This window comes from Salvelinus fontinalis, chromosome 32 (assembly GCF_029448725.1).
Source record: "Salvelinus fontinalis isolate EN_2023a chromosome 32, ASM2944872v1, whole genome shotgun sequence".
Taxonomy (NCBI): domain Eukaryota; kingdom Metazoa; phylum Chordata; class Actinopteri; order Salmoniformes; family Salmonidae; genus Salvelinus; species Salvelinus fontinalis.
The window spans coordinates 42,010,154-42,082,242 of NC_074696.1; the positions used below are offsets into that span (position 1 = coordinate 42,010,154).

Sequence of the window (72,089 nt, forward strand, 5' to 3'; positions counted from 1 at the left end):
GAGCACTCAGGACCTCAGACTGGGGCGACGGTTCACCTTCCAACAGGACAACGACCCTAAGCACACAGTCAAGACAACGCAGGAGTGGCTTCGGGACAAGTCTCTGAATGTCCTTGTGTGGCCCAGAAAAATCCCGGACTTGAACTCGATCTAACATCTCTGGAGAGACCTGAAAATAGCTGTGCAGTGACGCTCCCCATCCAACCTGACAGAGCTTCAAAGGATTTGCAGAGAGGAATGGGAGGAACTCCCCAAATACAGGTGTGCCAAGCTTGTAGCGTCATACCCAAGAAGATTTGAGGCTGTCATCGCTGCCAAAGGTGTTTCAACAAAGTACTGAGTAAAGGGTCTGAATATTTATCTAAATGAGATAAAGTTTTTTATTTTTTAGAAATTTGCAAACATTTCTAAAAACCTATTTTTGCTATGTCATTATGGGATATTGTGTGTAGATTGATGAGTGACCCCCCCCCCCCCCCCCCCCCCCATCCATTTTAGAGTATGGCTGTAACGTAAGAAAATGTGGAAAAAGTCAAGGGGTCTGAATACTTTCCGAAAGCATTGTATACTTTGGATGGTGACCAAATATCTGGGCATCTGGATAGATGAAATGCTGTATTTTATAAATCTTAGAATGATGGGTTGGTTAAGAAGCTGAGACTAAAAATGGGCTTCTCCGTTAGAAATAGGTCCTGCCACTCACTAAAAAGTTGAAAGCAGATTATTCAGTCGACGTTCCTATCGGTCCTAGACTACGGCGACATCATCTATATGAACGCATGGTGCCACTTCATTGAAGCCGTTAGAAGTCCCGCTGTACCTAACGTCTTTACTAAACATACGTGTTACCACACCCGGTCTCAGGGACGGCTAACTCTGGAAATTCCTTTGGTCTCTCCTGAGTTAGATGAATCCGCTTTTACTTTTCTTGCACCTTATTTGTGGGACAATCTTCAAAATGTTCTTAAGTGTGTTGTTTTGGTGTCTTTAGGGAAATTCAGAAAGCTAATTGAGGACTTTATTACTGATGAGGTGTTTGTTTTGCTTTCTGCTTGCATTTGTGTATTTTCTGTAATGTATGTATGGCTCATCTATAAAATAGACATTAGTCTCAGTAGGACAACCTGCTAAAATAAAGGTAAAATATATAAAATATCAGTCTCACTCGTTTTATCGACTGAGCAGCTGAAAGCTGAGTTGATATTCAGTTGTACTGTGCTATAATTATTTGTGTACGTTGTCCTCCCCACTCTTGATCGAGCTTCACTGTGGTTGTTTGTTACTCTCACCAACACATACAGTACATCAGCTTGCTATGACAGATGATGAACAATGAGTTGCCATGGTAACCCCATGTCTGGATGATAGCAGATTTGGCCTTAGCTTGTTTCCCGCTGTGCTTGGCATTACATCAGCAGAAATGTGAAGAAATTGTGTTTTGGCCGAGTGTTTGTTTCCATGCCCTCTCTTGCCACCCACTCAAAGGGTTAATCGGGTTAGTGAACACTGTGATTGGAGGGCTGGGAGTATAGAGTGATGGGTTTCGTATTTCAGCAACTCTTATGCAAAGAGTTATCATGCGTTGATGTGAAATATTATACTGTGCCCGGCAGCAATGTTAAAGGGTAAGTGGAATTGCATGGTGATGTAATACTGAAAAAAAACAGTGTCCCTCTCTGTGTGTGTGTGTGTGTGTGTGTGTACATCAGTAAGTGCCAAAGGGTGCCATTCCAATTATGACTCACCAGGACACAGAATGACTCCAGTGTTTGTTTGGTTGGTCAGTGGCTATGAGTAAGACATTTAGAATTGAAAACGTCTTTCATTTTTCTCTAACTACGTTGATACTAATTCATGAGATATATGCAAGTCATGAAAATGCACACAATGCCGTATACAAACAGGATACAGTTATTTTGTTTACCGGCTAATTAATGATTCATGTACTGCTGTGTTTAAACAACATCTTCTGCTGATGCTTTTAGATATTTGGAAATGTCTAATAGGACAACTGTGCCCTCTATTGGGAGAAATACACATTACAAGAAGAATATCCTCAATCAAATTTCAACATAATGAAATAATTATACTTGCTATGAATATTGCATTGATTAATGTCCTGCATCGATTATTGAAATATATATAAGCACATTTAAATGTTTTATTATTCTCACTATGAAAGTCCTCAGTCAGTGAAGGCTTTGAGTTACTTCAAAATGTTTCGTGAATGTGGTGCAGAAAAATGTGTGATGCTGATTGATAAAGTGACACAAAGTCATATTCACATGATAAAGCATAGGGTGCAAAGAGTATTTCAATTCTTGCTGAATCATCTCATCCAAAATGTTTTCCTTCGTTGCTAGGTTGCTATCTTTCATAGTTTGGTTAGGTTTGTTGCAGACACCGGCGCACAGAACTATTTGCGCGTTCGTGGGTCATCCATTCCGTCAACCCAATATTACCTTGATACAGATCGACTAGCTGTAGGCCTCTTTACCCTAAAGTGACCATTGCTTTTGTCTGCTGGCCAGACTACAGACAGCAAAGTTTGTGAACACAGCTCTCAAAACAAGGTGCCGGGAGCTCAATAAAGCTGCTCTGAAAATAAAATTCCCTTTGCATGTATCAATGGTTTATGCCGTATTATTTTGGCATTCCTCATTCCGGGACATGTGTTCCTCAAAAGTCATTCATTTTGGCATATGACGTCACGCTATTGAAAAGGTATTTGTTTTGTTAATAGAATTAGCAATTAGAATAATTTAATAGGATCTCTATGGTTTTGTTACTCATAACTCATAACTCAAAACTGCTTGCCTGCCTTACTGGCAGCTGTTCAGACGATTTAGAAAAATAAAATAAATTGACATAGTATATAAAAAAATATATTAAAAAATAAATGTATATTACTTCATATGTTTATTTTACATTAGTTAACATGAGGAATAGATAGATATAGATAGGTAGATAGGTAGGTATAGATAGGTAGATAGGGTTCAACAATAGTTACTTGCAAACAAACCATCTTTTTTTTTTTTTAAAGCATAAAAGGAGCCAAGGAGGCCGAAATGCTAAAATATTAATGAATCTTTTATTTGCCAGTATAAAGTGCAAAACAAAAAGAGAACACTCATTTCGGTTTAGCACTTGTCTTCACTCTTCACTGACACTTGTTGTATTCTTTAAGTACGGAACTGGCTGATGGACTAAGTAAGGGTTATGGTTACGGTTAAGGGGAAGCTTGGACATAAATAGCTTGCGCTTCATTTTTGATAAATGAACAAGTGAATGAATGAATGAATACTTTATTGTCCCATAGGGAAATGTGTCTGGCAACAACACAGGCATTCAAATTTCCCTACGGGACAATGGAGTGTCCATTCATTCATTCGTTCATCCATTCATAATTAAGTGCAAGCTATTTAAGTCCAACCATCTCCTTAACCGTAACTCACATTTAGTCTGTCAGCCAGTTCCATACTAAAAAGAATACAAAGCCCTATAATAAATACTGCATCATACACCTTTGCTGCAGTAAAGTGAAGACAGTTTCCCATAAAGCATCAATCAACATAGTATCGTCAATAGATCCTATTCTCAGGGCAGCATGCCAACTTTGAGATGTAAAGTCAGTAACAAGGCTGACACATGCAACAGGTTTCACTGACTCAAAGAAGTCTTCATGTTGGCGGACCATACCAACAGAGGATTTACTTCAGAAATAGTCGGCATCCCAAAGAGCTCTGGTCAACAGTAGTGCACTATATAGGGAATGGGATGCTATTTGGGAAGCACACTGTCCGAAGGAGATGCTTAGCAACTTTCCCAGAAACAGACAGTGAGGGAGTGTACCATTCCAGATGTTATGGCTGTTTTTCTCCCCAGCCAAACAGAATTGTTCTGGGGATCCATGCCAATACTCTGTGGCTCATGAGGTAAAGGGTAAAAGCTTATTTGGACCTGGCACTAAATCAAAGAGGTTTCTCTTTGGTAAGATAAACAAATGTTTTTTTGTCAGTGGGAAAAACATCCTCTTTAGTCTTTTAGTGGCTCAGACTATATTTTTAGGCTCCAGAGAGGATTGTGTTCACCTGCCTCAGTGCCACAGCATATTTAGCATAGCATACATTATTTTGATATTGAAAAATGCACGCTAAACTTACGTTTGGGTTCCATCTGGCCCATTCTTAATGAAAAACAGTTAATCATTTGTCATCTGTGTATAGCCTCAGGCTTAGTCCAGACTCCAATTTGTAATGTCTGTAGTTTCGCCCACACTGTGACAGTGCCAGAGGTGCTATATAACATTCACAGAAACACACCCAATAAACAGAGGGTCTAGGAATAGAAATGTTCTTCTGAGACCCTCCAACTGCATTCCCACTGAGCACAGACGTCAATTCAACGTCTATTCCACATTGGTTCAATGTTTCGTCATTGAAATGACGTGGATACAACGTTGATTCAACCAGTGTTTAATTTCACAGCTCTATACATTTTTCAGTAGGCTTTTTACTCAGCCTGTATGTAAATGTGTTTTGGAGGGAGAATTTAGCCTGGCCTCCATTTATATAGCTTAAATATAATAGGACTGCACTTCAAAGCTACGAGTTCTCACTTGCCAATTTCTAATTGATAGCTTGAGAGCAGAGGCTTCTAACCTTGAATTTAGCAAGGCGGCGGCTGCGAACACACCCCACCCTCCGTCTCTTCGTTGGTTCTGTAGCAGAGAATTCACGTGCATTCCCCAATTAGAGATGATTTGTAGGGGAGTCCGGGCAGCGAGCTCCTTGTTGGTGGTTCGTGTCTTGGCAGGGGAGCTTGTTTTCAACCGCGTTGCTAGGGGACGCGGGGAACAGCAGACATAGGTTAGGTTAAACCAGGGCAGTTGCTGCGGAGGCCCAGGCAGAGACAGACCTCCACTGTCTGACGGAGTCTATCGGCCGGGAACGGGATCAAGGGTCAAAGGTCTGTCAACGCTAGGACGGTTTCAGTGCTCTAAACCTGCTCTAACCTATCAAACAGCTCACAAACACCAAGGAGTCACGGATGAGGATAAGGAACTGTCTGTCACACATTCACAGTGTGGTTCTATAGAGGTGCAGACATGTACTTTTATATGAAGTGAAAGGCAATGTAGTTTAAACAGGCAGGGGATAAATGATGAATTGGAGGTCACCTGTTGAAATGTGCTTTGGCAATATCCAAGTACCAGCATACAGCCTCCAAAACATGTCCTGATATGACCTAAAGGTTGAGTCAAACTGAGAGAGCCTTGTGTTATAGTCTACTAAACCAGTGACAGCATTGGAAACTCTGACGAGAAGGAAATAGAACTCCACTTCAGAGTGGCAGTGAAATGAACTAACATATTACTGTAATGTGGTTTGACCGAATATCCTGTCCGGCAGTAGTACACACATTGGAGTAGTCCGCACACTGTGAGCCTTCAACACTGTGGGTAGACATCAAGCTGAAGACACTGTATCCCTTTTGCTAAAGGAGAATGGACATGCACTACCTGAGGTTATTCAATCAAACCGCAGACCTAAAGTTAGGTCGAGGTGAATGACCGACAGCAAGAAAAAGAGAACCATTTAATCCTGCGCCAAGAAAATGAAAAGACGCCATCTTTAAAAGAGCAGAATACTGAAAATCTTTAATTAAGACTTTTAATGTTATACATAGACAGGGTTTAGAGATCTTTAATTGAGAAAGGATCAAGTTCCCTTCCTTGTCATTATATTTCAATGTCTTGTATCAGTCACTGCTGGACTGAAACTACATGTAAAGTACTTCCGGTTGTCCTTTTGTTATGATATCTGTATTCCCTTTATCATTCTCTGTTGATTAAATACACTTTCTTTTATAGCTCCGGGTTCCTCGGAGTAAAATATCTATATTCCCCTTTTTCTCATCTCGGGCTGAATTCACTCTTTCGTTTACAGTTCATAGTCCTTGGGATATGATATCAGCATTCCCCTGGGCTTATTGGCCTGGAATCATTTTCGATTGCATAGCTCGGTCCTTTTATCATTTCCAGAAATGAAACGTTCACCTTGCTTTTTTTATATTGCGCCATCCTCCAGTCCCTTTTGTCATCCAATGCCACCTTTAAAAATGTCAAAAACACCCAGTCGAAAACTGGCTAAAATGTTATTAGTGTTACCAGTACTGACTGCTCTCTTACTTTCCCACATTGGTAGCCCTCTTTCCTATAACTGCACTGTATTGTCATCATGAATATACAGTAACGGAATATACACAATTTGGTATGCATAGCTATTAATAAAGTGCAAACAGTATTTAGTTACGAAGGCTGTATATTTCCCCCAGTCCAGTCATGGCTTGATCCGTCTTTGGAGCAACTGCTGTAAATCTTTAAAAACACCATCACTTCCTTTCTGATTGGTTTGTTCAGTCGTGTTACCTTTTACATGCATGACACACCACATCCAATTTGTTTGCTCCTTGGAGTCACAAGCAGGACAAATACACAGAGCACATACACAGACTCTCCACTTGAATCTCTCTCAGCTGCTTGGTCGCTTGTAGTTATCAGCCTCCCCAGCAGGGGGCATTGTAGTTTCTGAGGCATACTTCCTACTTCTCAATCTCTTCGATCTCCGTCACAGAGACGTCCTGGGGGATCTTCTCCTCGGAATTGCTGCGTCCAGACAGCTTGTCTGGGTGCTCCATGTCGTTGAAGCGTTCGGCCACACACTGAGCAGTCAGCCTGGCCTCGGGGTCGTGGTCCCAGCACTCGTCTATGGTGCCGCACACCACCTGGATGCCCTGAGAGAGGCGCAGTGGAGCACAGAGACACATAGTCAGCAGCAGTAGACAGATACTGGAGTAGAAGTTGGCCCTAATCACAGATCTAAGATCAGATTATACTATGAAAAAAATTGCTGAACCTGTATCTGTGATTGGGGCAACTTCAACCTAATCCTCGTTATTGTTTAAAAAAAAGAAAGAAGAATGCGCAAGTAAATGATGCAATCATTATTCTGCGCATGTGTGCATTATGCACCTGCAGTATGTGCGTGTGTGTGTGTTTGTGTGCGTGTATTTAGTCCTACGTGTGTGTAAGGATGCGTCAGTGAGTGCATATTGAAAGCAGGCCTTGTTACTTACTGGGTGGTTCATCCAGCTGCTGGGGATCTCTGGCCTCCCTCTGTCTCTGAGAACGCTGTCCTTCATACTCTCCACACACGGGTGCTCCCTCACCTTACCGAAGGGCGGCTCGTAGTCCTTCACCTCTGTACACAAACACACACAGAGCTGTACATTTGAGACAGGAGCCAGAGAGATAGAGATGTCAAAACACTCATATGGTACAGGTTACTAGAGGTAGGTTCAGAAACAAACACACACAGAGCTGTGTATTGTTTTGTTTATATTCAAATGTAGCTCTACCCTCACTATATGATTTTCCATGAAAGTAGACAATAAAGTTTGTATACGCAAACAGAAACAGAGAGACACAGACGTCCAAAAGATACATATGTTAAAGGTTTATAGGATGAGGGGCCAGGGAAAACCTGCCGGAGAAAAACAGTCAATATTATTGCCTTTGGTCTCGGTGAGAATGTGCTTGAAACAACTCACCAACTCAGCGTTGGCTCAGTGTCAGCTATCTTATAACGCGGCATCCAAGATACTCGTCAAGCCCTATGCCGGAATACAGTTTACTCAGGCAGAATACTAAAAGAGTTGGCTTGGGATGATGCAGAGAACTATTTATCTTCAGATAGATCTGATCTGTCCTTTGGGTAGAGGCAACAAATCAAACGCGAGTGTACTATGAAGAGTGGAGCTCTTGTATAAAAAACATTTGTCTCAGAAAAGTCCAAAGGGGGTAATTAAAGTAGTCTGACGGAAACTGTGTGAGAACCCGAGCGCTGAAATGGAACTAAGAGTCACTTTCCAGGAGATTTCCGACGATAAAAAAAATGGTATGCGAGTAAGTCAATTATCCTCAATAGCGCCATATTGCAAAAACATTCCCGTACAATGACATGGAACCGTCGTGAGACGGAGCCAACTGAAAACAACACGGTTATTCCGGGGACAAAGGCACTGTGGTATTAAGAAATATTTCCACAATGAACACCTGTACTGCGACTATTGTTTCACTTTTGCATTAGTTTAGTAATGCCATTGTGAACGGAACGAAGACATGGAAATGCAGTGGTATATGGATCACGATGAAAACCTTTCCCATCTCTTAACACAATCCCACAAGCAATCAAACCAATGATGAGTTGACCTGTTAAGAAACTGAAAGGCCCAGTGCAGACAAAAACGTGATTTTCCTGTGTTTTATATATATTTCCACACTATGAGGTTGGAATAATACTGTGAAATTGTGAAAATTATGATAATGTTCTTTTAGTGGAAGAGCTGTTTCTCCTGAAATGTCTGCCTGTTTTGGTCAGATAGAGCTTTGGTCAGCTATTTTGGTTTCTTTTTGACCATTTAAATTGAAAACAATCACAGTAAGGTACTTAATTGTTAAGCAGAAATGATTTGATATTGAGATAAAAATTGCTGCATTGGCCCTTTAAAGCTGGTGAGCTGTTTCCCTGTACAGTTCTGTAATACTGTTCAATTCTGAGTGAATTCTGTCTGACAGTTGAGAAACGGGCGATCCCTGCCCAGAAGAGAGGCCTCACAGGAAGTCCAGATGCACACAGACAGGAATTGGACGCTAGGTCACGGCTTGGGCCAACAGCTGACTCCACAGGCATGAGCATCCTGTTTTGACAAGAAGATTTCCCTCGTTTCAGTGTTTAAGAGAAATACACCCATCCACCCGCCCGCCCATCTGTCATTATTCAAGCGAGTAAAGCAATAACGTTAGAGGATCTGGGTACTGTAACAAGAGCACAAGTGGGAGCCAATTTCTAAAACAATTGTGAAATGTTGTTTATCGTCTTAATTCTAAAACAGTAGCTCCCAAAATATGCCATAGGAATCGCTAAGTCCACACCCTTTATCTGGGTAGCCGGAGAGTAGAGCATTGCAATAGTCTAATGCTTTTGTCACATCTTGATTAGACTATCGCGATGCTCTATTTTCCGGCTATCCGGATAAAGCACTAAATACACTTCAGTTTGTGCTAAATACGGCTGCTAGAATCTTGACTAGAACCCAAAAAGTTGATTATATTACTCCCTACACTGGCTTCCTGTTAAGGCTAGGGCTGATTTCAAGGTTTTACTGCTAACCTACAAAGCATTGCATGGACTTGCTCCTACCTATCTCTCCGATTTGGTCCTGCCCCTACATACCTACACGTACGCTACGGTCACAAGACGCAGGCCCTAGAATGTCTAAAAAAACAGCTGGAGGCAGGGCTTTCTCCTATAGAGCTACATTTTTATGGAATGGTCTGCCAATCCACGTGAGAGACAAAGACTCGGTCTCGACCTTTAAGTCTTTACTGAAAACTCATCTCTTCAGTGGGTCCTATGATTGAGTGTAATCTGGCCCAGGGGTGCGAAGGTGAACGGCAAGGCACTGGAGCGACGAAACGCCCTTGCTGTCTCTGCCTGGCCGGCTCCCCTCTCTCCACTGGGATTCTCTGCCTCTGACCCTATTACGGGGGCTGAGTCACTGGCTTACTAGTGCTCTTCCATGCCGTCCCTAGAAGGGGTGCGACACGTCGTGCCAGTTTTTTTCCCCTCTATACTCGGCTTCAGTGGGTTGAGTCACTGACGTGATCTTCTTGTTCGGTTTTGCGCACCCTCAGGCTCGTGCGGTGGAGGAGATCTTCGTGGTCTGGTGATCTCCCTCTAGTGGTGTGGGGGCTGCTTTGGCAAAGTGAGCGGGGTTATATCCCGCCTGGTTGGCCCCATCGGACAGGGCCCCCCCCCCCCCCCTTGTCTCAGCCTCCAGCATCTATGCTGCAATAATCTATGTGCTGCGGGGCTATGGTCAGTCTGTCCTATCTGGTGTAATTCTCCTGTCTTATCTGGCGTCCTATGTGACCTTAAGTATGCTCCCTCTAATTCCCTAAATCTCCCTATTGACATGACTGTGGCGTCATATAAAAGAAGAGGTTGTGCTCTTTAAAAGTACGTTAACCCGTACTTGTCATGTGTTCTTTGTTTTTGAGCTATGTCTGTTTGTTTGAAACGTGTGAGAAAATGAGTTGTATCTCGAAAATTCTCCGCAAACTACAGCAGCATTCTAGAAGTCTATTGGGGTCTAAAGGGTTAAAGCATATCCCTTTCCTATTGACTCACATACCTGTATTAGAACTGTTAAGAACGCCGTTGATGATAACTGACATATTGTCTGTATCACTCTATCACTGTGAGTTGTCATAGGACATGAGAAAAGTCTGAAATAGTCTCAACAAGTGAATCAGGAAAATATCTCAACATTCCCGCTCTGGTATTTCCCACTGATTTCCTCTTGCTGGTTTGCAATGTTAATACAGTACATTTTTGGCAGCTCAGACATGTTTCCATAGGTTTAGACTCATGGCCAGACTGTTATGTCTTTATTGGATCTCATCACCACACTGCCTCTCTCTCCCTCATGCTATTAACCATCAGGTCTCAGTCTGGTTTCCTGGTTCAGAGCCTGACATGTTTAAGTTACTGTGCAGCCCCAGTCATCTGTTTGTTACTATGGCTCATTCTAGAGACTCCTGTTCAAACTGTACTCTGTGGTTGAGCAAGCATGCCACCACCTGAGTATATCTGAACCACCTGAGTGTATCTGAACCACCTGAGTGTATCTGAAAAATCTGAGTGCATGTGAACCACCTGAGTATATCTGAACAACCTGAGTATATCTGAACAACCTGAGTATATCTGAACAACCTGTGTATATCTGAACCACCTGACTATATCTGAACCACCTGAGTATATCTGAACCACCTTATTACAATTGCAAAAGTATTCATCCCCCTTGGCGCGTTTCCTATTTTGTTGCATTAGAACCTGTAATTTAAATATATTTATTTGGATTTCATGTAATGGACATACAAAAATAGTCCAAATTGGTGAAGTGAAATGAAAAGAAACCCTGAAAAGTGGTGCGTGCATATGTATTCACCCCTTTGCTATGAAGCCCCTAAATAAGATCTGGTGCAACCAATTACCGTCAGAAGTAACATAATTAGTTAAATAAAGTCCACCTGTGTGCAATCTAAGTGTCACATGATCTGTCACATGATCTCATTACATATACACCTGTTCTGAAAGGCCGCAGAGTCTGCAACACCACTAAGCAAGAGGCACCACCAAGCAAGTGGCACCATGAAGACCAAGGAGCTCTCCAAACAGGTCAGGGACAAAGTTGTGGAAAGTACAGATCAGGGTTGGGTTATAAAAAAATATCTGAAACTTTGAACATCCCACGGAGCACCATTAAATCCTTTAATAAAAAAATTGAAAGAATATGGCACCACAACAAACCTGCCAAGAGTGGGCCACCCACCAAAACTCACAGACTAGGCAAGGAGGGCATTAAATCAGAGAGGCAAGAAAGACACCAAAGATAACCCTGAAGGAGCTGCAAAGCTCCACAGCAGAGATTGGAGTATCTGTCCATAGGACCACTTTAAGCCGTACACTCCACAGAGCTGGGCTTATTGGAAGAGTGTCCAGAAAAAATACATTGCTTAACTAAAAAATAAGCAAACACGTTTGGTGTCTGCCAGAAGGCATGTGGGAGACTCCCCAAACATATGGAAGAAGGTACTCTGGTCAGATGAGACTAAAATTTAGCTTTTTGGCCATCAAGGAAAACGCTATGTCTGGCGCAAACCCAACACCTCTCATCACCCCGAGAATACCAATACCATGGTGGCAGCATCATGCTGTAGGGATGTTTTTCATCGGCAGGGACTGGGAAACTGGTCTGAATTGAAGGAATGATGGATGGCGCTAAATACAGGGAAATTCTTGAGGGAAACCTGTTTCAGTCTTCAAGAGATTTGAGACTGGAACGGAGGTTCACCTTCCAGCAGGACAATGACCCTAAGCATACTGCTAAAGTAACACTCGAGTCGTTTAAGGGGAAACATTTAAATGTCTTGGAATAACCTAGTCAAAGGTCCGACCTCAATCCAATTGAGAATCTGTGGTATGACTTAGATTGATGTACACCAGCGGAACCCATCCAACTTGAAGGAGCTGGAGCAGTTTTGCCTTGAAGAAAGGGTAAAAATCCCAGTGGCTAGATGAGCCAAGCTTATAGAGACATACCTCAAGAGACTTGCAGCTGTAATTGATGCAAAAGGTGGCTATACAAAGTATTAATTTTGGGGGGGTGAAGAGTTATGCACGCTCAAGTTCTGTTTTTTTGGTCTTTTTTCTTGTTTGTTTCACAAAAAACATTTCGTTTTTTCAAAGTGGTAGGCATGTTGTGTAAATCAAATGATACAAACCCCCCCCAAAAAATCTATTTTAATTCCAGGTTGTAAGGCAACAAAATCGGAGAAACGCCAAAGGGGATGAATACTTTCCCAAGCCACTGTATATCTGAACCACCAGAGTATATCTGAACCACCTGAGTGTATCTGAACCAGAACATGCCAGTTCACATCAAAGTTGAAATAAGATAAAGAAAAGGAGAAGAGAGAATGACCAATGTAAACCCACAGACATACAGTACCCCTCAGGCACATAGGAATGTGGTATTCATCATACACTACTTTGTTTTGGTTAATTTCTTGTGCACTATCTGGTAGATATTAGGATTTCAGTCATCTTAAATAATTCAAGAAAACAGATCCTCATTGAGCTAACAAAAGTCTGCTTCGCAATCTGAAGCCAACACAGCAGCAGGAATCTGTTGGAGATGCTGTAGTCTCAATAAGAGTCACAGCTTGACTATGGAGCTCGACACTCTCTCCCTCCCTCTTGGAGAGCGATAATCTATTCTTTTATACTCCTCTCCTCTGATGGTTTTGATTAAGATGAAAGCGTGTGGCGATGGCTCTGACACTTGTTTTATGTTCCTCACAGGTTGTTAAAGCCCTGGGTGACAGACAGACAGAAAACCAGCCAGCAAGCCAGACAGACAGAAAGACATACCCTTACGGAAAAAAAACATGAATTTCACATGAACACGTGAAGTGTTCCAAAAACACGTTTTCATGTGATCGCATGCTCTTACATGTATGTGAAGTTAAGGTGATGACACGTGACAACGTTTAAAGTAAGATGTGATAACACAAAACTACACCTGAAAAGTGTTCCAAAAACACTTTTTTACATGAGTTCACAGTTTAAATTTCATGTCAAATCATGTGGTTTTTCTGTAAGGGTAAGGACAGACCGAAAAGACAGACAGACAGTTTGCCAGACAGCTAGCCAGACAGACAGACAGCATGGGGCCCATTCAGGCTTGACGTGAGGCCATGACATCTGGATAGCAGCCGCCCTCCACTCTACTCTAACCCTGTCTTCTCCCTCAGGGGAGTGGAGGCATTTCTCCTACAGTGGGATGGTCAACAGCACCGTTCTCCCATTCCTCCCTAACCCCGCCTGGGAACACCCTCCCGTCTTTCCTGCTCCTCATTCCAGCCCTGCAAATTATATGGGAGAGACATTTCGGGAAAAGAGACGGCCCCGGGACGCTGTCTTTTATTACTTTCTTTCAGAGTTTTTCTTTTTACTTGTCCTTACTTTTACTTTAGAGGATAAACTGTGCATTGTGTTGGCTGCTGCTGCCTACCCCGAGGTCGCGACTGGCACTGTTGACAGACAGGCACGTTCGTACCGCGTGACAGACAGCGTGACAGATCCCAGATTATACAAAAGGCCCCGAAACTGTGACAAAGTGGCTGACTGACTGCCTGTGTTTATGTGGCAGTCTGCCAGGCAAGGCCGTGAGACGACAGGAACTGTTCTGACATCTGTCTGGCGGTGGCGGCTGAAGCAGACAGACAGGGAAGCCAACGCGGCTTCGCCTCCCAACTCATTATAATGATGCACTGAGAGGTGTCAGTCGGACTGTGTGTAGGGAAGAGGGAAGTGTGTGCGTTTTCTCAGTCGAGAGGACTGTCATGCCATCAGGTGTGTTCTCAGGTGAGCAGAGTTTTATGCCATCAAGATTGACTCTGAGCTGGGATCATAGCATGGGAAGCTTTTATTGAACGGATGACAAGTGGTACAAAAACGCACGTGCTGTGGTTTTGTGAGTGCCACTTTCGCTGACATAGATAGAAGATTTGATAAGATAGTCATTCTAACTCCGCAAACATTTTACCCCCAAGGGAATACCCAAACAAACGGTCAGTGCAGGACAGTAACGCTATTACACAAAATAAGGCAGCTTGCTGTATCAAGGTGGGAGACTAGCTAAATGCATGGTGGATGTATGTAATGTGTAATGCAATCATGCAGTGGTGGGGGGGTATTTATTACTATAGAGTATATGCTTCAGCACAAGAGACTTCTGAGAGAGAGAGAGGAAGGGAGAGAGACTGTGCCCTAGATAGTGGAGGCCTGAGGACATAGTGACCGACCTGGGTCTGTAAAGAATGTCTACTGCCTTGAAGCTGAAACCAGAGAGAAGTTATTGGAAACAATAACTGAATATCTGAATGTTTGGAGCGATAAGTGAATGAATGAATGAGTTCATGAGTGAACGAATGAATGAATGAACATAAAATTGTAACCATTCATGCGGTTTCTGAGTTGTCCTACTCAGTGGAATGCCTTGGTCTCTTGGACCAATGTAACCATAAGCCACTACTCACTTTTGCCAATCATGGGCCTAGATTCCCTTAAAACTCATCATCATCACCACAAATATGCTTTCTACTCCAGCAAGACACCAGCTAGGCTACAGCACATCCTCATGTAAACAAGACCAATATTGCCCCTCCATGGAACTGAATATAGTATTTTCAATATGTGTGTGTGTGCATTGCTCATTCCATGCAAAACAGGAAATTAACTATTTTCATTTCAGAGGTGTACCCACAGGGCACACATATTCTTCACCCCCTGCCAATGGAGGAAAAAGTGAGAGGGTCTAACAGGCCCGACCATTCCGCAATGTTGTCCTTCAGAGGGCTTTGGGGCAGCGCTCCCGCTCTGACTGTGTAAAAGGGACCACTAGGGACCAAAGGGGAAACAGGAAATGGCCACGCTGGAAGCAGGCGAGTACCAACACTAACATTTGATCGATCAACGTTCTGACACAATGGTCAAACGGGATCACCGGCAAGACAAGATAGACCACAGTGACACAGAGTGGATTGAAAAACAAATTCTTCCTCGTCACATGAAATATGGCCATGTGGCTTGCCGTAGGATGCCCATTAGATAGTCACCCAATTATATTCATTTCTCATATCCTGGCCGTGTTGTTCAGAGAGATGGCAAACAGGAAGAAGGGTCCTTAGATAAGGGAAGGCTGTTGTTCATTTATGAACTAACTGAGGATTAATTGTGTTTTTGACACAATTTGGTTTCTCTGAAATGGTTCCCACACCACATTTGTTTTATTTTACCCTTATTGTAACAGGTAAGTTGACTGAGAACACATTCTCATTTACAGCAACGACCTGGGGAATAGTTACAGGGGAAGGGAGGGGGGATGAATGAGCCAATTGGAAGCTGGGGATGATTAGGTGGCCATGATGGTATGAGGGCCAGATTACAATAGGTGCAATAGTATTTTTAGTGACCACAGAGAATCAGGACACCCGTTTAACGTCCCATTCGAAAGACAGCACCCTACACAGGGCAATGTTCCCAATAACTGCCCTGGGGGAATTGGGATATTTCTTTGTCTACGTACTCCCGCACCTGTTTTGGTAAAAAGCTAAGGGATGGGACTGGAGAAATGTAACGACTCCTAAATTCGTAGAAAGACCTATGGATGCAAGGATTGACCATCCATGATATCAAAATGATAACTAACAATTTTTTAGGCTATATAGTGTTTGTTCACATTAACTTGTTTACAAACATTGGAGTAAAACAAGCTTATATTTTGGCTTTTTGAACTACGCTCATGAGACATTTATAAGTTATATTCTTCAAGAATCATTGGGTAAAATGGATGTAGCGATTGCTGATTGCCCCTTTAAGCAGTCATGAGTAGTGCTGTGGACATCATGACATTTTGTCAGCCGGTGTTATTCAAACAAATAACTGCTGGTCTCAAGGTAATTTACCATTAATTAACATAAACAAACTTAGCATCTCCTGGCTTCCACGCACAGCCTACAAGCCTACAGCCTACAAGCCACTGACCTTTGGAGCATCTACATTTAAAAAAGTCTTAATACATCCATGAAATATAGCCTACACCATCACAATAAATCCCTTATTTATTTTAGACTGGTCTGATATGATATGAAGAAAATGTAGTCTATTTCAGAAGAACAGAATAGCATACTCTGAGTTGTCCTTATGTTAGGCCCTGATCTGGCTATGCCATATGGCTGTGGGCTATACTAGTTCATTTAGCAGACAAGATTTGCTTAGAATTCCGTGGCATTGGCCTGCCGAGTGGTGCAGCGGTCTAAGGCACTGCTTGAGGCGTCACTACAAACCCGGGTTTGATCCCGGGTTGTGTCACAACCGGCCGAGTCCCATAGGGCGGCTCACAATTGGCCCACAGTCGTTTGTGTTAGGGGAGGGTTTGGCCGAGGGGGCTTTACTTGGCTCAGTGCGCTCTAGCGACTCCTTGTGGCGGGCCGGGTGCCTGCAAGCTGACTACGTCGTCAGTTGAACAATGTTTCCTCCGACACATTGGTGCGGCTGGCTTCCGGGGTTAAGGAGCGCGGTTTGGCGGGTCATGTTTCGGAGGACACATGACTCAACCTTCACCTCTCCCGAGCCCGTTGAGGCGTCACTACAAACCCGGGTTTGATCCCGGGTTGTGTCACAACCGGCCGAGTCCCATAGGGCGGCTCACAATTGGCCCACAGTCGTTTGTGTTAGGGGAGGGTTTGGCCGAGGGGGCTTTACTTGGCTCAGTGCGCTCTAGCGACTCCTTGTGGCGGGCCGGGTGCCTGCAAGCTGACTACGTCGTCAGTTGAACAATGTTTCCTCCGACACATTGGTGCGGCTGGCTTCCGGGGTTAAGGAGCGCGGTTTGGCGGGTCATGTTTCGGAGGACACATGACTCAACCTTCACCTCTCCCGAGCCCGTTGGGGAGTTGCAGCAATGAGGCAACATTGAAAAAGGGGTACAAAAATATAAATACAAATCTGTGGCATTATTTTATAGTATGAAGAATACAATATCTCCAAACGATTTGAGGGCGGCTATTCTGTGTTGAACGGTTAACAAAGAAACTGGTACTTCTACATGCTTAATTTAGAGTTATTTATGTTACTTTAGTTGTGATACAAACGTTGGGAGAAGTTATCAAAACATATAGGCCTATGGGCTAGGCTACATGAGGTGTGCGACTCTGCTGTTGGATCTGACAATTCATCTTGATGGTTGTACATTTGTCTCAAATAAACCTTTGAAGGACCTCGGCATAAAAAATAAATTAAAAAAACTATATAGGGATTACAAAAAAAAAGGACATTAAATGAGTGGGTTGAGTCACTGACGTGATCTTCATGTCCGGTTTTGCACCCCCTCGGGCTCGTGCTGTGGGGGAGATCTTAGTGGGCTATACTCATCCGTCTCAGGGTAGTAAGTTGGTAGTCTGTTGATATCCCTCGTGTGGTGTGGGAACTGTGATTTGGCAAAGTGAGCGGGGTAATATCCTGCCTGGTTGGCCCTGTCCGAGGGTATCGTTGGACGGGGCCCTAGTCCCCCGACCCCCCCCCCCCCCCGTCTCAGCCTCCAGTATCTATTCTGCAATAGTCTATATTCAGGGTGGCTAGGTTCAGTCTGTTATATCAAGTGTAATTCTCATGTCTTATCTGGTTTCCTGTGTGACCTTAAGTATGCTCCCTATAATTCTCTCTCTCTCTCACTCCCTCCCTCCCTCCCTCCCAAAGGACCTGAGCCCTAGGATCATGGCTCTTGGCTGTCCGCCGATCCACCTGGCCGTGCTGCTGCTCAAGTTTCAACTGTTCATAATGCAGCTACGGAACCCTGACCTGTTCACAGGATGTGCTACCTTGTCCCGGACCTGTTGTTTTCACTCTCTCTCAACCACACCTGCTGTCTTGACCTCGGAATGTTCGGCTATGAATGGCCAACTGACATTTACTCCTGAGGTGCTGACCTGTTGCACCCTCTACAACCACTATGATTATTATTTAACCCTGCTGATAATCTATCAACGTTTGAACATCTTGAAGAACAATCTGGAATTAATGGCCATGTAGAGGACTGGCCACCCCTCAGAGCCTAGAGCTTTCTTCCTAGGTTCCTGCTTTTCTAGAAAGTTTTTCCTAGCCAACGGAAAAACTTCTACATCTGCATTGCTTGCTGTTTGGGGTTTTAGGCTGGGTTTCTGTATATGACTTCTGACGATTTTGATTTGATAAAGTCGCAAAAAAAGGCATGCGCTGTTTCTTGCCTTAAGCTGGACATCATTCACAAGTGATAATATATCACTCACAAGTGAAAGGCTAATATTGTGACCCATCAGACTATTCTTGATTTATTGTCTTTACATATACTAAATGATATATGAGTGAAATTGATTTAGAATGGACCGTTATCATGCACTTCTCTATCATGCACCTACAGTATATTTAAATAGTGAATGCAGGACACTATTCCCATGGTTTATGTTCATGCAGGTAGGCTGAAAAGAGAAGCAATGTGCTTCATATTAGGAATGTCGAGAAATAAATATAGTAGGCCTAGCCTATTGAAAGTTGATGGGATCCTCCTCATTCTAATAGAGGCCATCACTCTGTTTTCTCACGCAATTGCATAGCCTATAGAAATGTTGCGCAACATGAGCTCATGGGCTCTCATGAATAGTTTGATTCGATTTTCTAACACATTTGCATTGATGTCAGAGTGACTAGAGGGACAATAGAGCGCGGAGTACTGGCCAGTTAGCAAGTTTGGTAGGCTACTAATGACCATCAATCAGCAGCATCAGAGCTTGGAGAAGCCTAATTACCGTGACAAAACGGTCATGTGGAGTTTGACTGCCGTCCTGACTTGTGACTGCCGGTGTGGTGGTAATACGGTCACCGTAACAGCCCTAGTCATGACTACCTTCAGATAAACAAACCTGTGATTATTTAACAGTGAACACCTGTATTTTTCACAAACATTTTGTCAAGGTCCTGAAGGAATTTCAGGAATGTGTGACTACAATTGCGGGCACCTTTTACGGAGAAGTACACCTACTCTATATCACTTACACAAGGTCACAAATAAAAATCAATTGGCTACAGTCTAAAGCAGCTCCTTCACGTGATTGGTCAGACGTCATGTGGTTTTACTTTACCTCCAATGGCGTTGCACCTGGAGGTGATCTCCCACAGTACCAGGGCCATGGAGTAAACGTCTGTCTGCTTGAACGACTCAATGTTTTCCAGGTTGATCCTGGACTCCAGCACCTCAGGGGCCATGTACCTGGCAGTGCCCACCTGTAGGGTAAGACCAACAAGGACAAGATGTTAGCCTACTCAGTGGATATTATCAAACCGGTTCTGTTCTATTCTATTCTATTCTATTATTTTCTATTCTACTCTGTTTTGTTCTGTTCTATTGTATTCTGTTCTGTTATATTCAACTCTATTCTAATGCTATTTACAGTAGAATATGCATGATTGCTTCCAGAGGTAGTACTGTACAGTACCATGCACCACTACAATTCAACTGCAATTTTAACTGACAGCCTGGTCTGATACATGTCTTCCCTCTTTCTTGCCCCCACTGTATTATAAGACACTGCGAAGAGGCAATGGGTGCATTAGACACCAAAGGGGCACCCTCTAAAGAAGCTCACGATGACTACGTTTCATCACAACGTCACAACGACCCTGTCCTACTGCTGTACAACAGTCTAATGGTTCTATTAGAACTCCATCAGCCCGGTTTGCCTAGTGACTGTAATAAAACAAAAAGTCCTAGCAGCACTTCCTCTATGGATATTACTAATCTGTTGTCCAGAAGAGGAGCCCGCATGGGTAAGCAAGCCAGTCTGAAATGGCACCCTATTCCCTATATAGTGCGCACTAATCATAGGCAATATGGTACCATTTTGGATGCACCGTGAGTGGAAAGGAGAGACAGGAGAGAAGAATCTGTACCTGCCCACTGTTGGCCAGCTCGTCCACAGACAGCGAGTTGTCCAGACGCAGACCCAGTCCGAAGTCACACAGGACACAGGTGAGGTCCCCCTTCACCAGGATGTTGGAGCTCTTGATGTCCCGGTGGACGATTGGCACCTTGTAGCGTCCGCACAACGTGTGGTCACTATGTAGGTGGGCCACGCCCCTTGCCAGCGACCCGCCCAGCACCCAAAGGTCGTCCCAGCTGATGACGTGGCGCGTCAGGTACTCCTGGAGGTTGCCCCGGGGGTGGTAGGCCGTGATCAGCCAATACTGTTTCTCCACCTTGTGGTCCTCTGCGGTCAGGAAGTGCAGGACATTCTCGTGGCGCAGGTCGGCATCCGAGAAGATGTCCTTCTCGTTCTTCCACGAGGCATATTCCTCGTCTGCGAAAATTTTGACGGCAACGGTCTCGAAGTGCTCGCCGGCCCCCGCGGCGCCCTGCTTCAGCTTGGCCTTGTAGACCTCGGCGAAGCGGCCCTTGCCCACCTGGGCGTCCAGCTCGATGGGGAGGAGCTCCGTGTTGTGGTTGAGGTTGTTGGCGTGCGTGGAGCTGCTGTCCGAGCCGTCGTCGTCCATCATGATGGCGTGGGCATCACTGAAGTCGAGCGGCGTCTTCTTGCGCTTGGCACCGGCGCGGCGCTGGTGGTAGATGCGGTACCAATAGAAGGATGTGATGACCAGCACGGCCAGAACCAGCAGAGGAACCAGGCTGACCAGGATCACCGACACCACCTGGAAGTCCAGGGAGTCTAGGGTGGAGAGGAAAGACGAGAGGAAAAGATACAACAGGGTAGATGTTATCGATTAGTTTTGCAATACATTGCCTATTCAGTTGAAATATTGTAGAATATACCTATTCTGTAACATACAGTTGGCCCACCCCCCTAGTTAGGTATATTCTACAATACTTTTAAAATGATCCACCTCTGCAATATTAGAACTCTTCAGCCATCATACTCTGCTCTAAAACTTGAGCATATTTTCACAATGACCTTTTCACTCACTATGAGTAGCTGGACTGGCCACGAAGGTGAAGATCAAAGAATAGTCTGTTTGTTGATTGAACTTATTAAGAGCCCACTGCATAAAAAACTATGATCACAAAGGACTATGGGGGATACATGACGTGTGCAGTAGCCTATACTTTGACGTTTTGACAGTTCAGTTGCACTTGAACATCATACTGTACATTACACTCCAGCTCCTTCAGCGCTCGAAAATCAACCGGAAGTAGTCAAGTAGCTATGTCGTCTCAGAGCATCTTGCTACGCGCCACGCAGCCTGCTCCTTTCCAGCAAAGCAGAGGAACCTAACACTTCCATGAAGAATGTCAGTAAGCATCTGGAAGCGACGAAGCTGAAGTTAGCTTGCTGGTCTGTTAAACACACAAATAGGCTGTAACCATGCCCAAGTCAACCACATATTGTGTTCCCTTTATAGACCTAGTCTATGTCTGATTCTTATACTTTTACGGAGTGATGTCGGTGTCTGCTAGACAGAGTAATCTGGTGAACGTTTATGTATATGCTATGTTTATGATCCTATTTCTGGGGATGGCAGAAGTCTCGTAGAAAACGGTAATAAAACGCAACGTGTCACGCGAAATTCCAGACCCCAGATCAGTTAGGATTTAAAGGGTGGTAAATGAGTCATTAACACGTTGTCTGAACAGGCAGACTGTGACAAGTGCTGCTGGGGTTCTATAAATACAGACAGAGATATTAGGAACATGTTTGGCAGTGGAGGATTGTGTGTGTGTGCGTGTGTGTGTGTGCGTGCATTTGTGTGTTTGTGTGTCTATGAATGTTTCTGTGTATACAGAGCAGCAAGTACCCGTCAAGCCCTCACTCACTCGCTCCTTTTTTTCAGACAGGAAACCACATGTCTGAAATCTTCCACCGTGGCCTCAGCGGAGTTTGTTTTCTTTTTCTCAGAGCGAGAGAGAGAGAGGCGATCCGTCACAACAAACCTGTCCCTGTGCCTCTGCCATCTCTCAGCAGATACGGCCGACAAAGGAAGGGCTTCCTAGTTACTAACCCCGCTTAGGGCCAGGTTTGACAATATCGATTGTATTAATACATGGCACAAGCTGATTTTTTCCCCATTCATTTCTGTTACATGTTGTCATATCAGTGTTGTCATATCAGCGTGGTCATATGGTATGCTGTGAACATGAGGTTAGACAGTGTGCAGCAGAGCTATCCATCTTCCACAGTGAGGGGAAATGTTTTTCCATGACATCGATGTTCCCGATGTGCAGATGCTTTTAACTTTGGGCTACGGAAAGTCAAGTCTTGAAAATGTATCTCTGTGTTATTACTGCTTGGATGCTGTAGTCAAAATACATTTGATTCCAAAATTATAACGAAAGACTACAGCCAAAAGGCCTCGGCGATGCGGAACCTGTTTACAATCTTGTATTTGGTGGGTGTACAACAGTACACACGTTAGCATTCATGTGACACCTTACATGACAACCTAATAAGGAATTGCATAAGCGTTTATTACAACATATGGTAGAAGAACATGTGTGAGTTACGTCAAAAGTGTTAGTAAACTACATAACAAAATCTTAGCCATGACATAACAGGTGACATAGCATCACATAGGGACTCACAGAAGGTGAAGAAGACACGGTCGTTGCACTCGTTTAACCAATCATAACGCCAACAAAAGGCAATCTTGGGCATGACATAACAGGTGACATAACCCTATATAGGGACTCACAGGGGGTGAAGAAAATGTGGTCGTTGCACTCGTCCTCGGAGCAGGAGCAGATGAAGAACTGGGAACCCATGCCATTCCTCTCCCTCATCTCACACTTGCTGTTGTTATAGTCCTCCAGCACCAGACCATGCAGCTTATGGGCTGGGTTGTGGCATATCGTGTCTATGGTGACATTGTCGTCTTTCTTCCTCCTGGAAACAAGACAACAGGAGCCATTAGTTCCACTCCAATTCATATTTATTAAACAGAGAGAACATTTAAGCTAGTGATAAATACAGTAATAAAAACGTTTAAAAATGTACATAACACAGTCTAAGCATTAGGGTAATGCTTTGAAACAGGGGTCAGGTTAGGTTGTACAGAATGTATCCCCCAGTTCCAAAATACCACCGTGCACGTGCAGTGAATAATCCTGAAGGTGCACAAATGGACCTACAAATGGGCTCCTCAGGTCTCCTGCTAGGTGGTGTGGAGCGTATGTAGTGAAACCCTTTTTAAGAGGTGTTGCTGTGAACATGGCGTTAGGAGTTCAACTGACTTCAGCTCCGAATGCTATGAATGTGATGAGATAATGTGGTATTGCCTTCAGCTTCGAACAGGAGGCCAAATCTAGTTCTCCACTTTTTCTACATTCACAAGGCAAATTTCACAACGATATTTGGTGGGGTTAACTAAACCTTGTTCACGGCAAATTTAGTTTTTAAATGACAAAGAAAGATGATTAATTTCTGCTTTGTCACACACGTACCCACTACCCAGCATGCTCTCCTAAGGTCAAGTTTAAAGGTCATTCCAACTCCCAATGAGAGATGATGAGGGGTGCAGTAGTCACTCACCAAATGCTGACACACACGTCCTCTGGATGGGGGCAGATGGATGTGATGCTACAGTCGGTCATACAGCTCCCTGTGCCCGTACAGCTGGTAGACTCAACGTCACAGAACTTACACAGACGCTTCAGCTTCAGCATAGTCATTGATGAGGCCACTGAGGTGGAGACACAAAGAGATAGGGGGAAAGACATTAGATTGATCGTTTATAAAGGGATACTGTTTCGTAAAGCAGTCAATAGTTTGTCTATTTAGGTTACTCATGTGTTGTGAAATATGTTCACTCTTCACTGCAGCCAAGATAAGACATTTGACCGGGATTAAATTTGATTGCGCTCGAATACAGCTTTTAAAGGCAATGTTACCGTGTTCGCGGAGATAGCATTCGAGGTAAACGCTGCAGATGTTGGCTCAAATGGAAATCCCCTTTAAATGTTTTGGCTTGAACCCCAGTCATTATTTGCTTTCTTAAATGGGCCTAAACTGTATTGACCCAGAGAAGATGATAACTTTGCTCGACTTAGGAAACTGACATTTCCCTCCAACTACACAGACAAACAAAAGGCTACAAACATTACAAAGGCGAACTTTCTCATCTAATATATTACATATTAATCTGAACCTCTCCTACACTGGAAGAGTTTGGCGTGTGGTATATCAGTGAGTACAGTGAAACATTAACCTCACATCTCAGTCCAGACTACGTGAAGGAATGTATCATTAGGGAGAGACTTGACAATTTCACTTTGAAAAGAATATGTGAAATAGACCAAAAGGAATGTTCCCTTCGGTACTACGTCTCTAAGAATAATTATTCCAAAAGACAGTTTTCAAAGCAAGTGATACATTTGTGTTCATGTGCTCTTCTCCAATTCATTCATTACAGTGTAACATGTACATTCATTTTTCAACCATATGTAAACTATTTCCCTCGAGCGCATATTCTACTGTGTGAACAATCAGCACATTCTGCAGTGCCATCTATCTACTATGGTCGTGTTCAGACTTGACTTCACACTCAGACTCAGTGGTGTGATGAGTGCCTGTGTGTGTTTGATAGTCATCTCTACTGAGACAACCACTAGACAGACAAAAAAACAAGCAAAGGGAACATTGAACATCAGTATATCTTTCAGTCGAGTAGTCTCTAATTTGCACATTTGATTAGTTGCTGTCTTGCCAATTCACTTTGGGAATATCAAAAAGCAGGAGATAATGTCGGAGTGTGTGTTTGTGAGTGAGAGCGAGAGAGAGAGAGAGAGAGAGAGAGAGAGAGAGAGAGAGAGAGAGACAGCGAAATAGATAAATAATAGAGTGTATAAATGTGTGTGTGTGCGCATTTGTGTGTTTAAAGTCTAGTCTAGGACGGCGCTCCTAGTGGCAGATTACTTTAATGCAGGGAAACTTAAATCAGTTTTACCAAATTTTTACCAGCATGTCACATGTGCAACCAGAGAAAAACTAACCCTAGACCACCTTTACTCCACACACAGAGATGCATACAAAGCTCTCCCCTGACCTCCATTTGGCAAATCTGACCATAATTCTATCCTCCTGATTCCTGTTTACAAGCAAAAACTAAAGCAGGAAGTACCAGTGACTCGCTCAATACGGAAGTGGTCAGATAACGCGGATGCTACACTACAGGACTGTTATGCTAGCACAGACTGGAATATGTTCAGGGATTCATCCAATGGCATTGAGGAGTACATCTCTTCAGTCATCGGCTTCATCAATAAGTGCATCGACGACGTCGTCCCCACAGTGACTGTACGTACATATCCCAACCAGAAGCCATGGATTATAGGCAACATCCGCATCGAGTTAAAGGCTAGAGTTGCCGCTTTCAAGGAGCGGGACACTAATCCGGACGTTTATAAGAAATCCCGCTATGGCCTCAGACGAACCATCAAACAAACAAAAAATACAGGATTAAGATTGAATCCTACTACACCGGCGTAAGAGCCGTAAGAGGATTCAATCTTAATCCTGTATTTTTTGTTTGTTTGATGGTTCGTCTGAGGGCATAGCGGGATTTCTTATAAACGTCCGGATTAGTGTCCCGCTCCTTGAAAGCGGCAACTCTAGCCTTTAACTCGACTACACCGGCTCTTACGCTCGTGGGAAGTGGCAGGGCTTGAAAAGTATTATGGACTACAAAGGGAAACCCAGACGTGAGCTGCCCAGTGACGCGAGCCTACCAGACGAGCTAAATGCCTTTTATGCATACTTCGAGGCAAGCAACACTGAAGCATTCACGAGAGCACCAGCTGTTCTGGATGACTGTGTGATAACGCTCTCGGTAGCTGATGTGAACAAAACCTTAAACAGGTCAACATTCACAAAGCCGCTGGGCCAGACGGATTACCAGAACATGTACTCAAAGCATGCACGGAACAACTGGCAAGTGTCTTCACTGACATTTTCAACCTCTCCCTGACCGAGTCTGTAATACCTACATTTTTCAAGCAGACCACCATAGTCCCTGTGCCCAAGGAAGCGAATGTAACCTGCCTAAATGACTACCACCCCGTGGAACTCACGTCGGTAGCCATGAAGTCGGTAGCCGCCGCCAGGTGGTAAGAGTAGGCAACAACACGTCCGCCACGCTGATCCTTAACACTGGGGCCCCTCAGGGGTGTGTACTTAGTCCCCTCCTGTATTCCCTGTTCACACACGACTGCGTGGCCAAACAGGACTCCAACACCATCATTAAGTTTGCTGACGACACAACAGTGGTAGGCCTGATCCCCAACAACGATGAGACGGCCTATAGGGAGGAGGTCAGAGAACTGGCAGTGTGGTGCCATGACAACAACCTCTCCCTCAATGTGAGCAAGACAAAGGAGCTGATCGTGGACTACAGGAAAAGGCGGGCCGAACAGGCCCCCATTAACATCGACGGGGCTGTAGTGGAGCGGGTTGACAGTTTCAAGTTCCTTGGTGTCCACATCACCAACGAACTATCATGGTCCAAACACACCAAGACAGTCGTGAAGAGGGCGCGACAAAACCTTTTCCCCTCAGGAGACTGAAAATATTTGGCATGGGTCTCCAGATCCTCAAAAGCTTCTACAGCTGCACCATCGAGAGCATCCTGACCGGTTGCATCACCTTCTGGTATGGCAACTGCTCGGCATCTGACCGTAAGACGCTACAGAGGGTAGTGCGAACGGCCCAGTACATCACTGGGGCCAAGCTTTCTGCCATCCAGGACCTATATAATAGGTGGTGTCAGAGGAAAGCCCGTAAAATTGTTAGAGACTCCAGTCACCCAAGTCATAGACCCCCCCCCCCTCCCTTTTGTAAACTGCTGCTACTCACTGTTTGTTATCTATGCATAGTTACTTCGCCCCCACCAACATGTACAGATTACCCCAACTAGCCTGTACCCCTGCACACTGACTCTGTACCCGGTGCCCCCTGTATATAGCCTCATTATTGTTATTCTTATTGTGTTCGTTTTAATTATTACTTTTTATTTTAGTCTACTTGGTAAATATTTTCTCAACTCTTCTTGAACTGCACTGTTGGTTAGGGCTTGTAAGAGAAGCATTTCACGGTAAAGTCTACACTTGTTGTATTCGGCGCATGTGACAAATAAAGTTTGATTTGATTTGCGTGTGTGTGCGCCACATGTTTTACATCCAAATAAATGATATTAGTTATCTACCTGTCCTTGCACTGTGTGGGCTGCTCTTGATAACCATTAGACTGCATGCTACTGTTTGGCTGATGTAAGAGAATACAAATCTCAGACACATGGCAACATCTGGAATTGAACTCTTCCAATCGCAATGAGTATGAGGAATTTCTGTTTTCACCACAATCACCATAGTGAAGTATGTGGGAACGGGGATCTTTTGGCTGCGAGATGGGGAGAGGACATCTCTATCTCTATCTTTAGGGCTCCCGGGTGGCGCAGCGGTCTAAGGCACTGCATCTCAGGTGTCATTACAGTCCCTGGTTCAATTCCCGGCTGTGATCGGGAGTCCCGTAGGACCGTGCAAAATTGGTCCGGTTTGGCTGGGGTAGGCTGTCATTGTAAATAAGAATTTGTTAACTGACTTGTCTAGTTAAATTAAACAAATTAAAAAATCTCTCTTGACTTTATCTATGTGTGCAAGCATTATTCAGTCCCAACCCCACAGGGGTCGTGTTATCGTATGAAGACTTGGTCCAACTTTACACACTGTCTGCGTGTGAAATGGCATCCTATTCACTATGTAGTGCACTATAAAGGGCATACAGGGTGCCATTTTGGACACACATACTGTCTGTTTAGTGAATAGCCATACTGTATCGTTGGTGAGAGGAACATAGTCCCCTTCCAGCAAAAATGTGTAATTTACTATTGCTGGGTTATGTTTGTCCACCTGTTACAAAAGCTAATCATAATTCAGAGAGTTATGCTTTGGAGGGCGCCAGTGAACGGTTGATTACCTTACATAAATGTTTTTCTGTAGTTACTTAATTGTCGCAATAACATGTGGACAGCACATTTTGAACATAAAATCAACTCTAGCCCCCAAACAGTCCACTTTGGTAAGGTAGGAAGGATCCAACAATCTTCAGGACTTTCTCACTGAGGGGTTGGAAAGTGAGAGCAAGAGAGAAAGAAAATGCAAGAGCGAGAGAAAGAGAGAGATTTTGCACCTAACTGCCAGATCACTCCCCTTTTTTCCCCATTTGCTCTCCTTCCAGACCTTTATGGAGTGTCTTTAGCATGAATAAAAACAGTAACGGACCAAAATCAGACGCTCCTAATTGTTAAAACAGAGATGAGGTGAAATGAAGTGAAAAGAGATGGAGGGAGAGATCTTACACACTGAATGACATCACTACCACATAACCACACGTTGAAGTATGATAGACTGCACAAACAGGAAGAGAAAGTCCAACCTTTTACTTGCATCAGCAGCGTCCTCGTGACACAACCAATAGTGAAAGTGGATTATTGACCGTCAACTAGGCCTGTCTGCATGTGCAGCTCGAGGATTTCCTCTCGAAGAATTTCAGTCGCCGAGAGCTAAGTTCAGCCAAGCGAAATGAGTGAGGATTGGGCCTGTGTCCAAAATGACAGCCTATTCCCTATGTAAAGCACTAGTTTTGATCAGGCAATGGTCAAAAGTAGTTTACTATATAGAGAATAGGGCACCATTTGGGACGCAGCCTGGGTCTCCGCTGTATTTGACCGGCTGGCAGGGGGCGAACCTGATAGAGCCACTTTGTCAGGTCACGTGACCAACCATGTCAAAATAATCAACCTTCTCTCTCTAAAGTCGGTAGAGGAGAGAGAGCAAATACGGTTCTCTGCCCTCCAACTTCCTCACAGTGCAGTAGTATACTGTATTACTCTATGCCAGAGAATATCAAGGCTACTGACTTAGGAGAGAATGTTGTACTCCTGTACCAGGACAAAACGCCTACTGTAGCTGTTCCCAATCTGCAGGGTGGAGTAGAGCTGCGGCTTAAAGCAACAGAAATACAACCTGCAAGTCTGAAAACCAGGGTAACTGGAGCAGATCATTCCACCTGCAAGTCTAAAAACCAGGGTAACTGGCGCAGATCATTCCACCTGCAAGTCTGAAAACCAGGGTAACTGGAGCAGATCATTCCACCTGCAAGTCTGAAAACCAGGGTAACTGGAGCAGATCATTCAACCTGCAAGTCTGAAAACCAGGGTAACTGGAGCAGATCATTCAACCTACAAGTCTGAAAACCAGGGTAACTGGAGCAGATTATTCAACCTACAAGTCTGAAAACCAGAGTAACTGGAGCAGATTATTCAACCTACAAGTCTGAAAACCAGGGTAACTGGAGCAGATCATACAACCTGCAAGTCTGAAAACCAGGGTAACTGGAGCAGATTATTCAACCTACAAGTCTGAAAACCAGGGTAACTGGAGCAGATTATTCAACCTACAAGTCTGAAAACCAGAGTAACTGGAGCAGATCGAGAGAAGCCACATCCACTGCAGCTGGCAGCATTCATAAGGCAGTACAGACAGTGAAGTAAACACGGTGTCAGGATATTGCAGAGGGATACTAGGCTACATTCTGTTATTGCTATTTCTAGGGTGTAGTGTACATGTCTGACTTGCTAAATCTTAAGCAAACAAATAAAGGCATTACATTTAAATTCTGCAGAGGAGTAGAATTTTGAATTTGGCCTGAAGTGGTTTGTAGTGTGTTATAGATTTATAACAGAACAGCTAAGAATGAACTTGGGCTGAGAGCTGGTAGTAGAGAGAGAGGTGGTAGAGTTAGGAGTAATTATATCATTAGAAAAACTCCTCTCAAAGTGTATGTTATTTAAGCCCAAGGAGGCGGGCTTTAGTGTGGATGAATGCTGGTAATTGTCACCCAGGGCAAAATATAATTGCAGATGTGGGGGAGAGAGGATTATTAGAAGTCAAAGCTGTTTGGTACCAATGGGACATGTTTGGAGTTGGAGACAGAGGCAAATAGATGACAATTTCTGATATGTCTACCTCGCAAATGATAGACCAAATATAATTCCAACATCCAGTGTCAACAACGCACATCAGCATGAAAAGTCCCATTGGTAGGACGAACCTGCATGTTTTCTACTGCAACAGGTGGCGTAGCTAGACCTCCTTCCACTGTGTTAAGCAACCACTTTAATACACAACATATACTACTTCCTCTTTACAAAAACATCATGCTACACACTCAAATGCTTTTCTGATGTGATTTCCTCTTGGAAAATACTAGTGCTCACTTGAATTATGGAACATATACATTATGTTCATAAACTCCAACCCCGCTTTAGTAAGAAATTAGGATTTGGGTATAAAATGTACCGCCGTTCCTGAATTCCTGATATTGAACAACACTGACTGCGTAGTTTGTATACATTAAATACTACTATGCATACAAATTGCAGTAACACCAGGCAATATCTTTGCGAGATTTAGCTCAAATGAGCTGAACATTTTGCCTTCCACCAAAATGTATAGTTTTATGTATGGCTTATGTTTGACCACCTGCTACAAAAATCTGAATGACGATTTTGAAGAAACGTGTGTCAACGTTCGTTACAACAACCTCATAAATGTTTCAATAATTACTTGATTACCTCGATAACACTAACCAACTACCAACATTCATAGGTTACTTTAAATAAACGTATAACTCACTTTTCTGTTCTAGAAGAATACTACCAAACATTATCGTTCCCCACCAGAAAGGGGAAAAACGAAGTAGCTCCATTTAGAAACGGACTATAAACTCCTCTTCTTTTCATTTACTAAAGCCTTGATAATAGTAAATATCCAGACTTTAATTCGAGACGTTCTTCGGATTTTCTTCGGTCTGCCTGTTGCTCTCATGCGTCTCTCAAACAGCCTCCGGTTAGAAAAGTAAATAGTTCAGGCAGAACTTGCCGTATATGAGTCAGACGGTATGTATGCACTTTTCATGAAACAGGAAATCTTCAGAAAGGGCAGGACTGTTTTTTCTTCTTCTCTAGGCTACTTCTGAACTTCTGGGCTTGTGGCTCACTGGTCTTGAAACATGTTATTATGGCCACAAAACTTATAGCAAGGCAAAACTTGAAATGACACGCTCCAAAATAGATGGCAATGACTTCAAAAGACGTGAGGATAAGTTTACATCCAAACAAAACGTATGAACTTAACACCTCTCTACTTACAATTCTGCAACATTGTTGAAGTTTTTACACACTTCACTGTGCCATTTACCATAACACACAAATGATTGATCAGCCAAAATACAGCTGTGTCTGATGTCAGAACATGTATGACAACATTACATAAGTTCTTTACTTGCTATACTAACACTTTTTCACATGGACCCCTGATACATTGTCCCCCTCCTGCATATCTCTCTTCCTGAGGAAAGCTATTATTCATCAGAGGGGGGGGGGGGGGGGGGGGGGGCAGTAGAGGTGGTGAGTGGCCTGGGTGAGTGCTCCTTGATGTTCCTCTGTGTTGGTTTGATGGGTGGCACTCAGGGGTTAAGTCAACTGTTAACACCCATAAATTAATGGTTTATTGCTGGGCTTCGCCAGCATATGTTTTCACTTGGCATACTCAAGCCATGATGTCAGGCTTCAGACCTGACCTTGTGAACTCTCTACAGATGTCGTCTCTACCTCTCTTCACAATAAGGTATTGCTGCCTTGCAATGCAATAAAAGTCACATAAAACACTCATAATAGTTATTTTTCTGTATTTATCCCATTGGCGAGATTTTCTGTATAAAATATGATTTGTTTATTGTGTGCAAACCTTTACGTTTTGTGGTGAGTGTGTGTTTTTGTCTGTGTGCGTTTGTGTGTGTGTGAACATGAGTGAATTTTTATTTATTTTTATTTTTAATTTAAACTTTCTTTAACTAGACAAGTCAGTTAAGAACAAATTCTTATTTACAATAACGGCCTACCCCGGCCAAACCAAGACCATGCTGGACCAATTGTGTCAACTAACAAATGTAGATCGGAGGGCCGTCAAACAAAATAGACCAATGAAGCGCGGGTAAACTGCGGGTGTATCTACAACTCTCTGAGGGCTGGATATGGCAGGGGGCCAATGCCCTCCGGCATGGCGCACGTCGTCTGCGTCGTTACACGTGCATGCATATGTGTGCATGTATATGAGTGTGCATACTGTCTTAAAAATATACACACATACACCACCCATGCACGTAGCACTCGCTTGCACAGGGTGCCCTACGCAGCCTTTTGGGTGCCCTACGCAAGATTTGCAAACATTTCAGTGGCCACCTCTTGACGGTGGAGAGAAAAATTACATTTTTAATGTTCATTTCCTGCAATTCTACACATTTTGCCATGGGGCGTAGAGAAAATGTTATAGTTTAAAGCAAGTTTTCTACATTTCTACACATTTTGCCATGGACGGAGAGAAAACTTCGCACTTTCATAACACATTTCCTGCAATTTTACTCATTTTGCAATGGGCATAGAGAAGAAATGTGCAGTTTTACAGCACATTTCCTGCAATTATACACATTATGCCATTGGGTGGAGAGAAATGTTTACAGTTTTAAAGCAAATTTCCTGCAAATTGATACATTTTGTAACGACTTAGGCAATGTTAATATGATATCTGAGTGAGAATGACTAACCCCCTGGAGGTTTGCCCCTTAGACAAACTACACTGTTAAAATGAAGTGCTTTGAAACACTAAAACTAGTGGCAACTGAGCTGCCACCACCTTAAAGGAGACAGAACCTTAGCTTTGCTGGAGTTTTGAAACACATGAGTGTGAGGGTATTGGGACCGATTTAAAGGGACATTTCAAACTTTTCACCTCATTCATCATCTCCAACACCAACCCAACATCAACATATGTGAAAATGGCACGTTTCTATGTTTTGTAGAGAAAAATATAGAGGAAGATGAGTGTTTCTAATGACATCATATTTGGTTAAAATCGCATGATGCATACTGATGATGTCATTGGAAACACTTATCTTTCTCTATCTTTTTCACTACAAAACATAGAAACGTGCCATTTTCACATATGTTGATGTTTGGGTGGTGCTGGAGATGATGAATATGACATTGACATTTTTTACAATTTCTCTTTAAGGTGTACTGAAACATTCATCCTGAGGTGTTCTGAAACATGACATGGTATGTTGTAACGCCACGTAATCAAGAGTTGTGCAACACCTTGCCAGAGACTTGGAGCACTAACCCAGAAAAGGTTGAAGACACTATTATGGTGTTTTAGTCCTGTGTAGTGCAGAATTAGATCCCTTCTCTTTTAGTGTTGTTTACACTCTCTAAAGCTCCCAAACACTATGACGGTGTTTTGAGTCTTGTCTAGTGCAGAATTGGAAACCTTCTTCTGGCGTTTCCAAGTACTGTAATTACTAATGAACTCCTCATTGGTAATTCTAAAAGGTCCAATGTTCAGTATAATGCTCAAACAAAGAACAAGAGAAAATAATGTTTTGTGAAAACAATCCACCAGTCATCCATCATGCGAATGCATCTGACCTGAGTCTTTATATTCAGATGATGGTACATGGCATGCTAAGTTGTTCAGATGGAATCACAGTACAGTTCATATGATTGACAGTTGAGTTGACATTAGTCAAATCAAAATCAAATCAAATCAAGTTTATTTTATATAGCCCTTCGTACATCAGCTAATATCTCGAAGTGCTGTACAGAAACCCAGCCTAAAACCCCAAACAGCAAGCAATGCAGGTGTAGAAGCACGGCGGCTAGGAAAAACTCCCTAGAAAGGCCAAAACCTAGGAAGAAACCTAGAGAGGAACCAGGCTATGAGGGGTGGCCAGTCCTCTTCTGGCTGTGCCGGGTGGAGATTATAACAGAACATGGCCAAGATGTTAAAATGTTCATAAATGACCAGCATGGTCAAATAATAATCAGGAGTAAATGTCAGTTGGCTTTTCATAGCCGATCATTAAGAGTATCTCTCCTGCTCCTGCGGTCTCTAGAGAGTTGAAAGCAGCAGGTCTGGGACAGGTAGCACGTCCGGTGGACAGGTCAGGGTTCCATAGCCGCAGGCAGAACAGTTGAAACTGGAACAGCAGCAAGGCCAGGTGGACAGGGGACAGCAAGGAGTCATCAGGCCCGGTAGTCCTGACGCATGGTCCTAGGGCTCAGGTCCTCCGAGAGAGAGAAAGAAAGAGAGAAGGAGAGAATTAGAGAGAGCATACTTAAATTCACACAGGACACCGGATAAGACAGGAGAAGTACTCCAGATATAACCAACTGACCCTAGCCCCCCGACACATAAACTACTGCAGCATAAATACTGGAGGCTGAGACAGGAGGGGTCAGGAGACACTGTGGCCCCATCCGATGATATCCCCGGCCAGGGCCAAACAGGAAGGATATAACCCCACCCACTTTGCCAAAGCACAGCCCCCCAAAGCATTAGTCTGTGATTCTTGTCTTGATTGACTTTGGTTAAGGACTGCCCAGCCGATGGGTAACGTAGTTTGTATATACGTTTTTTTCTGCAGGGACACAGAGAAATAGTAAATAATAATAATCATGATATTACATGAAAGCATAATTAGGTTATCAAATCCTATAATATTAATAAATTGCAATATGAATATACAATTATTAAACATATCGGTAGCAAGCAAAATGCATATGTGATTAAGCTATGCAAATATAGCAACAGATAACAATATGGGTAACACTTTACTTGACACCCAGTGTCATAACACGTTATGACATGGTCAGAACCATGCCATAACAGATGACATAACTTGTCATAACCTGTCATAATATGGTCATTACACTGTCATGACCCATATATTTACACCTGTTGTGACATATATTGTGTTATTTCATGGCCGGTTATGACACCTACATTTATTGAAATTATTTTTTTCACTGCCAGTCATGTATTTTTAATCATATTTTAAATAACTTGTAGAAAATACACTTTACGACACTGTCATGAAGCATTACGACCATCCTTTGTCACTTTACTTAGACTAAGAAAATACACTTTAAGACACCGTCAAGAAGTATTTTGACCATCCTGTGTTACTTTAATTGGAAAAAGAAAATACATTTGATTCTCGGACCAAGATTATAACCAAACACTACAGCCAAAATGCCTCTGCGATATAAAACCTGTTTGCAATCTTGTACCCAAAGGTTGCAAGATCGAATCCCCGAGCTGACAAGGTAAACATATGTCGTTCTGCCCCCTGAACAAGGCAGTTCACTGTTCCTAGGCCGTCATTGAAAATAAGAATTTGTTCTTAACTGACTTGCATAGTTAAATAAAGGTTAAATAAAAAATAAATAAAACATTTGGAGGGTGTACAACAGTAAACAAATGTTAGCATTCATGTTTGGCACCAAACATGACAACCTAATAAGGAATTGCATAAGCGTTTATTACAACATATGGTAGAAGAACATGTGTGAGTTACGTCAAAAGTGTTAGTAAACTATATGATCAATTGTAATAGCTAGCCTACAAAACACAATCAGCCATGACAGGTGACATAGCACCAGATGGGGACTCCCAGAAGGTTTTATTTTTTTAACCTTTATTTAACTAGGCAAGTCAGTTAATAACACATTTTTATTTACAATGACAGCCTAGGAACAGTGGGTTATCACTGCCTTGTTCAGGGGCAGAACGACAGATTTTTACCTTGTCAGCACGATCTAGCAACCTTTCGGTTACTGGTCCACCGCTCTGACCACTAGGCTACCTGCCGCCCTATAAAGGTGAAGAAGACACGGTTGTTGCACTCACATGACCAATCATAATGCCTACAAAAGGCAACCTTGAGCATGACATAACAGGTGACATTGCACTACATAGCAGGTGACATAGCACTACAGAGGGACTCACAAGGAGGGAAGAAAATGTGGTCGTTGCACTCGTCCTCGGAGCAGGAGCAGATGAAGAACTGGGAGCCCATGCCATTCCTCTCCCTCGTCTCACACTTGCTGTTGTTATAGTCCTCCAGCACCAGACCATGCAGCTTATGGGCTGGGTTGTGGCATATCGTGTCTATGGTGACATTGTCGTCTTTCTTCCTCCTGGAAACAAGACAACAGGAGCCATTAGTTCCACTCCAATTCAGTTTTATTAAACAGAGAGAACATTTAAGCTATTGATAAATACAGCAATAAAAGGGAAAATAACTTTTTTTAAACTAACAAACCGGAGTCTAAGCATTAGGGTAATGATTTGAAACAGGGGTCAGGTTAGGTTGTACAGAATGTATCGCCCAGTTCCAAAATACCACCGTACACGTGCAGTGAATAATCCTGAAGGTGCACAAATGGACCTACAAATGGGCTCCTCAGGTCTCCTGCTGGGTGGTGTGGAGCGTATGTAGTGAAACCCTTTTTAAGAGGTGTTGCTGTGAACATGGCATTAGGAGTTCAACTGACTTCAGCTCCGAATGCTATGAATGTGATGAGATAATGTGGTATTGCTGTAATGACCTGGGTGTCGCGGGGGTGCGAAGTCAAACGCAGGAGACAGCAGAGCTTCAATAAGTTGAGTCTTTTAATCCCCAACAGTCCAACACAAATGTCCAACACGGACGAACTGGGTGAACATACACTACGGTCCAACGACACGAGCAACAATCCCAGTCCACAAATATAATCTCCACTCCCGAAATCCAAAAGGTATACAAAGTAACAATCCCGCACAAAGACGCCTACGGGCTGGCTGACAAATAAAGCCATACTAATTACCCACTTAACTGAACACAGGTGTAACAAATAAACACATAAGGAGGGGGGAGGAAAAAGAGTCAGTGGCAGCTAGTAGGCTGGTGACGACGACCGCCGAACGCCACCCGAACGGGAAGGAGAGCCTGCCTCGGTTGAAGTCGTGACAATTGCCTTCAGCTTCGAACAGGAGGCCAAATCTAGTTCTCCACTTTCTTTAGTGGGATTAGTGGGTGGGGCACTTTTGGGTTTAGCTACTTAGCTTAACCTTGTTCATGGCAAAAGTCGTATTTAAATGACACATCACCAAGCAAGATTATTTGTTTCTGCTCTGTCACACACTACCATGGTCATAGGGTTTCACTGTACCCACTACCCAGCATGCTCTCCTAAGGTCAAGTTTAAAGGTCATTCCAACTCCCAATGAGAGATGATGAGGGGTGCAGTAGTCACTCACCAAATGCTGACACACACGTCCTCTGGATGGGGGCAGATGGCTGTGATACTACAGGCGGTCATACAGCTCCCTGTGCCCGTACAGCTGGTAGACTCAACGTCACAGAACTTACACAGACGCTTCAGCTTCAGCATAGTCATTGATGAGGCCACTGAGGTGGAGACACAAAGAGATAGGGGTAAAGACATTAGATTGATCGTTTATAAAGGGATACTGTTTCGTAAAGCAGTCAATAGTTTGTACATTTAGGTTACTCATGTGTTGTGAAATATGTTCACTCTTCACTGCAGCCAACATAAGACATTTGACCGGGATTAAATTTGATTGCACTCGAATACAGCTTTTAAAGGCAATGTTACCGTGTTCGCGGAGATAGCATTTGAGGTAAACGCTGCAGATGTTGGCTCAAATGGAAATCCCCTTTAAATGTTTTGGCTTGAACCCCAGTCATTATTTGCTTTCTTAAATGGGTCTAAACTGTATTGACCCAGAGAAGATGATAACTTTGCTCGACTTAGGAAACTGACATTTCCCTCCAACTACACAGACAAACAAAAGGCTACAAACATTACAAAGGCGAACTTTCTCATCTAATATATTACATATTAATCTGAACCTTTCCTACACTGGAAGAGTATGGCGTGTGGTATATCAGTGAGTACAGTAAAACATTAACCTCACATCTCAGTCCAGACTACGTGAAGGAATGTATCATTACTGTGAGACTTGACAATTTTACATTGAAAAGAATATGTGAAATAGACAAAAAGGAATGTCAAAATGTCAAGGAAAATTAAATAATTAGTCATGCTATCCCGTGTTTTATTGTTTAAAGAATTGTCTCTTGTTATATGCTAGTGTTTTTTCTAACCTGATAAAAACTGGTCTTTGTGGGACTTAGTCATAGGACTGGGCGTATAGCTAAGGTCCGTTTGGGTGCGATCGCAGCATGTGACGTCCCGTAGGTTTACTACACTGCTCAAAAAAATAAAGGGAACACTTAAACAACACAATGTAACTCCAAGTCAATCACACTTCTGTGAAATCAAACTGTCCACTAAGGAAGCAACACTGATTGACAATAAATTTCACATGCTGTTGTGCAAATGGAATAGACAAAAGGTGGAAATTATAGGCAATTAGCAAGACACCCCCCCAAAACAAGAGTGATTCTGCAGGTGGTGACCACAGACCACTTCTCAGTTCCTATGCTTCCTGGCTGATGTTTTGGTCACTTTTGAATGCTGGCGGTGCTCTCACTCTAGTGGTAGCATGAGACGGAGTCTACAACCCACACAAGTGGCTCAGGTAGTGCAGTTCATCCAGGATGGCACATCAAGGCGAACTGTGGCAAAAAGGTTTGCTGTGTCTGTCAGCGTAGTGTCCAGAGCATGCAGGCGCTACCAGGAGACAGGCCAGTACATCAGGAGACGTGGAGGAGGCCGTAGGAGGGCAACAACCCAGCAGAAGGACCGCTACCTCCACCTTTGTGCAAGGAGGTGCACTGCCAGCGCCCTGCAAAATTACCTCCAGCAGGCCACAAATGTGCATGTGTCTGCTCAAACGGTCAGAAACAGACTCCATGAGGGTGGTATGAGGGCCCGACGTCCACAGGTGGGGGTTGTGCTTACAGCCCAACACCGTGCAGGACGTTTGGCATTTGCCAGAGAACACCAAGATTGGCAAATTCGCCACTGGCGCCCTGTGCTCTTCACAGATGAAAGCAGGTTCACACTGAGCACATGAGCACATGTGACAGACGTGACAGAGTCTGGAGACGCCGTGGAGAACGTTCTGCTGCCTGCAACATCCTCCAGCATGACCGGTTTGGCGATGGGTCAGTCATGGTGTGGGGTGGCATATCTTTGTGGGGCCGCACAGCCCTCCATGTGCTCACCAGAGGTAGCCTGACTGCCATTAGGTACCGAGATGAGATCCTCAGACCCCTTGTGAGACCATATGCTGACACATGCACATTTGTGGCCTGCTGGAGGTCATTTTGCAGGGCTCTGGCAGTGCACCTCCTTGCACTAAGGCGGAGATAGCGGTCCTGCTGCTGGGTTGTTGCCCTCCTACGGCCTCCTCCACGTCTCCTGATGTACTGGCCTGTCTCCTGGTAGCGCCTGCATGCTCTGGACACTACGCTGACAGACACAGTAAACCTTTTTGCCACAGTTCGCCTTGATGTGCCATCCTGGATGAATTGCACTACCTGAGCCACTTGTGTGGGTTGTAGACTCCGTCTCATGCTACCACTAGAGTGAGAGCACCGCCAGCATTCAAAAGTGACCAAAACATCAGCCAGGAAGCATAGGAACTGAGAAGTGGTCTGTGGTCACCACCTGCAGAATCACTCCTGTTTTGGGGGATGTCTTGCTAATTGTCTATAATTTCCACCTTTTGTCTATTCCATTTGCACAACAGCATGTGAAATTTATTGTCAATCAGTGTTGCTTCCTAAGTGGACAGTTTGATTTCACAGAAGTGTGATTGACTTGGAGTTACATTGTGTTGTTTAAGTGTTCCCTTTATTTTTTTGAGCAGTGTATATACCGAAAGTCACATGTATGGAAACTTGCAGAATGGAGGACATTATAGTGTTTACTGTTGTGAATGCAGTTATACGGTTGAGCCCTCAGGCGATCAACCTCATGCTATCTTATTAAATATGCACAGACAACTAATTGCCTTTTACATACTGTCTGCTGACTGCCACGTATACAAAAATGATACATTTTTCTATAAAAGCAGAGACCCAGCTGTGTTTGTGAAGGTTTCAACTCTGAACCAACAGCAGCTGAAAAGATGAGCTCCTACAAATATTGAAATTTAAATGTTTTTTTTTTTTTAGAGTAAAGTACATCGAAAAAAAAATCTAAAGAAAACTGCAAACTGAATAGGAGACCAAACAAGCAGCAAACAAAGAAGAAAGGCTTTTGAAAAAGTAACAATTTTTTTCATAAAATTATACCGTTTTCTTAGCTAGCTAAGTTGTTTACCTGTTGCTAGGCAGTTGCTAGGGACATTCCTGGAAGAAGCTAGCTAGCTAACAAGGAGTGTCTAGTTGGCAGAAGAGAAGAAGGGACAAAGAAGGGACAAAGTGGGACAAAATAAGGACAGAATAAAAGAGAAAGGGGGGAAAGGGGACATTAAGGTGAAGCAGTCCTCTAAAGACACAAAAGACAATAATACAAGAAACAACACTTCTATTGCCTCTCCCTCTACGATACGCACTTCCGGGTTGGAGCGAGTAGTTGCATTCCGCTTTGCTCCACAGGTAGTATTACATTTCATTTCATTACAGTACAACAGTTTGATTTGTTTGATCTTAGCTGGCTACATAGCCGTCTTTGTATCCAAGATAATTGTGTAGTCTAGAGTAATTGTCGAGGTTACCTAGCCAGTTAGAGGTTACCTAGCCAGCTACACTTTCAAACAAAGTCAACAACGCAGCCACTGCTAGCTAGCCTATTTCACCAGCCAGCAGTACTATATCATTTTAGTCAATAAGATTTTTTGCAACGTAAGCTTAACTTTCTGAACATTCGAGACGTGTAGTCCACTTGTCATTCCAATCTCCTTTGCATTAGCGTAGCCTCTTCTGTAGCCTGTCAACTATGTGTCTGTCTATCCCTGTTCTGTCCTCTCTACACAGACCATACAAACGCTTCACACCGCGTGGCCGCTGCTACTCTAACCTGGTGGTCCCAGCGCGCACGACCCACGTGGAGTTCCAGGTCTCAGGCAGCCTCTGGAACTGCCGATCTGCGGCCAACAAGGCAGAGTTCATCTCAGCCTATGCTTCCCTCCAGTCCCTCGACTTCTTGGCACTGACGGAAACATGGATTACCACTGATAACACTGCTACTCCTACTGCTCTCTCCTCGTCTGCCCACGTGTTCTCGCACACCCCGAGAGCTTCTGGTCAGCGGGGTGGTGGCACTGGGATCCTCATCTCTCCCAAGTGGACATTCTCTCTTTCTCCCCTGACCCATCTGTCTATCGCCTCCTTTGAATTCCATGCTGTCACAGTTACCAGCCCTTTCAAGCTTAACATCCTTATCATTTATCGCCCTCCAGGTTCCCTTGGAGAGTTCATCAATGAGCTTGACGCCCTGATAAGTTCCTTTCCTGAGGATGGCTCACCTCTCACAGTTCTGGGTGACTTTAACCTCCCCACGTCTACCTTTGACTCATTCCTCTCTGCCTCCTTCTTTCCACACCTCTCCTCTTTTGACCTCACCCTCTCACCTTCCCCCCCTACTCACAAGGCAGGCAATACGCTTGACCTCATCTTTACTAGATGCTGTTCTTCCACTAATCTCATTGCAACTCCCCTCCAAGTCTCCGACCACTACCTTGTATCCTTTTCCCTCTCGCTCTCATCCAACACTTCCCACACTGCCCCTACTCGGATGGTATCGCGCCGTCCCAACCTTCGCTCTCTCTCCCCCGCTACTCTCTCCTCTTCCATCCTATCATCTCTTCCCTCTGCTCAAACCTTCTCCAACCTATCTCCTGATTCTGCCTCCTCAACCCTCCTCTCCTCCCTTTCTGCATCCTTTGACTCTCTATGTCCCCTATCCTCCAGGCCGGCTCGGTCCTCCCCTCCTGCTCCGTGGCTCGACGACTCATTGCGAGCTCACAGAACAGGGCTCCGGGCAGCCGAGCGGAAATGGAGGAAAACTCGCCTCCCTGCGGACCTGGCATCCTTTCACTCCCTCCTCTCTACATTCTCCTCTTCTGTCTCTGCTGCTAAAGCCAATTTCTACCACTCTAAATTCCAAGCATCTGCCTCTAACCCTAGGAAGCTCTTTGCCACCTTCTCCTCCCTCCTGAATCCTCCTCCCCCTCCTCCCCCCTCCTCCCTCTCTGCTGATGACTTCGTCAACCATTTTGAAAAGAAGGTCGACGACATCCGATCCTCGTTTGCTAAGTCAAACGACACCGCTGGTTCTGCTCACACTGCCCTACCCTGTGCTTTGACCTCTTTCTCCCCTCTCTCTCCAGATGAAATCTCGCGTCTTGTGACGGCCGGCCGCCCAACAACCTGCCCGCTTGACCCTATCCCCTCCTCTCTTCTCCAGACCATTTCCGGAGACCTTCTCCCTTACCTCACCTTGCTCATCAACTCATCCTTGACCGCTGGCTACGTCCCTTCCGTCTTCAAGAGAGCGAGAGTTGCACCCCTTCTGAAAAAACCTACACTCGATCCCTCTGATGTCAACAACTACAGACCAGTATCCCTTCTTTCTTTTCTCTCCAAAACTCTTGAACGTGCCGTCCTTGGCCAGCTCTCCTGCTATCTCTCTCAGAATGACCTTCTTGATCCAAATCAGTCAGGTTTCAAGACTAGTCATTCAACTGAGACTGCTCTTCTCTGTGTCACGGAGGCGCTCCGCACTGCTAAAGCTAACTCTCTCTCCTCTGCTCTCATCCTTCTAGACCTATCGGCTGCCTTTGATACTGTGAACCATCAGATCCTCCTCTCCACCCTCTCCGAGCTGGGCATCTCCGGCGCGGCCCACGCTTGGATTGCGTCCTACCTGACAGGTCGCTCCTACCAGGTGGCGTGGCGAGAATCTGTCTCCGCACCACGTGCTCTCACCACTGGTGTCCCCCAGGGCTCTGTTCTAGGCCCTCTCCTATTCTCGCTATACACCAAGTCACTTGGCTCTGTCATATCCTCACATGGTCTCTCCTATCATTGCTATGCAGACGACACACAATTAATCTTCTCCTTTCCCCCCTCTGATAACCAGGTGGTGAATCGCATCTCTGCATGTCTGGCAGACATATCAGTGTGGATGACGGATCACCACCTCAAGCTGAACCTCGGCAAGACGGAGCTGCTCTTCCTCCCGGGGAAGGACTGCCCGTTCCATGATCTCGCCATCACGGTTGACAACTCCATTGTGTCCTCCTCCCAGAGTGCTAAGAACCTTGGCGTGATCCTGGACAACACCCTGTCGTTCTCAACTAACATCAAGGCGGTGACCCGTTCCTGTAGGTTCATGCTCTACAACATTCGCAGAGTACGACCCTGCCTCACGCAGGAAGCGGCGCAGGTCCTAATCCAGGCACTTGTCATCTCCCGTCTGGATTACTGCAACTCGCTGTTGGCTGGGCTCCCTGCCTGTGCCATTAAACCCCTACAACTCATCCAGAACGCCGCAGCCCGTCTGGTGTTCAACTTTCCCAAGTTCTCTCCCGTCACCCCGCTCCTCCGCTCTCTCCACTGGCTTCCAGTTGAAGCTCGCATCCGCTACAAGACCATGGTGCTTGCCTACGGAGCTGTGAGGGGAACGGCACCTCCGTACCTTCAGGCTCTGATCAGGCCCTACACCCAAACAAGGGCACTGCGTTCATCCACCTCTGGCCTGCTCGCCTCCCTACCTCTGAGGAAGTACAGTTCCCGCTCAGCCCAGTCAAAACTGTTCGCTGCTCTGGCACCCCAATGGTGGAACAAACTCCCTCACGACGCCAGGTCAGCGGAGTCAATCACCACCTTCCGGAGACACCTGAAACCCCACCTCTTTAAGGAATACCTAGGATAGGATAAAGTAATCCTTCTAACCCCCCCCCCCCCCCTTAAAAGAGTTAGATGCACTATTGTAAAGTGGTTGTTCCACTGGATATCATAAGGTGAATGCACCAATTTGTAAGTCGCTCTGGATAAGAGCGTCTGCTAAATGACTTAAATGTAAATGTAAATGAACCATTCTTGGTGAAGGTTGGTTGCTTCATTTTAAAAAATCATAAACATTTTCGTTTGAAAGAATCTGCATTCTCACTCTTCCTATAGAATTGCTACCACAATATGGCGACGAGGATGGGATGGCTAACTCTACTTGCTCCCGAGGAGACGATGTTGAACTGTTTGCGCAGAAGCTGCGTTAGACGTGGTTTAGTGAGTGGATACGCAATTCAGAACAGACAAAATAAATTACGGGTGAGACTGATTTTCTTTAAAACATCATAGAAAATCCTGTTCTAAGAACAGGTTGTGCACATCATGTCTTTTTTTGTAGCAAAAACACCCCTAGTTAGAAACGTTATTGTAGTAGAGTTATTTCTGAATAGGGGAAGTCCTAGAAGTAATTCCACGGCAAACATCCTGTTGAAGCAGTGTAACCCTGTAGGAGCAGGGGACATCTCCGATTGGGATCTTTCCAGAAATATCCTGGTTAGAGACAGGGGTTGTGTTTCTCTGTTGAAGCAGAGCCATGGGATGATATGACATGACTACAAGTTACGTGATTCCAGGGCACAATCCTGAGATAGACAAACATAAATATTCCTGCAGGTTTAAAATACACTGCTCAAAAAAATAAAGGGAACACTAAAATAACACATCCTAGATCTGAATGAATGATTTGTTCTTATTAAATACTTTTTTCTTTACATAGTTGAATGTGCTGACAACAAAATCACAAATATTATCAATGGAAATCAAATTTATCAACCCATGGAGGTCTGGATTTGGAGTCACACTCAAAATTAAAGTGGAAAACCACACTACAGGCTGATCCAAATTTGATGTAATGTCCTTAAAACAAGTCAAAATGAGGCTCAGTAGTGTGTGTGGCCTCCATGTGCCTGTATGACCTCCCTACACCGCCTGGGAATGCTCCTGATGAGGTGGCGGATGGTCTCCTGAGGGATCTCCTCCCAGACCTGGACTAAAGCATCCGCCAACTCCTGGACAGTCTGTGGTGCAACGTGGCGTTGGTGGATGGAGGGAGACATGATGTCCCAGATGTGCTCAATTGGATTTAGGTCTGGGGAACGGGCGGGCCAGTCCATAGCATCAATGTCTTCCTCTTGCAGGAACTGCTGACACACTCCAGCCACATGAGGTCTAGCATTGTCTTGCATTAGGAGGAACCCAGGGCCAACCGCACCAGCATATGGTCTCACAAGGGGTCTGAGGATCTCATCTCGGCACCTAATGGCAGTCGGGCTACCTCTGGCGAGCACATGGAGGGCTGTGAGGCCCCCCAAAGAAATACCACCCCACACCATGACTGACCCACCGCCAAACCGGTCATGCTGGAGGATGTTGCAGGCAGCAGAACGTTCTCCACGGCGTCTCCAGACTCTGTCACGTCTGTCACATGTGCTCAGTGTGAACCTGCTTTCATCTGTGAAGAGCACAGGGCACCAGTGGCGAATTTGCCAATCTTGGTGTTCTCTGGCAAATGCCAAAAGTCCTGCACGGTGTTGGGCTGTAAGCACAACCCCCACCTGTGGACGTCGGGCCCTCATACCACCCTCATGGAGTCTGTTTCTGACCGTTTGAGCAGACACATGCACAATTGTGGCCTGCTGGAGGTCATTTTGCAGGGCTCTGGCAGTGCTTCTCCTGCTCCTCCTTGCACAAAGGCGGAGGTAGCGGTCCTGCTGCTGGGTTGTTGCCCTCCTACGGCCTCCTCCACGTCTCCTGATGTACTGGCCTGTCTCCTGGTAGCGCCTCCATGCTCTGGACTCTACGCTGACAGACACAGCAAACCTTCTTGTCACAGCTCGCATTGATGTGCCATCCTGGATGAGCTGCAATACCTGAGCCACTTGTGTGGGTTGTAGACTCCGTCTCATGCTACCACTAGAGTGAAAGCCCCGCCAGCATTCAAAAGTGACCAAAACATCAGCCAGGAAGCATAGGAACGGAGAAGTGTCTATAATTTCCACCTCTTGTCTATTCCATTTGCACAACAGCATTTGAAATTTATTGTCAATCAGTGTTGCTTCCTAAGTGGACAGTTTGATTTCACAGAAGTGTGATTGACTTGGAGTTACATTGTGTTTTTTAAGTGTTCCCTTTATTTTTGTGAGCAGTGTATATATATATATAAGCAACACTGATTGACAATACATTTCACATGCTGTTGTGCAAATGGAATAGACAAAAGGTGGAAATTATAGGCAATATATATATATATATAAAATATTAAAAACATTGTTCAAGAAAATGAATTGTACGGGTAAACAGTTGGTTATGATTGGGAAACCAGATAAAATGTAAACCCTACACGGAAATGTGCATTGGAGGAACTACCTTGTGGGTACAACATTTAAAATGACAGAGTAATTCAAAAATATTTTGATGGAGAAGAAATTACTCTTTTCAAATTCTAAGAAAGGAAGACGTTCCTAACCAAATAGTGTTTATTTTGTGTGTTTGTTTCTGTTTCCTGAGTGTGTGTATTGACAAGATATTTGTATTGTGGATGGACGATGGACCCTATCAGCCCGACTGGCTGCACTGTGTGATTAATAAAGGAACACATATTCTCCAGTAGTAAATTGGCAGATGTTCCAGTATTGGTTCTAATACAAGGTATCAAAACCTTTACCAATAACTTTCTCTCTGGGGAAGTGGGTATCAATACCTTGGAAAAATGTTAAATTGGCACATATTAGAGCCATGAGTGAGTAAATTTAAGCACTCTGGCCACGGTAAGGAAGAGGTAAACTATAGCAAATCCATAGAGAAACTAAAAGAAGCGCAAGTGTATTCTACCAATTTGGCTCAAATACGAAAAAATCAAATCATGGATGAATTTGGCAGCATTTCCCTGCTGACGGGAAATATGCTAGAGCCGATACAAATTCATTGCTTTAACAAATTAGGACAGTTTGCTAGTTACGCTATCCGTTTGAACCGCATAGCATATCATTATAGCAGTATGTACTGGTAATATATGTTAGCTAGCTACCTAACGTAAGTTGGCTACTAATACATCGAACTTGCCTGTATATTAACTATATGTAATCTAACTACCCAACGTTTATTGACTTGATTATTCACGTCATTCTTAGCTTAGCTAAATGGTATAGTCGTTGTGCATTCTCATCGGACATTGTTAATTCGGGTGCTTCGAAAATTCGCTTTGGCTATCTGCTCAGATTTCAGAGCACTCTCATCTGAATGTACCAGAGCGCAGAATAACTGATGAATATACTAATGCTCAACACCCGTTGAATATAGCCGGTGTCAGTAAACGTTGGGGGTAAAGAAACATAATTAAATTGTTGTCAACAGCACAGTTAGTCACCATCGCTTTGGATAACATGCCGAACCAAATCTGCTAGGGTGAGTATTCTAGTCAGAGGGAGGAGGTGTTCTCATTTGCGTTTGGAAGTAGCTAGTAAGCTAGCCAACTTTAGCCAGTTAGCTTGGGTGCTTGACTGCCGTTGTGAGGTACGAACTCTCAGATCAACCCTGCCCCTCGGCCAGAGTGGGCAGTGTACACTCTGAACAGTCTGAATTTTCAAACACCCGAAGTTGTGGTAATTTGCTAACAAGCTAGCAAGAGGCTGCATAGCAACAGCATCAACTTCCGGTAGACATGCAAAGCTCAGCTGAAAGGTTACCATTTGTTTACAGTATACTAAAATGAGCTAATAGTATATAGTATGAAGTATATACTCATTGAGTATGTGTTTTATAGTATATTAGTATGGGTATTTGTACACCGTTTGGGTATGTGAGTATATTGATAAAATGTGTACGTATGTTTTGATTGCAGGTTTCAAACCTGCTATGTAAATGGATACTGCGGGGGTAGCGGAAAAATACGGAAAAGTGAGTGTAGGGGCATTATTGGCAAAATTTACAACAGGAAAAGTATTATATTTATTGGGGAAACAGGCAGAATCGAAAGCGATATGACTACTACCCATGTCTTTGAACATGGGACCAGTAACAATACCCAGATAATTTTACATGGCGATGGGTGTGGAACTGATTTAGGGGTTGGATAATCCTTGCGAGAATGAAAGGCAGTGGATATTAGGTAACATATTAAAATTGTCAGTACATATGGGCGAGAGCACGAATGATGTTTACAAATAGTCCAACTTTGTATCACGCCTCATTAAAACAATTGCTAAAAGGGTGTACATTTGAGGTTTCTGTGATGATACAGTATGTAGTGACTTATTATTGGCGTAAAATGATGAAGAAACTCATATGCCAGACATCACCACGTTAGTAAACTATTTGGTAGAGCAGGGTCACAAGGCATCACATGGTACAACCAGCGTAAAACAAGAGATAACATATTTGGGCGTTTCGATTTCGGAAGGCACGAATCACACTACACGTGATCGAGTAGGAACAATACGTTCCTTGACAAAACCAAACAGTCCTTGTAGACTCAAGAAAACCCCAGGGGTTTTAATCTTGTGAGACACTTTATTACGTCTTCTTATAAAATATATGTATACAATTGACAAAAGGGAGGGGTCACGAGTAATTAAAGTGGCCTCCCTGTGGACAGAAGTTATCGTGTTTGTTTGACTGTAATTTAAAACATATTGTTCACCTGGTAAAGTAAACGTCAGACGGAAAGACGGAGGTAGAGTATAGTAGAGATTGAGAGGGCTTCCGAGTTAAAGCAAACAAGGGAACCCGACCCCTCCTGTCTCAGCCTCCACTACTTATGCTGCAATAGTTTATGTGTTGGAGGGCTGAGGTCAGTCTGTTATATCTGGTGTATTTCTCCTGTCTTGTCCGATGTCCTGTGTGAATTGAAGTATGCTCCCTGTAGTTCTCTCTCTCTCTCTCTGTCTCTTTCTCTCTTTCTCTCGGAGGACCTGAGCCCGAGGACCATGCCTCGGGACTAGAGATCGAGCGATTAATTAGGGCCGATTTCAAGTTTTCATAACAATCGGTAATCGGCCTTTTGGATGCCGATTATGGCCGATTACATTGCAATCCACGAGGAAACTGCGTGGCAGGCTGACCACCTGTTACACGAGTGCAGCATCAAAATGACCTTGTGGCTGCAAGGAGCCAAGGTAAGTTTCTAGCTAGCATTAAAATGATCTTATTTAAAAAAAACTATCTTCACATAATCACTAGTTAACTACACATGGTTGATGATATTACTAGGTTAACTAGCTTGTCCTGCATTGCATATAATCAATGCGGTGCCTGTGTCACGTTCCTGACCTGTTTTCCCTTGTTTTGTATTTATTCAGTATGGTCAGGGCGTGAGTTGGGTGGGTTGTCTATGTGTGATTTTCTATGTTGGGATTTTGTGTTCGGCCTGGTATGATTCTCAATCAGAGGCGGCTGTCAATCGTTGTCCCTGATTGAGAATCATACTTAGGCAGCCTGGGTTTCACTTGTGGTTTGTGGGTGTTTGTCTACCGTGTTAGGGTTTTCACCACACAGTACTGTTTCGGTTTTCTGCACTTCGTTTATTGTTTTGTATTTCAGTGTTCCGTTTCGGTTTTAATAAATCATCATGAGCACGAACCACTCTGCATATTGGTTCGATCCTTCTCGCCTCTCCTCGTCCGATGAGGAGGACGAAATAGACAATCGTTACAGCCTGTTAATTTATTATCGAATCACAGCCTACTTCAACTTCACCAAACAGGTGATGATTTAACAAAAGTTCATTCACGAAAAATGTACCTAACCATAAACGTTAATGCCTTTCTTAAATTTAATACACATAAGTATATATATATTTTTTTAAACCTGTATATTCAGTTAAAATAAATTCATGTTTGCAGGCAATATTAACTTACGGAAATTGTGTCACTTCTCTTGCGTTCAGTGCAAGCAGAGTCAGGGTATATGCAACAGTTTGGGCCGCCTGGCTCATTGCAAACTGTGAACTAATTTGCCATAATTTTATATAATTATGACATAACATTGAAGGTTGTGCAATGTAACAGCAATATTTAGCATCTTCACAATGTCCTTCTGGGATTGATTTGCACTTTTCGCACCAAAGTACGTTCATCTCTAGGAGACAGAACACATGTCCTTCCTGAGCGGAATGACAGCTGCGTGGTTCCATGGTGTTTATACTTGCGTTTGTACAGATGAATGTGGTACCTTTGGGATTTGCTCCCAAGGATGAACCAGACTTGTGGAGGTCTGCAATTTTTCTTCTGAGGTCTTGGCTGATTTCTTTAGATTTTCCAATGATGTCAAGCAAAGAGGCACTGAGTTTGAAGGTAGGCCTTGAAATACATCCACAGGTACACCTCCAATTGACTCAAATTGTCACGCCCTGACCTTAGAGATCCTTTTTATGTCTCTTTTTGGTTTGGTCAGGGTGTGATTTGGGGTGGGTAATCTATGTTTTGTTTTTCTATGATTTTCTATTTCTCTGTTTTGGCCAGGTATGGTTCTCAATCAGAGACAGCTGTCTATCATTGTCTCTGATTGGGAACCATACTTAGGTAGCTTTTTCCCCCACCGTTCTTTGTGGGAAGTTAACTTTGTTTGATGGCACTTAGCCTTAAGCTTCACGGTTTGTTTGGTAGTGTTTATTGTTTTGTTCGGCGTCATTTTTATAAATAAAAGAAAATGTACGCTCACCACGCTGCACCTTGGTCCTCATCTTTCAACAGCCCTGACAGAACTTCCCACCCTCAAAGGACCAAGCAGCGTGGTAAGGAGGAGCAGCGTGGCCAGGGGTATGAGACAACCAGGGAGGAGGTGGAGAGGTGGTCGGTCGACCCAGGGAGAGTGCCAGAGCCCGCCTGGGATTCTATGGAGCAGTGCAAAGAGGGATACCGGAGGATGGAGTCGGCGAGACGAACACGGCTGGCAAGGTAGCCCGAGGGGCAGCCCCCAACATTTTTTGGGGAGGGGGCACACGGGGTGTGTGGCACACGGGGAGTGATCCATGGCACGAAGCCTCCAGTGATGATCCATGGCACGAAGCCTCCAGTGATGATCCATGGCACGAAGCCTCCAGTGATGATCCATGGCACGAAGCCTCCAGTGATGATCCATGGCAAGAAGCCTCCAGTGATGATCCATGGCACGAAGCCTCCAGTGATGGTTCATGGCAAGAAGCCTCCAGTGGTGATCCATGGCACGAAGCTTCCAGTGATGATCCATGGCACGAGCCTCCAGTGATGATCCATGGCACGAAGCCTCCAGTGATGATCCATGGCACTAAGCCTCCAGTGATGATCCATGGCAGGGAGCCTCTAGCGACGGTCTCCAGTGACGGCCTCCAGTCCAGAGCCTCCAGCGACGGTCTCCAGTCCGGAGCCTCCAGCGACGGTCTCCAGTCCGGAGCCTCCAACGACGGCCTCCAGTCCGGAGCCTCCAGCGACAGTCTCCAGCGACGGTCTCCAGTCCGGAGCCTCCAGCGACGGTCCCCAGTCCGGGGCCCACAACGAGAGTCCCCAGTCCAGAGTCTCCAGCGACGGTCTCCAGTCCGGAGCCTCCAGCGACGGTCTCCAGTTCCGAGTCTCCAGCGACGGTCTCCAGTTCCGAGTCTCCAGCGACAGTTACCAGTCCGGAGCCCCCAGCGACGGTCTCCAGTCCGGAGCTTCCAGCGACGGTCCCCAGTCCAGGGCCGGCAACGAGGGTCCCCAGTCCGGGGCCCGCAACTGGGGTTCACAGTCCGGGGCCCGCAACGGGGGTTCACAGTCCGGGGCCCGCAGCTAGGGTCCCCAGTCCGGGGCCCGCAACGAGGGTCCCCAGTCCGGGGCCCGCAACGAGGGTCCCCGCACCAGAGGCGCCACCAAAGTGGGGTGAGCCAGAGGTGGAGCGGGGTCTACGTCCCACACCAGAGCCGCCACCGCGGTTAGATGCCCACCCAGACCCTCCCCTGTAGATTCAGGTATTGCGGCCGGAGTCCGCCCCTTGGAGGGGGGGGGGGGGGTACTGTCACGCCCTGAACTTAGAGAGCCTTATTTATGTATCTTTGTGGTTTGGTCAGGGTGTGATTTGGGTGGGCATTCTATGTCCTTGATTTCTATGATTTGTGTTTCTATGTTTTGGTCAGGTATGGTTCTCAATCAGGGACAGCTGTCTATCATTGTCTCTGATTGGGAATCATAATTAGGCAGCCCTTTTTCCCACCTGTGATTGTGGGTAGTTATCTTTGTTAGTGGCACTATAGCCCTGTTAAGCTTCACGATTGTTTCTTCGTTTCTTGTTTTGTTGGCGACATTTACAAAAAGAAAAGAAAATGCACACTCACCATGCTGCACCTTGGTCTCCTTCCGACGACGGCCGTGACAGAGAAGTTAGTGAAATTCTACATTTGTATAAAAATATAAAGGTATCAGATCCGGCCGTAGAGGGAGCTCCCAAATAAGTAAGACCTGGCTATTGGTTTGTTTGTTTTGCCCTACGTATTACCAGCGCGCGCACACACACATACACACACCACACACCACACACCACACACACACACACACTATGAATATTAGTTAGTGGTGTTAATACCGTGTTTGATTTATTGTGTGGGGTCTTTTGAAATTTGGTTGTAAACCAGGTAAGCGGAATGATGGAAGTATTTGAAATGTTTTACATCGTTTTTAAGAACAGGGAAAGAAAAGAAAAAGAAAATACTTAATAAGGCTGACTGACCTATAACCTATGTTCTGGCTTCCTGGGGAGGCCTGATCACATTGGGTGAGATTTAAATGTGTTATGCAAACACTAATAATTAGGAAGAAGTTTATATTTTAGCAATAGTCCTATGTGTTATTCAGACCACGTGAAAGAGAGAGAGAGAGCACTGTCCCTGAATGAGGGACACCTGTCTGTAGTCTATTTTACCATTACCCTATGGGATACAATTATTTCTTTATGGAGTTATCAAGAGTGATAATTCTAATTTGATTTGTTATTCTAATTTGTTTATTTTTGATTTAACAGGCCCTTGGTAAATATGCTAATGTGTTTCTTCACGTCTGGCTATAAAAGGAAGAAAAGTTTTTCCTACCTTGAGTTTAATACATGTATTGATGTTGTTGTGTTGTTTGTTTGTTGTTGTCTTGCTTCTCATCAGATTGGGTGTGCTGTAGGGTCGGGATGTCTCCCTAAGGATTGTCCTTAGAACTACCTGACCCTGTAACTTTGTAGTGAGATTGCCAAGATGATAGGGACAATTTGGGGGGAAATGGTTTAAACTGTCTTATTCTTTTGTTTTAGAAATCTGACAATGGCGTTCAGTAGGGTCCTGCACTTCTCCTACCGAGTGCAACATGAGTCCACGTGGAGTGAGCATGGAGAGAGATCCCGTCAAAACATCTTTCATGCTGCTGCTGTAGTGGTAGGAAAATGGACAAGACATAATGGACTGTAAAGGACAGTGGCGGCTCAGGTGAGAGACATTATCAAGGGCCATCCACTTTGAACATGTGCCATTAGAAGTACAAACTGAAACAGTATCTGAAGAAAAAGTTGAACGCACGACAGGAGGAGGAGTGCCCAACAACCGTGCCCGTAGTTGTTTATTTGGGGTGTCAGGTTGATTGTGGAGGTCTGCACACTGCAAAATGTATAGTGTGTATAGTAAGAATGCATTGAGATACCGATCTGTCATTAACATGCCACTCACGACAGTGTAAGACAGGGATAAACGGTGGCTGAATGAGAAAAGTTAATATTGGTAATAAATTATACAAACTGTCTATATGTAATTACATTATATTGTGTTGTGTTGGTGTGTGTTTGAGTGAAAGATTCAATGTGAAGCATTGAAGACTGTCATTGAAAGCAGGGGTTTTGTTTTACCATGTTATCAGAATTGTAATGTTAAAGCTCATCAATACATGTGGCTTTCTGGATGATACAGTACAATTGACTTGAGCATGTTTTATTATGTTTATAACTACACATGTGTTTGAGACAGAATGTCTGCAGAAGAGTGTGCCAAATGATAAGACCATTGCTGTACATTTATACCCCAGGGTAAGGGTAACTTTACTATTGTGGTGGAACATCGGTGATCACACCATAGAACATCAACCAGACAACGATTGAAATCGATTTGGATTGGTTCAGTAACTATTTGGTGTTATGGGAGCTACAATATTTCATTGGTTGATTTATGGCTTTTTTTTTTATTTTTTTTTATACAATAATGCTTATTATAACTTGTGTTAAAAAATTGTGCAGCAAAGCCATTGAGACTATTTTTGCCTTGCCATTACTGACCCCTGAAGGAGACGCCTCAGAACACTATTTACCTGATTTATTTCCTATGTCTGATTACATGTCACCATTTTTATTATTATAATAATTTTTTTAACCTTTATTTAACTAGCCTCCTTGGGCGGAAATGACATACACTTTGAGAGGAGTTTTTCTGATGATATAATTACTCCTAACACTTCAATACATAACATATCCTGTATCTGTTACGTGCCTCCTAACGAAGGGAGGTGCAGGAATCAGGAGCAGGAGAGCAAGGAAATCCAGTGGCAAATAATGTTTATTGAGCAGTCCCAACTCAACTACAAACATGGGACTGAAACACGCCCAAACGAGGTTGCCACACACACAGGGAAGAAAGTGCTACAACTGCAGAGAGAAAAGAAACCCCGTGGTGCAGACACGCACCCCTACTAACGTAACCACAGAAAAACAATCCCGCACAAAGACTAACAGGCAGCGGAGGTAAATATACCCACCGAAATCAACTAATAAAACACAGGTGTAAACAATACAGACAGACACAAACGAAAAGGAAAAATGGATCGGTGGCAGCTAGTAGGCCGGCGACGACGACCGCCGAGCACCGCCCGAACAGGGAGAGAAGCCACCTTCGGTGGAAGTCGTAACATTCCCCCCCCTGATGCGCGGCTCCTGCAGCGCGGACGCCGGCCTCGAGGACGACCCGGAGGACGAGGCGCAGGGCGATCCGGATGGAGGCGGTGAAACTCACTCAATAGAGATGGTTCCAAGAGGTCCTCCACCGGCACCCAGCATCTCTCCTCCGGACCCTACCCCTCCCAAAACACGAGGTACTGCCGGCCCCTCACCCGACGCCTGGAATCCAGTATGGATCGCACTGTGTACGCCGGGGCCCCCTCGATGTCCAGAGGGAGGGGGGGGGGGGGGGCTCCCGCACCTCAGCTCCTTGAAGTGGACCAGCTACCACCGGCCTGAGGAGAGACACATGAAACGAGGGGTTAATACGGTAATAAGGGGGAGCTGTAACCTATAACACACCTCATTTATTCTCCTCAGGACTTTAAATGGCCCCACAAACCGCGGATCCAGCTTCGGGCAGGGCAGGCGGAGGGCCAGGTTTCGGGTCGAGAGCCAGACCCGGTCCCCAGGTGCGAACACCGGGGCCTCACTGCGGTGGCGGTCAGGGCTCGCTTTCTGCCGCCCATCGGCCCGTCTCAGGTGCCCGTAGATGGCCTCCCAGGTTTCCTTTGAGCGCTTCACCCAGTCCTCCACCACAGGAGCCTCGGTCTGGCTCGGATGCCACGGTACCAGGACCGGCTGATACCCCAACACGCACTGAACGGGCGAAAGGTTAGTTGAGGAGTGACGGAGTGAGTTCTGTGCCATCTCTGTCCATGGAACGTACCTCGCCCACTCCCCTGGCCGGTACTGGCAATACGACCGCAGAAACCTACCCACATCCTGGTTTACTCTCTCCACCTGCCCATTACTCTCGGGGTGAAGACCAGAGGTCAGGCTAACCGAGACCCCCAGACGCTCCATGAACGCCCTCCAAACCCGGGACGTGAACTGGGGACCCCGATCAGTGCCGGAAGAAGTGAGTAAATAGGGCCTCCGCAGTCTGTAGGGCCGTAGGGAGACCGGGCAAAGGGAGGAGATGACAGGACTTAGAGAACCGATCCACAACGACCAGGATCGTGGTGTTACCCTGGGACAGAGGAAGATCAGTCAGGAAGTCTACCGACAGGTGTGACCAAGGCCGTTGTGGAACGGGGAGGGGTTGTAACTTCCCTCTGGGCAGGTATCTAGGAGCCTTGCACTGAGCGCACCTTAGCTAAGGTGGGCCACCAGTATTTCCCCTTAAGGCTTCACACCATCCTATCGATACCCGGATGACCAGAGGAGGGTAACGTGTGCGCCCACCGAATTAACCTATCACAAACACCAAGCGGGACGTACCTCCGTCCAGCTGGACACTGAGGTGGAGTAGGCTCTGACCAAGATGCCCGCTCGATGTCCGCGTCCACCTCCCACACCGTCGGCGCCACCAGACAAGAGGCCGGAAGTATGGGTGTGGGATTGATGGCCCGCTCCTCTGTATCGTACAGACGAGACATTGCGTCTGCCTTAGCGTTCTGGGAACCTGGTCTATACGATATCATAAATCTAAATCTGGTGAAAAACATGGTCCACCTTGCCTGGCGAGGGTTCAGTCTCCTCGCCGCCCAGATGTACTCCAGATTACTGTGGTCGGTCCAGATGAGGAAAGGGTGTTAAGCCAATGTCTCAACACCTTCAGGGCATTTACGACAGCCAGCAACTCCCGGTCCTCGACGTCATAGTTTCGCTCCGCCGGGCAGAGCTTCCTCGAAAAGAAAGCGCAGGGGCGGAGCTTCAGTGGCGCGCCCGAGCGCTGTGAGAGCACGGCTCCAATCCCAGCCTCGGATGCGTCCACCTCCACTATGAATGCCAAAGAGGGATCTGGGTGAGCCAACACGGGAGCCTCAGTAAACAGAGTCCTCAAGCGACAAAACGCTCTGTCCGCCTCAGCCGACCACCGCAGACGCACCGGTCCCCCCTTCAACAGTGAGGTAATGGGAGCAGCCACCTGCCCAAAACCCCGGATAAACCTCCGGTAGTAATTGGCAAACCCTAAAAACCGCTGCACCTCTTTTACCGTCGTAGGAGTCCCAATTACGCACGGCTGCAATGCGGTCACACTCCATCACCAACCCTGATGTGGAAAGGCGATAACCCAGGAAGGAGACGGCCTGTTGGGAGAACACGCATTTCTCAGCCTTGACATATAGGTCATGCTCCAACAGTCGCCCAAGTACTCTGCACACCAGAGACACATGTGCGGCGCGTTTGGCGGAATATATCAGAATGTCATCGATATACGCCCCCACACCCTGCCCGTGCAGATCCCTGAGAATCTCGTCAACGAAGGATTGGAAGACTGCTGGGGCATTCTTCAACCCATACGGCATGACGAGGTACTCATAATGGCCGGATGTGGTACTAAACGCTGTCTTCCACTCATCTCCCTCCCGGATACGCACCAAGTTATACGCGCTACTGAGATCCAGTTTTGTGAAGAAGCGTGCTCCGTGAAATGACTCCGTCGCCGTAGCGATGAGAGGTAGCGGGTAACTGTACCCCACCGTGATAGAATTTAGTGCCTCTATAGTCAATGCACGGACGCTGACCTCCCTCCTTCTTCTTCACAAAAAAGAAACTCGAGGAGGCGGGTGACGTGGAGGACCGAATGTACACCTGCCTCAGAGATTTAGAGACATATGTCTCCATAGCCACCGTGTCCTCCTGTGACAGGGGATACACGTGACTCCTGGGAAGTGCAGCGTTTACCTGGAGGTTTATCGCACAATCCCCTCGTCGATGGGGTGGTAATTGGGTGGCCCTCTTTTTACAGAAGGCGATAGCCAAATCGGCATATTCGGGGGAATGTGCACGGTGGAGCTTTGGTCTGGACTCTCCACCGTCGTTGCACCGATGGAAACTCCCACACACCTACCTGAGCACTCCTCTGACCACCCCTGTAGAGCCCTCTGTTGCCACGAAATAGTGGGGTTGTGAAAGGCCAACCAGGGAATCCCCAGCACCACTGGAAACGCAGGTGAATCAATGAGGAAGAGACTAATGCTCTCCTTGTGACCCCCCTGTGTAACCATGTCCAGTGGAGCCGTGGTCTCCCTGACCACCCCTGTCCCTAATGGTCGACTATCTAGGGAGTGCACATGGAAAGGTTTGTCCATCTGAACCATGGGAATCTCTAACCTATGCGCGAAACCGCGGTCCATGAAATTCCCCGCTGCGCCTGAATCTACTAGCGCCTTATGCTGGGAATGGGGGGGGAAAAAATCAGGGAAAGAGATTAACACATACATGTGACCAACAGGGGGCTTTGGGTGAGCCTGGTGCTAACTCACCTGGGGTGCCCGAACAGTACTCGGCCTGCCGTCTCGACTCCCAGACGAGCTCCTCCAGCACCGGTCGGCAGTGTGCCCTCTCCGACCACACCCAGTGCAGGAGGAGGCTCCTCCTACGATCGCACTCACTGCAGTACCCTCTAACTCCATGGGTGTTGGAGCAGAGGCGCTGGGAGGTGGAACCAACAGGACCCGATCCGGATGCCCGCGCGTAGCCAGCAAGTTGTCCAACCTGATGGACATGTCCTCTAGCTGGTCCAGGGTGAGGGTAGAGTTTCTACATGCTAGCTCCCTTCGGACGTCCTCACGTAGGCTGCACCTATAGTGGTCAGGGCCCTGTCGTTCCACCCTCCGCCTGCGGCCAGGGTCCTGAACTCCAACGCAAAATCTTGAGCGCTCCTCGTCTCCTGCCGTAGATGGAACAGATTCTCTGGGTAGTTGTCCCTCGTCGAGTCTGGTCCATCCCAGACCGCATTGGCCCACTCCAGAGCTTTGCCTGACAGGCAGGAGAGAGGGCGTTCACACTCTCACCTCCCGAAGGAGTCGGGTGCACGGTCGAATAAAGCGCTACACACGGAGGAGAAACCTCTACTCCTAAACTCACTACCAAACGGCACGACTGCCGAGAGAAAAGAAACCCTGTGGTGCAGACACGCACCCCTACTAACGTAACCACAGAAAAACAATCCCGCACAAAGACTAACAGGCAGCGGAGGTAAATATACCCACCGAAATCAACTAATAAGACACAGGTGTAAACAATACAGACAGACACAAACGAAAAGGAAAAATGGATCGGTGGCAGCTAGTAGGCCGAGTGCCCGAACAGGGAGAAGAGCCACCTTCGGTGGAAGTCGTGACAGTACCTACTTCCTCTTTACAGAAACATCATGCCACACACTCAAATTCTTTTCTGATGTGAGTTCCTCTTGGAAATACTAGTGCTTATTTGAATTATTTAACATCTACATTATGCTCATACATTCCATCCCCGCTTTAGTAAAAAATTTGGGTATAAATGTATCACAGTTCCTGAATTCCTGATATTGAACAACAATGACTACATAATTTGCGTACATTAAAAACTACTATGCATACAAATTCGCAATAACACCAGCCAATATATTTGTGAGATTAAGCTCAAATGAGCTAAACATTTTGCCTTCCACCAAAATGTATAGTTTTATGGCTGGATTATGTTTGACAACATGCTAAAAAAAACTGAATGACCATTTAGAAGTTGTAATTTGGGGAACCAGAAACATGTGTCAATGTTCGTTACAATAACCTCATAAATGTTTCAATAATTACTTGATTACCCCGATAACACTAACCAACCACCAACATTCATAGGTTACTATAAATAAACATATAACTCACTTTTCTGTTCTAACAGAATACTACCAAACATTATCGTTCCCCACCAGAAAGGGGAAAAACGAAGTAGCTCCATTTAGAAACGGACTATAAACTCCTCTTCTTTTCATTTACTAAAGCCTTGATAATAGTAAATATCCAGACTTTAATTCGAGACGTTCTTCGGATTTTCTTCGGTCTGCCTGTTGCTCTCATGCGTCTCTCAAACAGCCTCCGGTTAGAAAAGTAAATAGTTCAGGCAGAACTTGCCGTATATGAGTCAGACGGTATGTATGCACTTTTCATGAAACAGGAAATCTTCAGAAAGGGCAGGACTGTTTTTTTCTTCTTCTCTAGGCTACTTCTGAACTTCTGGGCTTGTGGCTCACTGGTCTTGAAACATGTTATTATGGCCACAAAACTTATAGCAAGGCAAAACTTGAAATGACACGCTCCAAAATAGATGGCAATGACTTCAAAAGAAGTGAGGATAAGTTTACATCCAAACAAAACGTATGAACTTAACACCTCTCTACTTACAATTCTGCAACATTGTTGAAATTTTTACACACTTCACTGTGCCATTTACCATAACACACAAATGATTGATCAGCCAAAATACAGCTGTGTCTGATGTCAGAACATGTATGACAACATTACATAAGTTCTTTACTTGCTATACTAACACTTTTTCACATGGACCCCTGATACATTGTCCCCCTCCTGCATATCTCTCTTCCTGAGGAAAGCTATTATTCATCAGAGGGGGGGGGGGGGGGGCAGTAGAGGTGGTGAGTGGCCTGGGTGAGTGCTCCTTGATGTTCCTCTGTGTTGGTTTGATGGGTGGCACTCAGGGGTTAAGTCAACTGTTAACACCCATAAATTAATGGTTTATTGCTGGGCTTCGCCAGCATATGTTTTCACTTGGCATACTCAAGCCATGATGTCAGGCTTCAGACCTGACCTTGTGAACTCTCTACAGATGTCGTCTCTACCTCTCTTCACAATAAGGTATGGCTGCCTTTCATTGCAGTGCAATAAAAGTCACATAATATACTCATAATAGTTATGTGTGTGTGTTTTTGTCTGTGTGCGTATGTGCACATGCGTTATACGTGCACACATATGTGTGCTTGTGTGTGTACGTGTATACCGTGTTAAAAATATGACAAACACACACACACACACAGCTTTACACACACACATACACTTATACATAGTACACATGCACGGAGTACTCGCTTGCACAGGGCCGGCTCTAGCCTTTTGGGTGCAAGATTTGCAAAACATTTTAGTGGCCACTTCTTGACGGTGGAGAGAAAAATGTATGTTTTAATGTTAATTTCCTGCAATTAAAGGGGGCGTAGAGAAAATGTTGTAGTTTTCTACTTTTCTATACATTTTGTAATGACTTAGGGAATGTTAATATGATATCTGAGTGAGAATGACTAACCGCCTGGAAGTTTGCCCCTTAGACAAACTACACTGTTAAAATGAAGTGCTTTGAAACACTAAAACTAGTGACAACTGAGCTGCCACCACCTTAAAGGAGACAGAACCTTAACTTTGTTGGAGTTTTGAAACACATGGGTGTGAGGGTATTGGGACAGATTTAAAGGGACATTTCAACATTTTTACCACATTCTTCATCTCCAACATCACCCCAACGTCAACATATGTGACCCGATTCAGGAAACTAGGCATATGTCGCAAGTCACGACTTCACAGAAGAGACGTTTGAACCTATTAAAAAAAAAAAATCTAAAAATTATTTTTGCCAGAAATGCCTTCTCAAACATGTGAACTTTCATGTGCCTTAATTACAAACTTGTATGCCATCTGTAAATACGAATACAATTGTTAAATTATGAGCCTTGTTGGTTAAGCCACAGAAAAAGCCAGCAACCTTCCCACTAGCCATGATTGGCTGAGATAATGAGTGGGCTGGACATATAGGAGGCTTCTGTCTATTTGAGCTGGTCAGTCTGTGTTGGTAATTCTGTCGAACGCAGCTTTTTTTAATGTATTGTTTAGTGGAGCTGCATAAGTGCTGCTCTCCACTTTCTTGAGGATCAAGTTTTGAAATCAGTGGAATTAGAGTATGATAGCAAAATAAATCTCAGGATTACATCTTCAAACTAAGGGCAACCGTGGCATGGCATTCATGACAGGGAGACGCATCCATCATGCATGATGTATACAGGTAAGATAGTCTAGCGTTAGCTAGCTACATTTTCAAATATTATACGTTTCTAATTTTGGTTTCATTTCTGTCAGGACCCGGTGTGAGAAACAGTCACTAATAGTCGGCAGAACCCAGAAGATGAGGCAGACACAGCAGTACTAGAGACTTCATAAAGGAAAAAGATCTTCAGGCAAGAAATATAAATCCACAACGTCAAAAGTAATGCCAAGAGAAAAAATGAGTATCCTCCAAGATACAATGAAAATCCACAAAGTGGTAAGAATAGCAGGGAAAAACAAACCTTAAAAAGAATAATCAAAAATAAACAAGAACAAAACCAGAGTACCTCAGGAAAATCCAACTAGAGAAATAAATGTTCACAGCATGGCTGGGGCTGGGTGCTAACATACAAACACAGAGCAAAGAACTGAGGAACACTAAGGGTTTAAATACTTACAAGGAAATGAGGCACAGGTGCAATTAATAACTATAATAAGGGAAAAACAAAAGGTTCAAAAAGGCGCAATGGGGGCATCTAGTGACCAAAACAATCCTGGCCAAATCCTGACAATTTCAAGCTAAAGTGTAGCCAGCTAGCTAATGTTAGCTGGCTGGCTTCATAGCTGACGTTATTATTCATGTCCCAGAGCCGTTTGCTTTTCTAGTTAGAGCCTAATGTTAGCCAGCTAACATTGAACCTGGTTGGGTAGCTCCCAGCATATTCATGCAGGGTACTAACGACATGATTTCTCACTGTGTTCATTGTTGTTTAACTAGCTAACGTTAGCTGGCTGGCTCATTAGCTAGCGTTACGTAACATGTGTGGTCTTACACTTACCTAGCTAGGTTCATTGTATACCTAGCTAGCTAGCTACATGTCTTAAGCTAAAGTGTACTGTTAGCTAGCTAGCTAACGTTAGTTGGCTGGTTCCCTAGCTGACATTATTAGTCGTATCCCAGAGCCATTTGCTTATCTAGTTAGAGCCTAATGTTAGCTAGCTAACATTGAACCTGGTTGGTTAGCTCCAGCACTGTGGCATTGTTGGCACTGTGTTCATTGTTGTTTAACTAGCTACGGTTACCTGGCTGGCTCATTAGCTAACGTTACGTGATGTGTGTACAACACCCGTTGAATATGGCCGGTGTCAGTAAATGTCTGCAAAAAAGCGTAATGAAATTGTTGCCAGCAGAACTGGTTAGGCTGTTTTCATGTTATCCAGAGGTAAACAAATCATCAGCCAGAGCATCAAGTGTTTGTTCTGAACGCTCCGAGAGCGAAACGAGATGGGTGGGGCTAAAGCTTAAGAGGGTGTGAACAATGCTGAATGGGTATAGACAAAGAAGAGCTCTTCACTAGATACCAAAACATTCAAAGGCCATTTTCTCAAAAGTGTGTTTACGAGTTCATCAAATTTCAAAGCAGAATTACTTACCCATTGTTCCTCAAATGCAGTGTATGATATGCCATTTTGTAGCTCTGAGTCTCTACTTTTATCCAATGTTAAAAAGATAATTTCATATTTTGCTACATAAAACCGAATCCAGAGGATGAGTCACATATGTGAAAATGGCATGTTTCTATGTTTTGTAGGGAAAAAAGTAGAGGAAGATAAGTGTCTCCAATGACATCATCAACCAATTAAAAGACAATTAGGAGGCAATTAGTAGGCAATGTCTACTAATATTTGGATCAAATCACACGATGCATACTGATGATGTCTTGGAAACACTTATCTTCCTCTATCTTTTTTACTACAAAACATACAAACTCAATTTTCACATATGTTGATGTTTGGGTGGTGCTAGAGATTATGAATATGACATTGACATTTTTTACAATTTCTCTTTAAGGTGTACTGAAACATTCATCCTGAGGTGTTCTGAAACATGACATGGTATGTTGTAACGCCATGTAATCAAGAGTTGTGTAACACCTTGCCAGAGACTTGGAGCACTAACCCAGAAAAGGTTGAAGACACTATTATGGTGTTTTAGTCCTGTGTAGTGCAGAATTAGATCCCTTCTCTTTTAGTGTTGTTTACACTCTCTAAAGCTCCCAAACACAATGACAGAATTAGAACCCTTCTGATTACCTCCTCAATGGTAATTCTAAAAGGTCCAATGTTCAGTATAATGCTCAAACAAAGAACAAGATCAAATATTGTTTTGTGCAAATACTAATTACTGTTTTCCCCAATAATTGTTTACTCACTAAAACGTGAGGCACAATGAGACAAACCTGTATCTCATTTAGCAGAACCACACACCAAATCCGCAATGCTACTGGCACATGTTTTGCTTTACTCTCAGATTGCAATTCTGTAACAAACATTTGGCAAAACACAACACCCAATTCTCTACCTTTGGCACAACCTTCATAACTAAAATATCTTGTGTGCAAATGAAAAGCAACACCGTTCAAACAGCTAAGCTCAATTACTTATTGATCACTTTCACTCTTTACATGGGCAAACACTAACTCCGTAAATGTTCACTTTGCAACCTTTGGTATGGATAAAAAGGCCACAGGTGAGTACTCCTGTGTTTGGAGAACAATGGAAGCAAACTTGGCAGAGAGAGGTAGAGGTGGGGGTGGTGGTGGTGGGGGTGGAGGTGGGGGTAGAGGTAGAGGTGGAGATGGAGGTGGAGATGGAGGTGGAGATGGAGGTGGGGGTGGAGGTGGGAGTGGGGGTGGTGGAGGTTGAGGTAGAGGTGGAGATGGACGTAGAGGTGGAGGTAGAGGTCGGGGCACAGGTGGAGGTGGAGTGGGGGTAGAGATGGAAGTGAGTGGGGGTGGAGGTGGCAGTACAGGTGGAGGTAGAGGTCGGGGCACAGGTGGAGGTAGAGGTGGGGGTAGAGATGGAGGTGAGGTGGAGGTACAGGTGGAGGTGGAGGTAGAGGTGGAGGTAGAGGTCAGAGTGCAGGTGGAGGTAGAGGTGGAGGAAGAGGTCGAGGTGGGGGTAGAGGTGGAGGTAGAGGTGGAGGTCGGGGCACAGGTGGAGGTGGAGGTAGAGGAGGAGGAAGACCAAGAATAAGGAGAGTGATCTCTGATGAAATTCGGGTGACTGTGGTGGACCATGTGGTCAACCATGGTCTGACCTTGAGAGAGGCTGAGCAGAGAGTGCAGCCCAATCTGAGCCGCTTCACCCTAGCGTCCATCAGCCGGACCTTACAAAATGAGAATAGGTATGTACTGCAGACATTGGACCTCTCTACTACTTTTACAACTTGACAGTAGGACATTGTAAAGCACTGTAAAAACAATAGATTCCAATACATACTGTACGGGGAAATAAAGTAAATGTTTCATGTATTACTGTACGTATGAAATTGGCAGCTATACTACTTTGTAACATGTTTATCTTGCATACTGTATTACTGTAGTGTTTACTGTACTGTGTCATGACTTCCCTTCTGGGTGAAGATCAAAGAGAGCCCCCCCCTCTCCCACCAAAGAGGAAGTGGGGGAAGTGGGCCGGTCTTATGACTTTAACAACCGGTCGTATACTCTCTCTCTGGACCTGCAGTGTTGAACAAAGGAACCTGATGTGTGTAGAGCAAGAATCTCTTGCCAAAACTTCAAACATCAAAATATTGGATATTGGAACATTAGTTTTCAAATTCAAACGCCTGGAATGGTTGGTGGGGATCCAAACAATAAATCCTGTCAAAACTGTATTGTTTTGTGATATCATTAACTTCTCTAGGATAGGGGGCAGCATTTTCACTTTTGAATAAATAGCGTGCCCAATTTCTACTTCCTTCTACTCATCACCAGAATATAAGATATGCATATTATTAGTATACTTGGATAGAAAACACTCTGAAGTTTCTAAAACTGTTTGAATCATGTCTGTAAGTATAACAGAACTTATGTAGCAGGCAAAACCCCGAGGACTAACCATTCATATCTTTTCTTTTTAGGTCACTGTCTGTTCAATGAGTTTTCTTTGGAATACTGGATTTCTAATCACCCTGTTTTCAGTTCCTACCGCTTCCACTGGTTGTCACCAGTCTTTGGAAATAGGTTGAGGTTATTCCTTTGTGCAATGAAGAAGTAAGGCCATCTGGAAACAGTGTAACGTCATGTGTACTGTTTGAGAGTTGCGCAAGAATAGAAAAGTAGCATTAGTTTGTTGATCTCCTGTATTGAAAACAGATAGACCCGTCTTCAATTTGATGTATTATTAACGTTTACAAATACCTTAACCTGTTTGGGCTGCAGGGGCAGTATTGAGTAGCCGGATAAAAGGTGCCCATTTCAAACGGCCTCGTACTCAATTCTTGCTCGTACAATATGCATATTATTATTACTATTGGATAGAAAACACTCTCTAGTTTCTAAAACCGTTTGAATTATATCTGTGAGTAAAACAGAACTCCTTTTGCAGCAAACTTCCTGACAGGAAGTGGAAAATCTGAAATCGATGCTCTCTTCTAGGGCCTGCCTATTAAAGTCCTTGATATTTATTCGTTTAGATGCACTTCATACGTCTTCCACTAGATGTCGACAAGCAGTGAGAGAAGAAATGGAGTGTGTAACTTGATCTGGGCTCGAATAAATGCTCTTTGTATGACGTGTGACCAGTTTCCTGTTTTCTGGAGAGCGCGTCAAGGGACCTGGATTTGCCTTCTGTACAGCTGTCGTTATAGACGACTAATATCGGCGGCTTTGATTTTATTTGATACATGTGACAATATCATCGTAAAGTATGTTTTTTCAATATAGTTTAATCAGATTATTGAAATTTTTGCCTTGTTATTGGGAGTTTTGCCGTGTTCCGTTCACTGAGTTTGTTGACGATGGAGAGATTCGCGCCACTTGGCAAGTGTGCTTGCTAAATCGAGAGGGAAAAAGGCCGTTCTAAAACCAAACAACGATTGTTCTGGACAAAGGACCCCTTGTACAACATTCTGATGGAAGATCAGCCAAAGTAGGACCCATTTTATGATGTTATTTCATATATCTGTCGTACATGTGAACTAGTCGTTTGCGGCCAGGTTTTGGGTACTCTCTCGCCATAACGTAAACTGCATATCGTAATGAAGTTATTTTTAGAATTCTAACACAGCGATTGCATTAAGAACTAGTGTATCTATCATTTCCTATACAACATGTATTTTTTAGTTATGTTTATGAATAGTTATTTGGTCAGAATATGTGTGTCAGAAAAAGTGTCAGAAAAATATCCGGACGTTGTGGGGAAAAGATGCTACGTTAGCACAATGTATAACCACTGATTTCAGCTTTAAATATGCAAATTTTCGAACAAAACATAAGTGTATGTATAACCTGATGTTATAGGACTGTAATCTGATGAAGCTTATCAAGGTTAGTCAAAAATTATATATCTTTTGCTGGTTTGTTACGATCGCTAACTTTTGCTACTGGGGAATGGCTTGTGTTTCTGGCTATTGTGGTAAGCTAATATAACGCTATATTGTGTTTTCGCTGTAAAACACTTAAGAAATCGGAAATATTGGCTGGATTCACAAGATGCTTGTCTTTCATTTGCTGTACACCATGTATTTTTCAGAAATGTTTTATGATGAGTATTTAGGTATTTGACGTTGGTTCCTGTAATTATTCTGGCTGCTTTCGTTGCAATTTCTGATTGTAGCTGCAATGTAAACTATGATTTATACCTGAAATATGCAAATTGTTCTAACAAAACATAGATTTATTGAATAACATGTTATAAGACTGTCATCTGATGAAGTTGTTTGTTGGTTAGTTTGGTTGGTTCTTGTTTAGTTAGGTTGGCTTTGTGCATGTGCTGTGAAAAATGTCTGTCCTTTTTTGTATTTGGTGGTGAGCTAACGTAACTATACGTGCTGTTTTTGCTGTAAAACATTTAAAAAATCGGACATGTTGGCTGGATTCACAAGATGTGTACCTTTCATTTGCTGTTTTGGACTTGTTAATGTGTGAAAGTTAAATATTTCAAAAAAACATATTTTGAATTTCGCGCCCTGCACTTGAAGTGGATGTTGTCATATTGTGGCCGGCCTCGGGCTTGCAGCCAGAAGAAGTTAAACCATTTCAATGTGTAGCCACCGCTCCACGCTTTCTGGTCTAATGTAAATTTCGTAAGCTGTCCTTTTATGCTCTCTGGAAAAAGGGGCGTTCCATCCTAATGGCATAATGCCTGTGCTCATGGGGGTGTGGTTACTGACTGGGTAAAACTTTATATGACAACACTTATCTCATTGAGAAGGCTAAAATCACATTTCATCTTCTCACAAATAGTTTCATATTTAATCATATAATGTTTACAACATTTAGATGTAAATCTGATAAATGGGGATGTATACATTTGTAGAGTTACAGTTATTTCGTTATTTCGTTCTTAACCTCTCTGGGATATGTGGGACGGTACTTGACCAATAGCCAGGGGAAATGTAGAGCGCCAAATTAAAAAAAATTATATAAAATCAAACTTTCATTAAATCACACATGTAAGATACCAAATTAAAGCTACACTCGTTGTGAATCCAGCCACCATGTCAGATTTCAAAAAGGCTTTTCGGCAAAAGCATAAGATGCTATTATCTGATGATAGCACAACAGTAAACAAAGAGAGTGTAGCATATTTCAACACTGCAGGCGCAACACAAAACGCAGAAATAAAATATAAATCATGCCTTACATTTGACGAGATTCTTTTGTTGGCACTCCAATATGTCTCATAAACATCACAAATGGTCCTTTTGTTCGATTAATTCAGTCCATATATATCCAAATTGTCCATTTATTTGTTGCGTTTGATCCAGAAAAAAAACAGCCTCCAATTTGCACAACGTCACAAAAAAATATCACAAAAATTACCTCTAAACTTTGGCAAAACATTTCAAACTATGTTTGTAATACAACTTAAAATTACAAGACCAGTTTGTGCGGCGTGAGCTGAATATGTTGAAATGGGTGCAATTTAAATTGAGACCAGAAAATGGTAAGACCCTCAAACTCTTGACGAGTGAAGGTGAAGACTAGACATTCACAGTCTGCAGCTATATATGTAAAATAGTCTAGGAAACTCGACTGAAGACGAAAGAAGAACATTTCGCTATCATCACCACTGTGGTACTTTTCTGATGTATCCATTCTAACGAACACTTCCAGAACAAAGAAAGCCTACAGCCACAAAGGACATTGTGACCTCTGGTGGACAACCAAAGACTTTCTGTGAAACTATTCATCACAGACGGAGTGAGTGGTTTCAACAGAGAGATAACAGACAAAGACATCTAAGAGTAAAAATATGTTGCATTTCTAAATCCGAATGAACGGTTGTTAGGGTGCTAAATATCCATATTTACGGTGAGCGTATTATTCAACTGTTTGTACAATAGTTGAATTCCTTTGTCTCTCCCTCTCCTGCTCTTTCTTTCCCCACCCCTTTTCATTGTGTAACAAGCCGTCATATCGGATTAGTCCACTAGGGACTTTTCATTGTATTATGTTAGTAATCAATAATCTATATTGTATGTGTGTTTATGTAATTCTGTGTGATTATTTAGTTAGTTAGAAAATAAATAATTAAGCCAATTTGTGTATCGCTGAATCATCATTTAGACTAGGGTTCGTGCAGATATCCAAGAATTCTGCGATGTTCAGAATGAGACTGATGAGGTAATAATAATTAATGGATGACTGGTATGATAACGATGTATTCTGATATATTGTTCAGTTAATTCGGGAAGTGGAATCTCATTAAACAAACTTTTTCCATGCTGCCCCGAGTTACTAATGAGTTAATTGTTACACGATTCATTTAATCTCGTAATAATTAAGCATAGTTGATTGATTTGATAAAATAGCCGTCATCACATTAAAGATAGTCATGTCACAACAACTGTCTGCTATTTTGTTTTTGTAGAACGCGTCTATTTACAGACAAACAGGAGGCTGCCATTGTGCAAATGGTAGTTGAAAATAATGCCATAAGGCTGCAGGAAATCCAACAACAGATGATTGAAAACCCTGCCATCTTCCATAACATCAGAGTGAGCTTATCAACCATAGCCCGCATCCTTAAGAAACAACATCTCCGGATGAAGCAAATCTACAGAGTCCCATTTGAAAGGAATTCCCAAAGAGTGAAGGATAAACGGTACGAATATGTGCAAGTAAGTAATGTACTAGTATTACACTCTTGAACAGAGACTCATTGATGTTGCCACTGAACTTTACTACACAGCAATTACAGTTTCAGAGAATCATGGAGTTGGATGCAAGTCCCATGCCCCAGAATATCATATTCATAGATGAGGCTTGATTCAATTTAGCGAAGATGAGGAGGAGAAGGAAAATCATTGGTTAACGTGCCATTATTGAGGTACCTGGCCAGCGCGGAGAAATGCCATCATGTGCGCAGCTATGAGCCACAATAGGGTCCTCCACCGTCATGCCACCCTTGGACCATACAACACTGCTCATCTCCTTAATTTCCTGAACACCTTACATGACAATCTTTTTCAGCCAGAGCAGAGAGGACCAGGTGATCCTGAGCAGCAAATGTATGTTCTGATTTGGGAAAACGTGAGTTTCTATCAGGCTGCTCAGGTCCGCAACTGGTTCCATGACCATCCCAGTTTTACAATTCTCTATCTCCCACTATATTCCCCATTTCTCAACTCCACTGAGGAGTTGTTTTCAGCATGGCGGTGGAAGGTGTATGATAACAAACCCCATGAATGTATGGACTTTCTCCGGGCAATGGAGGAGGCCTGTGGTGACATTCCAGAAGAGTCCTGTCAGGGGTGGATGCGTCATGCCAGAAGATATTTCCCCCGCTGTCTGGCCAAGGAGAATATCGCCTGTGATCTGTAGCTGGACCAAAACAACAGACATGACTGATTTTGTTTTCTCAATGGAGTATTTGTTTCTTGACTTATGATTTAGATTTGACTGTTTTTTTTATTTATTCTGTACACTTGATCTATGATACGGTACAGTAGAACAAATAGGACGATTTTTCGTATGTTTGCATTTTTTACTGTATGTGTGCTTACAGTATGCTGTTTTACATGTATTGAGTCATAAAGAAATATAAAACACATATTTTTGCACTTGTCTTCCTTTCTTGTTTGAGTACACACAAACAATAAACAGTATAACAACAAAATCTTACTCTTTACACTGAAATAGGTTCTGATAGTAGTGTTTTGAATGTGTCACATTAGTGTGATCTCGGTTGTCACTAAGTTAGATTAATTTGATGTGTGTGTCTCATTAGTAGGCAGAGTTTCATTTTGAGCAGGGAGTGCATGACTTTGTTTACTGTGTTTCATTAGGCAAGATGTCTTCGCGGTTTGGGGAAATTGTCAAACTGTTTTGTGTTTTGTGTTTAGAGTTTTGATTACCTGAGATGTAGTTTCAGTAAATGTGTGTTAACAATTGGAAAAAACTGTAATAAGTTTGTCAAGGATAATAATTATTGAGGACAAAATTACTTTCTCAAGACATGATTTGAAGCTTGAAATGCTTTCTCTTTTCTTTGCAACTGATCAAATGACAACAAAACATTAACAGGTCTTTCACATTTTCTATGTAAAGTAAGACAGTTCGAAGATCTGTAAGGTATTTATTATATTAGTAGTCTTCCAAACGAATGGAAATATGGCATTATATTTCACATTCATGGATACACAATACAGGCAATGACTGCCAATGATAGCAGTAGCACATACAAAACTTTCACTCCAAAATTTCACTACAAAAATTTCACTCCACGGCTCAACGCAATCCACCAGTGATCCATCATGTGAATGCATCTGACCTGAGTCTTTATATTCAGATGATGGTACATGGCATGCTAAGTTGTTCAGATGGAATCACAGTACAGTTGATATGATTGACAGTTGAGTTGACATTAGTCTGTGATTCTTGTCTTGATTGACTTTGGTTAAGGACTGGCCAGCCGATGGGTAACATAGTTTGTATATAGGTTTTTTCTGCAGGGAGACAGAGAAATAGTAAATAATAATGATATTTCATGAATACATAATTAGGTTATCAAATCCTATAATATTAATAAATTGCAATATGAATATACAATTATTAAACATATCAATAGCAAGCAAAATGCACATGTGATTAAGCTATGCAAATATTATTAAAAAATATATACATATATTTCATCTTTATTTAACCAGGTAGGCTAGTTGAGAACAAGTACAAGTACAGTATAGTCATATACTGTACAAGTAAATATAGTCATAACCATGTTATAATATGTCATAATAGCTGACATAA

General features: G+C 44.0%; 2 protein-coding genes across 4 annotated transcripts; both read right to left on the reverse strand.

Annotated features, from left to right (window-relative positions):
* Positions 1 to 5,632: 5,632 nt before the first annotated feature.
* LOC129831382 (TGF-beta receptor type-2-like) lies at positions 5,633 to 31,220 on the reverse strand. The gene is made up of 7 exons (XM_055894735.1): positions 30,919 to 31,220; positions 23,762 to 23,912; positions 22,926 to 23,116; positions 20,175 to 20,947; positions 19,367 to 19,508; positions 7,138 to 7,262; positions 5,633 to 6,795 (listed from the first exon to the last, which is right to left on the reverse strand). The coding sequence occupies exons 1-7, from the start codon at positions 30,989 to 30,991 to the stop codon at positions 6,604 to 6,606; spliced, it is 1,647 nt and encodes a 548-aa protein (XP_055750710.1). The 5' UTR covers positions 30,992 to 31,220; the 3' UTR covers positions 5,633 to 6,603.
* Positions 31,221 to 33,869: 2,649 nt separating this feature from the next.
* On the reverse strand, positions 33,870 to 60,094 carry LOC129831383 (TGF-beta receptor type-2-like). 3 transcript variants are annotated; one of them, XM_055894738.1, is made up of 4 exons: positions 59,671 to 60,094; positions 37,423 to 37,573; positions 36,130 to 36,320; positions 33,870 to 34,406 (listed from the first exon to the last, which is right to left on the reverse strand). In XM_055894738.1, coding segments are annotated over exons 1-4 (417 nt in total). In that variant the 5' UTR covers positions 59,744 to 60,094; the 3' UTR covers positions 33,870 to 34,404. The 3 variants fall into 3 exon arrangements, with proteins under 3 accessions (XP_055750713.1, XP_055750712.1, XP_055750711.1); XM_055894737.1 differs by having other exon boundaries at positions 33,870 to 35,994; XM_055894736.1 differs by having other exon boundaries at positions 33,870 to 36,320.
* Positions 60,095 to 72,089: the final 11,995 nt, after the last annotated feature.

Bases quoted from the DNA above. Each gene is read 5' to 3' on its own strand.
- LOC129831382 (XM_055894735.1), bottom strand. From the start codon at position 30,991: ATGGAGCTACTTCGTTTTTCCCCTTTCTGGTGGGGAACGATAATGTTT. The intron at 23,117-23,761 runs GTGAGTGACTAC...TCTTGTTTCCAG, and splicing joins GACGTGTGTGTCAGCATTTG to GAGGAAGAAAGACGACAATG. The intron at 6,796-7,137 runs GTAAGTAACAAG...CGCCTCTCTCAG, and splicing joins GCAGCTGGATGAACCACCCA to GGCATCCAGGTGGTGTGCGG.
- LOC129831383 (XM_055894736.1), bottom strand. From the start codon at position 59,743: ATGGAGCTACTTCGTTTTTCCCCTTTCTGGTGGGGAACGATAATGTTT. The intron at 37,574-59,670 runs GTGAGTTATATG...TCTCCACCTCAG, and splicing joins TATTCTGTTAGAACAGAAAA to TGGCCTCATCAATGACTATG. The intron at 36,321-37,422 runs GTGAGTGACTAC...TCTTGTTTCCAG, and splicing joins GACGTGTGTGTCAGCATTTG to GAGGAAGAAAGACGACAATG.